Below are 72,089 nucleotides of genomic sequence, written 5' to 3'. Positions count from 1 at the left end.
GATATTTATATAAAAATGGGAAAAATATGGTGTGGATTTCTTTTAAATTCAAGCACCCTGGACCTAACACTGGCAGTTCCACTCTTAATTGCTGTTTTTTGGGATAAGTGTGATCTCTGAGGAATGGGGACTCTCAGAGAAGTTTGAGCACAGGCATATGGACCCACTTACAAGGCTTCATGCTAAATTCGTTCAGGGCTTGATCTTCCATCTTCCTAATGACACTTTTTTTTTTTTCCACCAACACAATCACGGCCTACAGTTGACTGCTTTTATTGCTTTTAATTAAAGCCTAAAATAGAAAGTGTCTATTAATCAGTGTGTGAAGCCAGTCAGGAGTGAGAGCTCTATACACTCCTTACAAGATGGATAGTAGTTACGTAAAGTGTCCCACCTTTGTCATCCTGGCAGGAAGACAGCCATTTAAGTTAATTATATCATGGGGAAACACCTGTAATCTGAAAATTGGGAAGGCAGCACCTATTTTGACAGGCCAGCTACTTTTTCTTTAAGGAGCAAAAGATATATTTAAAAATTCATCATTTTGTGATCATTGTATTCATTTCACAGCACAGTTGGAGAGAGAATAGGGAATGATTTTTTTGTGCATGTGCTTCTTAAATCAGAATATAGTCAGCTAATCACTGACAATGAATTGAACACATTGACTGTTCTCTCCTCCTCCTTCTCCTAATATATTTTAAAATGGCTTGATTTTTTTTTCACATTTCCCAAATTCAGATCTACAGAATAGGAACTTCTGATGATAAAACTCTCAGCACCCTGCTCCCTTCCGTTTCTGAGATGGAGAGAAATGAGGCATTTTTCCTTGGTCTTTCTTTTTACGTGCTGGAAAGTCTTTTCAAATTCAATTTAAATGTAATTCAGAGAAGATACATCACAGTTCTTTGGGATGATGAGAATGCCCAATCTCACGAATATACATAGTTGTGTGGATTGAAGTAAAAATATTGAATTACAATTCAGTGAAATTTATCTGAAGCCCTTGAGGGGCTCCACAGAGCTCAACTCATTTTCAGTTGTTCAAGTGAAATAGTGGGATTTGGGCAGGTGGTGGATTCGTTTTCCAAGCTGTATACTTCCCATAACAGACACGACCACATCTCAGAGATAGAAGTGTGTGTCATCCTTTAGTGAAAATCACTACTATTTAGAAATGTAGAAAGCAAGAATCTGGTCATATTCTGGGCATGGGGGTGGGTCGGTGGGTTGTTTTTTGCTCAAAAGAACACTGGAGTCCAAAGACCTGGCCCCGAAAAGTGAAACTACCATTGTTTGTAAAACCTAGCCATGTCTGTGCACTTCATCCCTGTTTTGTTTTGATTTGCTCATCTTACAGATGAAAAGATTGAAATACATTATCCCAAATTCCACCCTGCCTCTAAAATACACTAAATAATTGTGATTACTGTTTTCACTAATTCTTTCTTCTTCTTCTCACTTCTCTTTCTTGCTGGACCCCATCTCCAGCATCCCTATGCTGTCAAGAGTTGCAAGAAGTAGGCACCCCACAGTAAAGAAGTAGGAAGACTGTGTATGAGACATGATGTTTAGGAATACCCTTTGGGTTCACAGTGAGAGCCCCGGTATCAGCTCCCAGATTGCTCGTCAGCACTTTGCACTCTCCTCCCTCCTTAGTCACAGCACATCCTTCTGTGTCCAGCTACCCCCAGGGCTCCCCCTGCAGTTAGAACGTGCTCCCTGTCCTTTGTCAGCCACAGTCCCACAACTTGTGTTGCCCAGTTGTGGAACATGACGATATCACATCTATGCAAGGATTTTAATGTAGTTTGTTGGTTTTGCTCTTGTCCTCTGCCATTCACGTTAATGCCCAGGATGAGGCTCCTCTTTTAATCTGGGTCGATGAAAGAGAAGACACAGGGAACAGAATCACAGCTTGAAGCATCACAGTCAAATCACAGCTACACAATAGGGTGAGACAGAGAGGAAGGCCGCTCTTCATAAAACTCTGAGATTTGGGGGTTGTTCATTATCACCAGCTGACTATTACGGGGCTGTGCTTTCCACGGGGTTTTCCTTATTAAATTTGTCATGTCTCTATTCCATGGCCCTGATAGTGGCCAAAGGATATCAATGACCCAGGAAATCATCAAGAGATGTGATCTTTTTTGCCCATTGCTCCAGCCATCTAAATCCACCCATATTCCCTGGAAATGTCTAGTCAAAATATGAAGTCATCAGTCTCATAGTGACTTATGACAGTAGTGCTGGTCATAGCACACAGTTCCCTAGAGCTGGGACTTCTGTGGTTCGTTCTCATTTCAAGGAAATGTGTCATTAGGCAATGGGCTCCTTTTTGAAGTTGTGCTGAACTCCTGTTTGCTCTCATTTTGGTTACTTCTTACTCATAAAATTTTGAAACATTTGAGAAGAAAGAGGTCATAGTGATCACCTTATCTAGTATCCAAACACCCACATGTGTACTCATCTGAACTTTCAACTCCTTGGTTAATAAACCAGGAAACTAGCAGCCTGGCAAGTTATAGTGGACCAACTTACACACAGAATTGGTAGCAGAGGAAAGATTAAGATCATGTTTTACTTTTACCATCCCCTATATAGACCAAACTTTTTTTCCACTATAATTCTTTCTCTTTAAAATGGTTTAAACATAAATATCACCTGCAAAGTTCTTTTAAAAACATCCCTGAGAATCATCTTATTCATTTTGTCCACTGGTATACACTGCCTCATCCATGAAAGCCACTGTGATATGAAATGATGCATTACTGAATGAACCAGATTTTTTTTGTTATTCCTTATTCGCATAAGCACTGACCAGGCTCTAGATCTATCCCTTCTTGGATTCTGCTGCTTTCTACATGATGTAATTTCAGGAAAATTAGTCCACAAAACTGCCATCAAACCATCATGCCCCTAAAGCTTGTCATTATATGTAAAATTTCTAGTATCTGATTCATGTTTCTTGCTTAAAATGTGTTAAATGTCTTGCTTAAATCATTAATGTGTACTCTATTGGTCAATTAATTCAATTCAGTAAAATTTTAAAGACCTACCATATGCCAGTTTCTTTTCTAGATATTGCCTCTGCATGGATATAGATGAGTAAGTCCACTGCTTTCCTTCAAGAAGCAGGAAAACACATGAATTAGTTTGTAAGTGGTGTTGACTCCACTCCCTGCTCCCCAGAGGGTCTTTCCATACAGAAGTCATGGCAGCCAGGGAAGATGCTGTTAAGAAAGCCTACAGAACATTTACCTCCTCCACGGTCACTCAACCAGTGTTAGTGGCTTCAACTGAGCAGAGCTCAGCTTCTCAAATCTGAGAAGTTTCCAAACATGCATCCTCAGTGTACATGTAAGCCCTTTTTCCCTCCCTTGGTCTCAGTTTTACTTCTATGCAAACCTCTTCCTAGCTAGTTCTTGTTACTCTCCAGGAGGATCTATTTAGACAACTAGGTACTTCTTTGATACTATTTGTCTCATCTGTGAGCTTCTCTGCTTTTAATATCATCCTTGTGAGGACAAAGACTCTATCTACCAGGAGCAGGATGTGCATTTCATTTTAACTTGTAGCCACTGTTGTATTTGAGCAAACAAGCCACGTGCTTGGTTCATTTGGAGTTGTTAGTAACAGGAATGTAGATATTTTGTAGTCTCTGCTATTCTTTACTTTTTCTGATGTCTCACATCTTGATGACTGGTATAAGTTTTTATGAATTTCCCCATTTCACATATTCTAGTTCTACTCAAATAGGGAATGGGAGGGCAAGGCAACCCTGATGTATTTTAATTTTTTAAGGTAATCGATTACCTTTTTAATCATTATTACTCACATGCTCCCCAAAACACGTCTTTCAAAATCTTTCAAGGAGAAAAGCTCACTACTGGTGTTATGAAATATTCTTCTGGCCCTGATCATGAGGAAGAAAAAATAATCAGAGGAACCACATTTGATTTTATCAGATAAAGCAGGTCAGTCATCACCCAGCAAGACTCCAAGACAATGAAGCACAGTAGAGGCTAAGGACTGGCAATAGTGTTAGGAGAATGACAAGTTTAAGGTGGAAGGAGGTGGGGTGATAACACCATTCTCATAGTCTCCTCGGTGTTGGTGGAATGAACCAGAACGAACAGGCATAGACATTAGATTTTCACAGAACAATTTTTTTCTCTGTCTAATTGAAACACCATGTAGAATTGTCAACTTTTTATTGTGTCCTGACATAGGGAAACAGAAATATGGATATAGACATAATGGCATTTTTTCTGTTTTGTTTTGTTTTGTTTTGTTTTGCTGAAGAATAGTGACAGTCTGTCATGGATAATTTGTGGGTTAGCATTGGGGGAACTGCTTAGGCAGAATACTCAGAATGAGGCAGCAAGAAGGTATTAAAGTCAAACATCTAAACATAAATATCTAGACGAAGATCACAATAACATTTCTGGTTTGTTAATGAAAATACTTAGCACATTCAGGAAAAAACCATTTCTAAATTGGGTCTTGCCTACATAGATCTCTCTTAAAGGAATCACTCCAGTCAATCATTTCTAAGATCTTTAAGGAAGTCTGTTTGAGAAATTAAGCCCAATTTAGTCACACCAGTATATGCATCTAAAAGGCTTCATTTCTACTAGCTAAATGCAGGTTGTGCCCCTCAAATCAAAACTATTTCCTTCTCAAACAATGGCAGAGAAGAGTTGCTCTTTTTTATTATAACAAACTCACAAAACTTTATGAAAACCCTGAGTGGTCATTCATTTGTCAGTAAGACCACAGTCCTTGCAGGGATTTTTTTCAATGGAAAAACTTGGAAGTATGTGTCCATATGTGTTGTTTGCCTTTTTTATTTGACAACATGTTCCTCTTCTAAATTATCTTTCATTTCTTTCAATATATTTTGGAATATTTCAAACAGAACATTATTGCCTTACTATACATAAACCAAGAAATAGAATTACCAGTAGAATCCACTTATTGAATGAATCAGATACACCATTATCTGTGGGTGTTTTAGGCATAATTATGCTAGTCATTCACTCATTCATTAACCAGTCAACAGAATTGACTTACTAAGTGCTAGTTACTGGTCCAGGCACTGGGGATATTAATTTGAACAAAACCCCCGCCTCCATATTACCAGTCTAAACCATGACATCCTAAAAGAATCAAGATTTAGGACAACCCCACATTGCTCTAAAGCCCTGGGAGAAGATGCTTATATATCATAAATAAATAATTTGACATTTATTAAAGACTGATAATGTGCCAATCCCAGTGCTAAATGCTACAAGAATGAACACATTAAGATCCTAGGCTCAATAGGGCTTATAATCTATTCAGTTTAACAAACTATAACCATAGTCCAGTGTGATGAGCGCAACACTTGATGCATGTGTGTGCTCAGTCCAGAGGCAGCGTAAAACGAGGAAGAAACACAGAGGATGTTGGGGGTAGAGTCTGTTTTAGGAAAGGATTTTCAGGAAATGACTTTTTAAAATTTTAAGGATCGCTCTCCATTTTAAAAGGTTTTAATTATGTAAAATATCTTCATAGTTGCAACACCAAAAGCAAATAATAACAAGTAAATTCAGAAAACTATGATTTCTGTCCTCTCACCCACCTCCATCTATAGAATTCAGCTTTTAAACCAAATCTGAAGGAAGTAGAATACAGCTTCTTCAGACACATTCTGAGGTGTTGTTAATATTCAGATTTCTGAGTCCAGCACAGACATGCTGAATTTGAATATCTGTGTGTGGGACCTTGGAGTCTGCACTTCAAACAAATATCCTACTTTTAAGTACAGTGGAGTCTAAAACACCTGGTCTTTGGGTTCTGGTAAGATAATTTGGGCAAAAGAGTTATGTGGTTGCACTGGGGTACAGAGTGGTTCAGAAGATAGGCATTCCTTGAGTTCACTTTGCAGTGAAATTAGAATTTGGACTGTAGGATGGGCTTTGGGGAGGCATGGCAGGGCAAGGTAAGGAGAATGAGACAGACTTACGTTTGACATTTTAGAAAAATAAATCTGGACTCTTTATGGAGCACAGATGAAATGATTCTTTAAGTTTCCTTTCAAGAAAGGGGACCAGAAAAAGAGCACATCCGGTAGTCCAGGGGAGAGAGATGAGAGTCTGACCCAGGGCAAAGTAGGTTTCCAGCACATCATCTCCTGGACTTGTTACCAGACCACAAAAGTTTCCTCAACTGGAAATTTGCTACTACACATCTCAACTCAAATAAAAGTATCAGCAGTCATTTAAAATTTTGATATTCAGACTATTCTTACAAGTCTTTACTTCATCGACTTTTTAAAAATGAATTCTTTGTTCCAAATGACATTTTCAAAAGCTAGAAAATCAATTATCAATCAGTAAATGTAAAATAAACTTTTTCTTGGAAATATGCAACTAACATAGAATTTCCTTTCACTTGAAATTTCTTCAGCCTTGTAGAGAGAAATGCTATAGTTGTAATTAGGTGTCTAGAGAATGCATTTAATAATTATAACCCATGAATATGTATTCTATAATTTGATTTTTTTAAAAATACTATCTTATCTGCTAATATATTTAAGCTCTTTGGGCATGGGACCATGTTGAATTCTAATTGGTATAAACCAGGTCATTATCACTTTCCCATACATAAATATATGAATATGCAGGTTTAACAAAATATATAAATATGGGTAGGCGTTGACCAAGAGGGCCTTATCTTTTTTCTCAGCCTGACTGAACTTTAGACAGATTTCTTTCTGACTGTAGTCCCCTGACTTCCCTTTTCTTTAAGCATTTACTTTAGAAAACTTGCAACTGCACAGGCTTTCTCTGTCCCTTTGAGATGTATATCTCCTACAGCCTAGGGATGTCTTTCTCAAGGACTCGGGAAATGTCATCATCAAGAATGATAGTGCCCCATCTCCCAGGCTCTGTGGGAGAGTAGGAGCCTAACTTCCATAAATGTCAGTCAGCAAAGACAGCTGGCCTCATCACATCAAACAACCTCCCCCCATGTCCTCCAGTACTTTTCCAGGAGCTCAGCCTCAAGCTTAAAACTCTCTCACCTTTTGTTTCAGTGGAACTGAGTTCAATCTTTTCCTTCTATTGGAATAGTCTTGAATAAATCTTCCTTGCCTATTTAACTGCTCTGGGGGAATTTTTCTCTTACAATTATGCATGAGCATGTAACAACATGTAATGTAGCTAACACATACACATGCATACTTTATAAAAAGAAAAACAGGTCACTAGTTCATGTTTTAGAACGGAGAAGAAATGGCGCTTAACGATCATATTATTTATGCCCTTTTGATTAGCAGCTCATTCATTCATTCATCATCCATTCGACAAACATTTATAGGAAATGCAATCGGGGAAGCTCAGTATATCATACACAGATGGGAATCAGTAATAAAAACGTCTGTTCCATCTGCAGCATCCTTAGGCTTCATTCCACCGTCCTGAGTTGGGAAAAGCAGAGCTGCTGTGTTATTACCCTTTTACCAGTCTTGTTCTGGATGGAGAGGTAAAAGAGGAACCGATTGCTTTCAGTATTTTCTTTTCTTTATGTACAGATATCTGGGACATGTTTTTATTTTTATTACATGTGATTTTATTTCTATGATTTGAGATCCTCAAATATCATCTTTAACTGTAAAACAACAACAACATAAAGTCTCCAAGACATTTTAGTGGGGCATTTTTTTGTAGTTGCATTTGTGGGTTTTCCCCCGAAAAAACAATTGGGGATACAGTTTTTTCTAAACAATTTAGGGCCTGTTCAAAACTGAGTACAAAATTGTGCACAGGCACTGACATCGTCACCTTGAAGATGGTGACCTTATGGTAATCTAACCCCTGATAAAAGTGAGAATTTTTATTTTGGTTTCTAATTCTTCATGGTTTAAAAACAAGTCCAAGGTAGGTAGTTAAGCTGTCATGGCTTCTAATGACTGTAACTTTTAAGAACAATGACCCTCTGAGATGAAACTATTTGGTCATTCATGGGTTAGTTAACCTTTTGGAAGCTCAAAGCCTCAATTACTTCTAGCAGAGAAGGAACTTCAGAGTACAAACATGACTGCGCCTTTAGTGATAAATGACACAGGATAATTTAACCAGTGACTCTCTGAAGGAAGAATATTTACTCAGGTGTGGAGTGAATATTGTATCAATAAACAAGGGAAATGAGTATTGCTAATTAATTAAGGATATTGGGACCTAGCTAATTTTTTATCAAAAAAATTTTAAGAATGAAAATATCAAGGGGATTTATTTAAATGGCTAAATAGATCAGTCTACCAAAAGTCCAACAATTATTTACTTAAGGAAATAATTTTGTTTTCTCTGTGTGTCCTTTAGTAAAAGAGAAATATCTGCTTTCAGATAAATGTCCAGCGAGTTTGACCTGGTCATTTAATTTGTTTGTATTTTGTAGATAGATGCCTAGACTTTAGTGCTCTATGTAGGAGAATTTATATTTAAGCATCTCACGTGTGTGTTGTTTTTCTTAGACCGGTATGGCCCTAGAATGTAATAATTTAAGCATTTCTAGCTACTGAATATCTTCACTGTTCATTACTCTTAATTTTTCATGGACTACCCATTATGAAGAAAAAATTGCACTGGATCATACTATTCTTAATATTCAAGGTAGAGAGGCCAAGAAAGACCTATGAATTATAACATCAGGGAAGAGACTTCCCTTTCTCCACTGGTCATTACTCTAGTCTATGTCTTAAATTGACATCAAAGATTTGTTGGTTTTAAAATTTGATGCTATCCCAGGCACCTGGGTGACTCAATCGGTTAAGCCTCTGACTTCAGTTCAGGTCATGATCTCAGGGTCCTGGGATGGAGCCCCTGTCCCACATTAGGCTCCGTGCTCAGCATTCAGTGGGGAGTTGGCTTGTCCCTCTCCCTCTGCCCTTCACCCCGCTTGTGCTCTCTCTCTTTCAAATAAATAAATAAAATAAATAAACAGAATCTTTAAGAAAATTTTATGCTATCAGTATATATTAATTCCCTATATTATGGGCAGCACAGCACTTGCCACAATAGAAGTAAAAAAAAAAGGCTTCAAGGCATTTAAGTGCTTTTTCTTTTCTATCAGATGCTGCCTTCTAAGTGATTATGGCTATCGTTGATTTCATTAAAAACTCAGTCATGCTAACTAAATTATGACACTCCTTTGTCTCAAACTACGTTTGATATTCACAGTTTTTTATATCTGCCTTTCCTCTTCAACTGTCATTATTGTAAGCTGTTACACTGGTAGGTCAAATCTTGCTTCTTTATGCCATTGTAGTGTTGTTTCTTTGCTGCTTTGTTAAAATCATTCATCAGACAGCGATTGTTTCATATAAGCAGTGAGGTATGTGTAGGATGAAGAGCAGTACCACCAGGAGTAGTCTCTATATAATTGCTCGGAATATGCTACTTGAATTCCATTTGTCTTCCTCGCCTTGGTGATAAGAGAGACGGTTGTTTATGCATCACTCACCTAGATCATATTGGGAGAACTAGGAATTGTATTTCCAAGTACAATTTCAAAATGCCTGGCAAGACTCACCATAGACCTAGAATGACAGGATGTTTTCAGAATGCATGGATAATGTGTGTTACACACCTTGTTATAAAATGTTGGTGAGTGTGTTGTATTATCTTTGATGTAGAAAATCACTCCCCCTCTCCTTTGCCTCCTCTCTGTCTGCCTTTGTCAGAGCTTTTCTGGATTGTTTGTGAAGCCCACATAAGGTGCACCTGGCAGAAATTGGGAGACACAGCAAACTTCCTTGGGGACCTCTGAGATAGAAGAGCTGCAAATAAAGGATATAAAAAAGTTCATGGAGAGGGAATGTCCCCTAGATGGAATTCACATTAGCATCTCAATGCCACTACATTTTCACTATGTTATTGAAATCATATTAACCTTTTGCAAATACAATATGAAATATGGAATTGTATAATATGATTCAGGTTTCATCTGATGAACACTTTGGCCAAAAAGGTTAACAATGCAATGTGGCATAGAAGATGAAGGACCTAGAAAATTCTAGTGTTATTTTTGGACATTCAGCCAGATATACAGGCAATGATGACTTGAGATGTCCGGAGTTAATTTTAACATAGAAAACATGTGATTTAAAAACCTAGCAATGCAGCACAACTTAAGAGGAAGCTCAGTTTTAGATGTAGGCTCAAACAAACATGGAATTTTAGGTGAGTTCGTCTAAAAGGACAAGGAAATAGGTAAAGAGAAAAGATGAGAATAAAGTATGCTGATTAGAGAAACAAGATTTTAGATTTAATCAATCATATTGCCATAAGTCACCTAATTAGTAGCACATAATGTAAATGGAGGTGTTGGTAAAATCATATAAATAGATCAAAGGGGACAAAGTAAGTTGATATTGCTAGAAACATGTAAGGTAGCTCATTTATGGCACCAGGTAGAGAATATCCAGTGTTCATCTGAGTCTATAGAAAGTATAGAGACAAATTAATGGACAGAACTATGCTATGAATGAAAACCAAGGTTTGCCATTGTGCATATGGACTTCCCATGGATCCTTACCAAAAACTGTCATTTTGAAAAAGTATTTGTAATAAGCATATTTTAGCATTACTGTAGTATTTTTTCATTTTAAATGTCTTTTGAGATGTACTATATTTTGAATCTCAAATATGTGATATTTTTAATATATTTGTATTACAAAAAACTGAAACTGAGTCACTGAGAGAGAACATGACTTGCCTTTGTCTTGTTTACACATCAGTTACCTAGCTCATCTTATAGGAACTAGGGCTGGTACTTGTAAATATACAATTCCAGTATGGTGAAACATAAGAAAAAAAGTTAAACATCCAGGCGAATACCTTGGAAAAGGGAGTGAGGGTTTCCCTAGTTGTTTAGTGAGAAATGATGTTTCCATCACGATTTTGAAATGAAAAACTAGATTTTTAAAATGGATATCTGGAGTAGTGTCCTAAGTACCATGTGTCCTTACCCAAGTTCCTCCATAAACAGAACCAAGTAAAGAACTTCAAATTTTATTGGAAATGACTTATGTAAATTTCCCAAGGCAGATACTGTAGGAGCATCTGAAAAGCAGGAGGAGGTCATGGACGCGTTTGCAGATTTACTCACTGTTGCTCTCTGTCTTGCCTCCTGGCCTCTTCATTCCTCCCTCTCTCCCTTTCTTTCCTCACGTGTGGGCACAGCTACTTCCTTGCTAGGTAATGTTGGCAAGTGAAGTAAGCACCGTGTGCATCAGTTTCTATGAAAAATAGACACAAAAATCCTACCTACTTGGCAGGGTTGCCTCCAGGACTAAATGAATTGGCACACTTGCAGCAAGTGCTGCTGGCTCATGTCCAGGTGCCCTGGATCCTTGGCTGGCTTGGCTGGTCTGCATTTTCTCTCCATGCAGCTGGGGCTTCTGCATTTCCCTTCATTTATTCCCTCTCTGCAGCTTGCCCTTTGGGTCGTGGAAGCCTCCTTCTAAGGGGACACCTACAAGCTCCCTCCAAGCTCTACAAAACCCAAGTCCCTTGTTTTTTTTTTTTAAACATTTTATTTATTTGAGAGAGAGAGAGAGTGTGACAGAGGGAGACACAGGCTCCCCGCTGAGCAAGGAGCCCGATGTGGGGCTCCATCTCAGGACTCCAGGATCATTACCTGAGCTGAAGGCGACACTTAACCAGCTGAGCCACCCAGGCGCCACCTCCCCAAGTCCCTTGTATTAAGGCAAGACAGCTCTGAGGAGCCTCTGCTGGGTCTGACTACATACTGGACCCCACCTGACACCACAATTTTGAGGGTCTGTTTTCCCTTCCCTAGCTTGCTTCTCCCAGTCATCATGTGTCTTTCCCGAGACTTTCCTTCAAGGTGTGTCATGAATTCTCTGCTTCTAGGGAACCCAACAGAAGGCTGCATACGCTTGACCCTTGAACAACATGAGGGTTGGCTCGCTGGCCACCCTCACAGTCAAAAATCTGTGTATAACTTTTAACTGCCCCCAAATTTAACAACTGATAGCCCACTATTGACCAGAAGCCTTACTGATAACATAGTCGATTAACACATAGTTTGTATATCTATTATATACTGTATTCTTACAATAAAGTAGGCTAGAGAAAAGAAGTTATTCAGAAAATCAAAAGGAAGAGAAAGTACATTTACAGCACTGTACTGTATTTATCAATGACAATCTGCCTATAAGTGGACCCCTGCAGTTCAAACCCATACTGTTCAAGGGTCATCCGTACACTTCTGAACGTTCTGGGACATTGTAAGTGCTCAGTAAAAAAAGTGCCTAATGTTATTATTTCCTTCCTCAAGTATGCATTAAACACTACTATTTAATAGGCATTCTGTTGGCATGAGTCTCTTCCTCAGAGAGTTGTAACAAAGCCCAGTACATTGATAGGAAGCCTGCAGCGGCTACATAGCAGGTGGGATTGGAAATTCAGTGGGGGATCGAGTAAATCAGTAGCCTGAGGAAACACATCAATCAAGAAAATTGCTGTTCACTTAAGTTTTCTTTTATTTTGTAAAATACCTGGTGAGATATCCAGTGATCTTTTGCAAGTCATTTTAATATTACATTTGATAATAAATGTACTTCTCCCAGTTTGTGTATTTTATTTCCCTATCAAAATACGGGTATTTGTATTTACTCCAGCTATGCCTTATTTAAATGACATTTTCAAGTCAGCTTCTTATCACAATTTGTGGCCTTCCTAAATGTCTTACCCAATTTACCAGTTGGCAGGATTTGTTTTTTTTTGCTCCAATGGTTATAGCTTTTGGTTATGGCTTTGTCAACATGTTATCTTTTCCAAAAAATACCACAGTAAACTGAATGAAATGTGAAGCATCCCATTTCAAGGCTCGCTACCAACTTTCTTCTCAAAGACATACTCAGGACAACTCCAGAAGAATCATGCATTTTCTGGAATCTAGATATTTGCATTATCAAGTTTTCAAAGATATGAATGAAGTCTATTTAAACTCCGCGCACTGCGATTCATTTTAGTAGAGATGTTGGCATAATACATATATAGTATTCCCTCAAGCAGAGGTCAGGATAGAAGTGTTTATTGAGTGGCGCTCCAGGAAAGCGTGCAAGGATTTAGCTAAAGGTCAGTGAATGTTATAAGAAATGCCGCTCATCACTAAAAGGAGTTACTAATGAAGTTAAAAGTTTATAGGGAAAACTCAGATTTGAAAAATACTTTGTTTCTTTGTAATATCTTACTTTGTTCTTGACTTCCTCCTCTACCAGAAATCACGAGGGGGGTGAGCAGAGGTGGGAAGGTTTTGAAACTTAAACGCACCTATGTATGGATATCTTTGTTTCTTTTACCTCCAAACTGTCCACATGCTCTCAGTTACCGTAGGCGCCTAGAGATTCAAACTTACCTGGAGTGAACTGGCTGGATCAACGTATGATGAAGGTTTTAAGAAATGGCAGAACTGGTTTTCAAAGTGTTTGTCCCGTTCGCAGTCCCCAGGAGTTGTATTTGAGTGAGCCAGATCGCTCACATCCTCATCAGTATTTCTTATGGCCTGACTTTTTAATTCTAACAAGTGTGAAATGGTTTCTCCAGTTTGGTTCTAATTTGCATGTCCCTGATGACAAATAATATTGAGCATCTTCTTTATATGCTTGTATATTATCTTGTCTATCTATTTTGGTGAAGTATTCCAGTCATTTTTAAGCTAAGCCATGTGTTTTCTGATCAATGAGGTTTGAGAGTTTTTTAGGTATCCTGGACCCAAGTTCTTTATCAGATATATGATCTGCAAATATTTTTTCCCAGTCTTTGGGTTTTTGTTTTCATTTTCTTAACACTATTTTTCAAAAAGCAGATATTTTTTTAGCATGATAAAGAACAATTTATTGATTTGTTATTTTATAGATAGTACTTTTGGTGTCATATCTAAAAATATCTTTGCCTAACTGAAGAATGCAAAAATATGCCTCTATGCATTCTTCTGGAAGCTGTATAGTTTTAGATTTTATATTTATGTCTATCATCCATTTTGAGTACATTTTTATATATGGTCCGAGGTGTGGATTGAAGTTCAGGTTTTCTGCGTATGGATATTCAATTGTTCCAGTGCTGTTTGTGAACAGTTCCCTTTCTCCACTCCATTGTCCTTGCATTTTTGTTGAAAATCATATGTATGTGGCCTGTGTGGATATGTGTCCATTTCTGAACTGTATTCTGTTTGCACCAATACCACACTGCCTTGGTCACATTTCCTTCAGCTGTTGACTCAGGCAGTGGGGGCACCACCAGGAGACCAAGACAGTGCAGCGCTGAGCCCCAACCTGGGCTGTTGCTTTCTGATGTTTTTCCTTGGCCCCATCCACACATGGCCAGGATTGCTGCAGGCCTACACACCTAGTAGCACAGGGCATCCCAGAGCCTAAGCTGGTTCCTGCGGAGGGAGGTCTCTCCAGCTCCTGGTCTCTAAGACCTGCAATATACCACATTGACACCCTCCAAGTCCTCGCCCGGCTCGCTGGGGTCCCAGCCTTGTTGCTGCTTGCCTGGCAACTCAGGAGCAGCCCCGGACCAGGCAACCCAGCAAAAGTCCATTAAATTGGCTGCAATTCCTCCACCGCCCTCACCACAGGGTGATTTCTCCTTCTAAGTGTGCCTTTCCGTGAGTGCTCTCCCACGGCCCTTGGGGACCTTTTAAAGTTCGCGCTCCATGTTTTCACTTGCCGTCCTATGGTTGCTTTATATTAAAATTATTTATATTATATAAATTGTGTATCTTAGTATATATAAAACTACTTAAATTAAAATCCTCTTTATTTGTGGTTTCTGTCTCCAGATTGGATACAGACTAATCCAATCTTTTCCCATCCTTCTACTTTTAACCTAGTCTTGTCCTTATATTTAAAGCACATTACTTGCATTCATCCTGTAGGCAGGTGATAGGATGAATTACTTGCATTCATCCTATCACCTATAGGATGAATGCTTTTTTTATACAGTTTTATGCTTCTTTATACAGTGGACAAGCTTTGGGGTGTTTAGACCACTTACATTTAATATTACCTGTGATATAATTAGGTTTAAATCTGCCATCTTACCATTTATTTAATATCAATTTTCATTGTTCTTTGTTCCCCTTTTTTCTTTTTTGACTACTTTTTAATGAACTGAATATTTTTTTAAATTATCCCACATTGGGTGGCTCAGTTGGTTGAGGCTCTGACCCTTGATTTTGGCTCAGGCCATGATCTCAAGGTCGTGAGATGGAGCTTCTTGTCTAGCCCGTTCTGCATATGGAGCCGGCTTAAGATTCTCTCTCTCTCCCTCTGTCTCTCCCAACCCCATTTGCACTCACTCTCTTTCTAAAAATAAAATAAAATAAAATAAAATAAAATATCCCACATTATGTCATTTGTTGGTTTATTAACTAGCTATAACTTTTTTTTTTTAGTTTTATTTTAGTGGTTGCCCTAGGTTTTAGAGTATACACATCTACCCCATCATTGTCTATCATTAAGTGACATTCTATGATTTCATGCATAGGACAATAAACTTAAACAGCCTATTTCCATTCCTCCCTTATCCAGCTTTGTGCTATTTTTAAATGTATTTTACTACATTTACATATATTACAAACCTTACTCTACATTGTTAGTATGTTTGCTTAAATAGTAACTCACCTTTCAGGTTTAAACAATAAGGAGTATTTCATACCTTTCTATATGTCCTTACACTCTTCATTCCTCTATGTAGATCCAGATTTCCATGTGGGATGATTTTTCTTCTTCCTGATGACCTAGCTTTTTCTTTTCTTATACTGCAGATCTATTGGAAATGAAGTCTCCTGGATTTTTTCTGTCTGAAACTCTTTATTTTGCTTTTGCTCTTTAAGAGATTTTTCACTGATTATGGAATTCTATATTATTGAATTCTTCAAGTATAGAAATTAAAGAGATGAGTTCACTGTCTCCTCGTTCATTTTCTCTCTGATAAAATATCTGCTGTCAACCTTATTTTGTTCCTGGTGGATTTTTTGTTTTGTTTTTCCTGTTTCCTTTTAAGATTTTCTCTTAATCTTTGGTTTTAACCAACTCAGTAATGTAAATTTATATAGTATTCCTCATGTTTATGAAGTTTGGTCCATTGAGCTTCTTGGATTTGTGAGTCTATAATTTGAATCAAATTTGGAAAAATTAAGCAATTTTTTTCAAATATATTTTTTCTGGCCCCCTTTCCTCCTTTGAGGATTCTAATAACAAGTGTATTAGGATTCTTGAAGTTGATCTCACAATTAACTGATATCCTGTTCATATATTCTTCCCTCCCTCTGCTATTCATTTTAGATAATATGTATTGCTATGTTTTTAAACTTCTTAATCTTCTTCTGCAATATCCAGTCTGTCGTTAATCTCATCCAATGTATTGTTCATCTTAGGCGCTACAGTTTTCATCATTGGAAATTCAATTTGGGTCTCTTTTATATTTTCTATGTTTATATATTTTTATCATTTTTTTAGCATGTGGGATACAGATATGATAATTGTTAATGTCCTTGCATTATGAGGCTAACAGGTGTCAGTTCTGAGTTGGTTTTCATTGAATACTCCTCTTTTCAAGCCATGTTTTCTTGCTTCTTTACATATATATCTCACCTATTTGGATGCAAGACTGTGAACTTTACCCTCTTAAGGACTAGATATTTTTGAATTCCTCTTATTATGTGTAGTTCTGGGGTGCCATTTAGTTGGAAATAGTTTGATACTTTCATGTTTTCCTTTAAGATTTGTTATGGACCAGAGCGGTGTTCGGCTTAGAGCTAATTGTTTCCCACTGATGTGTCAGGAGTCTTCTCTATGGATGCCCTGTCAATATGAGTTTTCTGTTCTCTCTGGTAGGAGCAGGCACTATTCCCAGCCTTGTGTGAATTCCTAATCCTGTTCTTCCTGATCATTTTGAATGATCCTTTCTATGGTCTTGGGGAGTTTCTTCACACACAGATGCCGATCAGAACTCTGGTGAATGCTTGAAGGGAAGCCTCTTGCAGATCAGCTGTTTCTGCACATCTTTCTCCTCTGTCCTGTGAATTCTCTCTGCTTTTATCTCTCCTGATTCTCAGTTCTGTCTGCCCAAACAAAGGAGTGTGCCTGCTCTGCCTTGGTCTTCTCTACCAGAACCATGGTCTTGTCATTCCTTTAAAGCAGTAAAATGGGACAGTTGTAGGGCTCACTGGTTTGTTTCCTGTCCTTCAGTGTGTTTATTTTCATTTTCAATTGCGGCCATAACAAATTAATACAAACTTCGAGACTTAAAACAATACCCACTTATTTTCTACAGTTCTGTAGGTCAGAAGTCCAGACATAGCATGGCTCAGCTGATTCTCGGCCTACAGTCTCACAAGGTAGAAATAAAGATTCTGGCAATACTGTATTCCATTCCAGAGGCTCTGGAACATAATCTGTTGCTCAGCCTATTCTGGTTGTTGGCAGAGTTCATTTCTATGTGGCTGTAGGGCATGGGTTGTTCTCAGTTTCTAGAGGCTGCTAGTATCTACTGGTCAGTAGCCAACTTCAAAGCCAAGTTTGGTGTGTCAAGTCTTACAGGTTTTCTACTCTCTGTGACCCTCCTACTGCCTCATCTCCTGCCTTTCTTCTCTTCTTTTGCAGCATTGTTCTTGCTGACTCTTCTGCCTCCTTTTTCTATGAGTACTTTGGGATCCCCTTGATGGTCCAGGATGAACTCTCTATCTTAAAGTCAGCTGGTTAGTAATCATAATGGTATCTACAGAGTTCCTTCATGACAGTGCTTGCTGATATTGCCTGAATGGATAACCAGAGGATGATAATCTCAGAATGTCCTCTTTAGAATTCTGGCTATTACAGTCATCAATCACTGACTTTTTTTGATGATGCTCAGTGCCTTTAAAAGCATCGTTTCTTATAATTGATCTGGTGTTCTGTTTGTTGAAGATGGGATTGTAAATCTATTTCCTGCTACTTCATTTTGGACAGAAGGTGATATCCATGTTCAAGCTTTTAGTGTTGCTCTTCCCTTTGCCTCTCTAAGATCAGAAGTCTGTGTGTTGCCATAAGAAGTGGAGAGGGGCCTGTTGGCATGCCAGAGGGACCTTTTTTTATTTTTGAACTTGTACTTATCTCTAACATGCAGTGCCTGAGTGAGTCTTATCCCTGCCACCTTGATGCCTGTGAACACACAGCTGGTCATATTGATTGTGTTGTCACCATAACATCCACCGTGGAAATCTGTGATCATGGACCTTCCACTGTAATGCAGAATTAGCCACACACTCTGTTTTCTTTGTCCCAACCCTGGTTTTCCACTGGAAAACTGAAACTCAGAATGGACACAAGCTCTATGTCCCTTCCAGCATTCTAGTCTCCGCTTGGAGGAAGAAACTTCTGACTATCCTGAAAGCCACACGATAGCTGTGAGTAATCAGGATTGCCACCTTAGATAAGTCTATACTTTGACTTCGCTTTCCTAATGCTGGGGTTTGCTGCTGCATTATTTGTCTAAAACATCAAATTGTAGGGTTTCTCTTGGATGGTCAGAACCTGCCCCAAGCAACATCTGCAGAAGACAGACACACCAAGGTCTTAGGTTTGTGTTGTCAGGTGTCATGTTCCTAGTCTGTGGGTGCTATCTTCTGAATTCTTCACCTTCCTCACAGCAGTCCTAAAACCTTCCCTTGTTCCTTTCTGAAAGTAGAAAGAAGATTTTCTACTTTTCCTGAGTCAATTTCCTGGAAAAAAAATCTTCTGTAGGTCAGAAGTCCAGACATAGCATGGCTCAGCTGATTCTCTGCCTACAGTCTCACAAGGCAGAAATAAAGATTCTGGCAATACTGCCTAATGATAACTTAGGCTTTCTAGGCTTTTCTTCTGATATGAAAAGAGAAACAACAAAAACAAGAAAGATTGTTGATTAATATAAAATGCATTTAATAGAATATTACAAAATAAAATCTATAAATTCACAAAGTGACATGTCAGCAGATTAATGCCTTTCTGTCTTCTCAAAAAATATCTAAGGCATTTCTGCACATAAATCAAGGCTTTGTAAAATAAATACAGACAATGGGTAAAATGTCAGAAAGTTCATGGATAAGAAAGGGCACAGGGGATAAGTTGACCTGTTCAATACTGAATTACTGAATTGAGACAGCAAGGGAGAGGAGAGAAAATAATGAGCCACTGGGAGCAGATTTCTGGCAGAGAGTTTTCAGAGGAAAGTATAGAGAGCAGAGAAGTAGATTCCAAAGTAGTCATTATAGTCACTTAGAAGACAAATGAATGAATACACTTATTTTCTTTACATCAATTTATGCTATCATTGTATCATGGAAAAAATTTACTAAATGTTTCTATACTTTCCAATGCTTCTTGGGAATGTAACCTTGCCACAGATGAGTCACCACACAGAAGCAGAAACCCAATGTTATTTTGGTTCCATATTTATAGCTACATCTAGTTGATAGTATTAACATAAGGTCAGATATCTTTCCTCAAAAGAGACTTCAGCAGAACTCATATGAATTTTTAAAATTTTTAAAATTCCAATTATTCAAAATAATATGAATTTAGCAAAATCTAAATATATAAATATAAATGTATAGATTTAAATATACATAAATGTATATATACGTTTACATATGTGTGTGTGTGTGTGTGTGTGTGTGTGAAATTTGAGGTCACATATAAAAAGACAAACTGCAATAGCAGTAAGTTAATGGAAAAAATTCCTAGCACACAGCAATAGCATGGTGCTTTATTCCCAATGAATGGAGCAAGGTGAACAATCTGAAGAATGGTGTCATGACCAAATTGATCCACATCAAAGAAAAGAGAAATTTATTAGTGCTCAAGGAGGTAGATACTAGACCTTATATTCTTCTCTATTTTTAAATAGTAAAGCCAGAGAAGGGGGATTTAGAAGTAAGCATCTTGAAGACTTTTTCCCTCCTATTATCATTGGAGTATGGTTAATCCCTTGGAACAACAAAAATAAGTTTGAAAGAGCTACTTGTTTTTCTAACTCTTCCTGTGAAAGTAGTTTTCCTACTTCTATTGTCTATTGGAAAAAGTCTTTAATAACATTTATCTTTTGACCTTTTATCCATTTGCCCTTTGAGTTTATTTGCACCAGCCCTGTGAATCCATGTGATATGGAACAATCTAGTAGGTATTTGCTCTGTAAATCAAAACCACCTCAAAGCAGCTTGCAACTCTACAGGACTGCACTTTTTCTCTGTCTACAGACAACAGGCAAGCACAATGAAAAGATGCAAGTGTAAATTATAGATTCAAGGGGTTTTACTCTTCGTTATTTCCTTTTTTTCACTATCTCAAAACAGAGATGAGTACCAAATCACTAAGACATATATATGCAATTTACATTTATGGTCAAGAAGGTGGGAGAAATTTACATTTTTACTTGACTAACAAGCAGATTTGAAGTGGAATAAGCATAAACTGTTAATATGATCCTCTTTTTCTTTTTATTATTCTGTCAAAAGGACAGAAAAAACCCAGATTCAGTACTGGCTTATTTCCAAACTCTGTCATCAGATTAGTATTCAACTTAATGTTCAGGGGTTTAGCCATTATAATTAATCATCCCCTAAGTGCAGAAAGATACTTAATACTCTGTCCCTACCCATTATTTAGATTTTTTGTTCTGTAGTGAAGGGCCTCAGAAAAAGATTAATTAAGTCAAACACTTTGGGGTTATTCTCCCATCATTGTACAGAGGATTTACATACATAACTGGCATTAGTGTTGGTGAATATTCCTCCCATAATTCCTAAAATATCAATGAAACCAATGACTGCCTAAGTGAGTTTGTCTAGCAACAAAATACATGCCAGAATTATCCTAATGAGTGTTTCTGATATTTTGCTTTTATTATTTACCTTTTTTCATACTGAAGTAATCACCACTTTTCACAATTAAGGCAGAATATACCCTGTTTTAGGAAACTGAGAACTTATTTTACTTTGGAAAATTAATAACTGTATAACCAAATTACTTCTATATATTACTAAATCTCAATATGCTCAGCTAAAAAAATGATGGGTTAAACTTATAATCTCTAAAATTGCTTATAATTTAAAAATACTATATTTTGCTATGTAATGTATTTAGATCTAAAATGAACCTTATATATTAGAAATTCAAAAATCTGAAATTTGCTACTTGGAGTGAAACAAAGAGATCACTGATTTTAGTTTTGGAAATGCCAGTTTAAAGTGCTCAAAATCTGTCCTTCCACATGAAAAGATAAATCTTTTTTTCAATATTTCATTTTCCATTTATGAAATACATGTTGAAATGACACAGAGACTGTCTCATCAAGTAGGGAAGAATCCATGTTATGATTTGAGACCCCAAATAGTCCAAGCAAACTTGAGAAAGAAGAACAAATTTGGGACTATCACACTCCTGATTTCAAATACATATGTATCTTTGAATATATTATATTCAAATTCAACAAATATATTATATATATATATATATAAGCTATTGTAATGAAAAACATTGTATTGAGGTATAAACAGATATATAGACCAACAGAACAGAATAGAGATCCCACAAGTAAACTTCACATATATATGATTGATTATTCTCAACTAAAGTGCCAAGAATACACAATGTGAAAAAGATAGTCTCTTCAACAAATGATGTTGGGAAAACTGGATATCCATATGCAAAAGAACGAAACTAGACCTTTATCTTACACCATACACAATAGTAAACTTGAAAAGGATTAAAGACTTCAACATAAGGCCTTAAACTATAAAACTATTAGAAGAAAACATAGGGAAAAAGCTTCACAACATTGGTCTTGGCAAGGATTTCTTGGATATGGCACCAAAGGAAAAGCAAAAATAGACAAGTGGCACTACATCAAATGAAAACACAAACAAACTTCTGCACAACAAAGGAAATCATCAACAAGTGAAAAAAAAACCCTTTGGGATTGGAAAAATATTTGTAAACCATATATCTGATAAGGAATTCATTTTCAAAATATATAAGGAACTCCTACAACTCAATAGCAAATAAACAGCCCAATTAAAATGGGAGGAAGGCTTGAATAGATATATCTCTAAGAAAAACCTACACATGGCCAATGGGCATATGAAAAGATGCTCAACATCACTAATCCACAGGAAAATGCCCAACAAGATATCACTTCACAGTTGTTAAGATGGCATTTTCCAAAAACCAAAAAATATCAGGTATGGAGGAGTATATGGAGAAATGGGAACACATGTGCACTGTTGGAGGGAGTGAAAAATGGTGTAGCTACCGTGGAACACAGTGTAAAGGTCACTCAAAAACTAAAAATAGAGTCAGCATCTGATCCAGCAATCCCACTTTTGGGTATACACCCAAAACAATTGAAACAAATTTCAGAGATACCTATGCTCCCATGTTTATTACTCCCATGTGAATAATCCTGTAATGAACATGGAAATACAGATAAATCTTTGAGATTCTGATTTCAATTCTTATATATGTATATATATATATATATACACACATATATGTATGTAATCACATTTATACACACACACATACATACATACACACTGGAATATTATTCAGCCTTAAAAAAAAGAAGTATCTTGTCATATGCAACAGCATGGATGAATCTGAAGGATGTTATGGTAAGTGAAATAAACCAATTAAAAAAGATAAGTACTGCATAATTCCACTTACATGAGTACCTAAAACAAAGTCATGGAAAGAGAGTAAAATGGTGGTTGTCAGAGAAGGGGAAATGGGAAGTTGTTCAATGTATATAAAATTTCGATTATGCAAGATGAATAAATTATGTTGATCTGCCCTTTGACAATGTGCTTATAGTTAACAACATTGTATTATGCACTGAAAGACATGTTAGTAGGGTCTATCTCATGTTAACTATTCTTACCTCAATAGAAAACATAAATTAGAGAGGCACAAACAACTTAACTAACATTCTAATGTTTTAGTTCTACGTTCCCTAATATTTCCCCATTATCATATGGTTTTTTCAAATGTAATTCTTCATCCAGAATATTAATTCTCTATGTACCCCAGGACTTAAGCCAGTTCATTAAACAAATCCGTCTGCAAAATCTATACCATAGGAGAATTTTGCATTCTCAAAAAATTTTCCCCCTATGGCTTTATTTACCTCTATGGAGGTCATTTATCAAAGCATAAAACATACATAGGATTGAAAATGTTTAGATTTTATAGCTGTGTCTATATTTTCAACCAGATGCATGACTTTTTTTAACTCCTTTTTTAAAAAGATTTTATTTATTTACTTAAGAGAAAGAGAGATAGCCAGAGAGAGCACTGAGGAGGAAAGGGAGAAGCAGGCTCCCAGCGAGCAGGGAGCCCCACACGAGGCTCTATACCAGGACCCTGGGATCATGACCCGAACTGAAGGCAGACAACTAACTGAGCCACCCAGATACCCCCTTTTTTTTAACTTCTAAAGGAAATTCCAGATATGGTTCACGCTTAAGTTGTTAAGTCAAAAAAATATATAAATCAATATTATATTAAATATGTTAATTTATAAAAATCTAAATCGATGGAATAGAATGTTACTTTTATTTGCTTTAACTCAAATTTTTAAATTGTTGGTTCTTAATTCACTCTAGTCTATCTAGAAAAATCACTTTGCCCATATCACCAAAGATCATGAAAGATTATCTCAAACTGGATTTTTCCCAAGTAGAAAACCATGGTTGGGGAACTCAGTAGACCAACTGCAGCTCTTGATGGTTATGTATTTAATGTGTATATTTTTTTGCCTAAATACACTGTAAGCTTTTGGGTGCCATTACCAAGTGTTGTATTTTTTTGATATCCTACTGCAGGAATTGGCAAATGTTTTTCAGTAGGGGGGTAAATAATAAATGTTTCCAGCTTTGTGGGCCATACCATCTTTGCTGCAATTGCTAAATTCTGCCATTTTAGTGGAAAAGCACTGTAGACAATATGTTAACAAATGAATGTGGCCATGTTCCAATAAAGTTTTATCTACAAAATAGGAAGTCAGTTTGGCCTCTTACTGATTCTTTCATATGGGTAGACACTAATGCATGATAAAAATGGACTAAGCTGCAAAATTAGTGCCAAGTCTTATTTGCATTTTAACATTTTTTTCTGCAACATTGTTTTTTCCATTTTGTTATAATATAATCTAAGTTGTACCATTGGCATTCAAATCCATGCAGAAACTGTTGACAATATTTTATATATAAGCTAATGTCTGCCATACAAAAATACAAACATGTAGGGAAAAAAACCTAGAAGGCCTATGGTAGTGGTGGAATCTTCTAGTATAATATTGCAATTTTGTTTGTTTCTGTTTTCCCAAACTACTTCAATCTGTATTACATTTAATTTTATAACAAAACTAATCATTTTAATAACACAATAGATGAGATTGTACTACATGGATCAGTTATGCATGAAAATTAATACAGATATTCGTGGTTCATTAGTTGGAAAACAAAATTTAAAAATATACAAAAGACATTCTATCCTAAGAAAAATACTCTGTGATAAAAAATGATGCGCCATGCAATTATTTTAGCTGATCTCATTCCAGTCTGTGATATCATCTCGCAATAATTCTACGACTTTAATCATTTTTATCAGTTAGAAACTTGTTCTGATTTTCAGCACTCTTGCAACACTATTTGAAGATATTTGTAAGATCATACAGAGTAAAGTTATTCCTGTCTTGTTATTGTAAGCCAGAAACACGGGCTACTGGGTCCTGACTTCCATGACTTGAGAGGTATTTTTATTGATTTTATTGTGCAACGGAATCACTATGGAATGCTGAATTAGTCTTGATTTATGCATTATTTGGTTAGATCAATCAGAACTCAAAAATTTACATCAGAAAATATTACTATAAAATAATATAAACAGAAGCTAAAATACATTTTAAAATGTTCTTCTAAAATTAACAACACAAGAAACAACAGGTGTCAGTGAGGATGTGGAGAAAGGGGAAACCTTGTGTACTATTGTGGGAATGCAAACTGGTGCAGCCACTCTGGAGAACAGTTTGGAGTTCCTCAAAAAGTTGAAAAATAGGACTACCTTATGACCCAGCAATTGCACTACTAGGTTTTTACCAAAGGATATGAAAATATTGATTTGAAGGGATAAATGCACCCTGATGTTTATAGCAACATTATCAACAATAGCCAAACTATGGAGAGAGCCCAAGTATCCGTTGACTGATGAATGGATAAAAAAGATGTGGTGTACACACACACACACACACACACACACACACACACACAATGGAATATTACTCAGCCATCAAAAAATGAAATCTTACCATTTATAACTATGTCGATGGAGCTAGAGTATATTTTATGCTAAGTGAAATAAGTCAGAGAAAGACAAATGCAATATGATTTCACTCATATGTGGAATTTAAGAAAGAAAAGAGATGAACATATGGGAAAGGTGAAAAGAAAAAGAGGAGAGAGAGAAACAAGAGATTAGAGACTCAACCATAGGGAACAAACGGAGGGTTGATGGAGGGAGGTGGGTGGGGGATGGGGTAGATGGGAGAAGGGTATTAAGGAGGGTACTTGCTATGATGAGCACTGGGTGTTGTATGTAAGTGATGAATCACTGAATTCTACTCTAGAAGTTGCATCCAATATTGCATGGTATGTTAACTAACAAAATTTAAATTAAAAAAATGTTCTTCTACACCATTATAATTTTCAGTGTGTTAGCAATATAATTATATTGTGAAGAGTCTATGCTTTGAAAACAAATATAGCCACATGTTCTTATTTTTGTTTTTAATCTTACTTAATCTTATCTATATGCCATCACTTCAAAATATTTGTACTGGATATTGATTGCTTGTTTGGAATTCAAATTGTTAGAAAGAATGCCAGAATGAAATTTCTTGATTCTGGGGTGCCTGGCTGGCTCAGTCAGTTAAGTGTCAGACTCTTGATTTCGGCTCAGGTCAAGATCTCAGGGTCCTGAGATCAAGCTAACCCCATGTCAGTCTCCGTGCTCAGGGGGGGTCTGCTTGAGATTCTCTCTACCTCTCCCCCTCTGCCTATCCCCATGCTCTTTCTCTCTCAAATAAATAAATAAATCTTTGAAGAAAAGAAAAGAAACTTCTTGATTCTAAGAAAAACATTTTTGGGGGCAGAGCAAGATGGCGGAGGAGTAGGAGACCTGGATTTCATCTGGTCTCAGGAATTCAGCTGAATAGGGATCAAACCATTCTGAACACCTACAAACTCAACAGGAAATCGAAGAAAAGAAAAGCAACAACTCTCTGAACAGAAAAGCAACCACTTTCTGGAAGGTAGGACGTGCGGAGAAGTGAATCTGAGGCGATATTCGGGAGGATAGACGGCGGGGGAGGGGGCCTCCATTGGCCGCTTCTGGCAAGTGCTAGAGCCGCGGAGCACAAAATCGGACCTTTTAGAAGTCGGCTCCGCTGAGGGACATCGCTCCGGTGGTCAGGCGGGGGCTGGAACCCTCGTGGGACAGTGTGGTCCCAGGACCCTCAGGGGTCACAGAAAGACCGGGAGTGCCTGAGTGCAGCAGAGCTCCCAGGTATCAGAGCGGGGAAGCTGGCTGCGGAGACGGAGCCGAGGCGCGGGTTCTCAGCTCGGGGTTGCCATAAACTGTGATCAGTGACAGTTGGCCACTGATCCTTCAGCAGGGACCCAACAAGCAGCAGAGCCAGGGAGACTCCCCTCCTTCCCCCTGGAGGAGCGGCGCGGGAGCGCACCGCAGGGATCTGCTGGGTTTGGAGACTCCAGACCGAGTCAGGTGCCAGAGATAGAAATGCTCGGTCACAGGCCGGGTGAGCACAGAGTGTGGCCGGAGACTGGGGAGATGGGAGTGACTGACTGCTTTTCTCTGGGGGCGCACTGAGGAGCGGGGCCCCGAGTTCTTGGCTCCTCTGGGGTGGAGATTGGGAGGCCACCATTTTCACTCTCATCCTCCAAAGCTGTACTGAGAGCTTGCAGGGAACAAAAACTCCTGAGAGCAAACCCGAGCAGATTGCTTAGCCCAGACCGAGAAGGGCGGGGCAATTCCGCCTCCAGCAAAGACATTTGGGAACCATGGCAACAGGCCCCTCCCCCAGAAGATCAGCATGAACAGCCAGCCAAGACCAAGTTTACCGATCAATGAGAACGGGAGAACGGCAGTGCTAGGGGAATACAGCACAGAGAATTTATGGCTTTCTTTACCATGATTCATCAGTCTTTCAAAGTTAATTTTTTTAACTGTTTTTTTTTAATTTTTCTTTTTCCCTTTTTCAACCAACACCTTATCAATCCTTTTTCTAAAAGAAACATTTTTATTTTTCATTTTTAGAGTCATATTCTATCCCTTCATAGTAGTTACGCTTATTTTTGGCATATATATATAAGTTGTTCTCTCTTTAAAATTTGGGATACAGTTTCTTCTAACAGATCAAAATATATCCTAAATCACTAGTGTATGGCTTTATTCTAGTCTCCTGCCTGATCACATTCTCTACCTTTTTTTTCTTTTTTTTTTTTAAATCTTCTTTCTTTTTTCAAACAACATTTTATCAATTCCTTTTTTAATTTTTTTATAATTTTCTCCTTTACAGACATATTCCATCCCTTCATCGTATCAACCTTTATTTTGTACATATATGTCTTTCTTTCTTTAAAATTTTAGGAGGTACTTTCTTCTAACAGACCAAAATACGCCCAAAAGCTAGTGTGTGGCACTGATCTATGCACTAGCCTGATCATATTTGATCATATTCTGGTTTTTTTTGTTTTGTTCTGTTTTTGTTTGTTTTTATCTTTTTCTTTTTCCTTTTTTTTCTCTTTCTTTTTCCTTTCTTTCCCTTTCTTTTCCCCTGGTTTTAGGTCTTTTCTGATTTGTTTAGAGTATATTTTCTGGGGACATTGTTACACTGTTAGCATTTTGTTCTCTCATTCATCTACTCTCCTCTGGACAAAATGACAAGAAGAAAAAATCATCTCAACAAAAAGAACAAGAGGTGGTACCATCTGCCAGGGACCTACTCAATACGGACATTAGTATGATGGAAAACCTAGAGTTCAGAATCATAATTTAAAAGATACTAGCTGGACTTGAAAAAAGCATGGAAGTTATTAGAGAAACCCTTTCTGGAGAAATAAAAGAACTAAAATCTAACCAAGTCGAAATCGAAAACGCTATTAATGAGGTGCAATCAAAAATGGGGGCACAAACTGCTAGGATAAATGAGGCAGAAGAGAGAAAGAGTGACATAGAAGACCAAATGATGGAAAATAAAGAAGCTGAGAAAAAGAGAGATAAACAAGTACTGGATCACGAGGGCAGAATTCGAGAGATAAGAGATATGATAAGATGAAACAACATTAGAATAATTGGGATCCCAGAAGAAGAGACAGAGGGGCAGAAGGTATATTGGAGCAAATTAGAGCAGAGAACCTCCCTAATGTGGGGAAGGAAACAGGCATCAAAATCCAGGAGGCACAGAGGACCCCCTCAAAATCAATAAAAATAGGTCAACACGCCGACATCTCATAGTAAAACTTACAAGTCTCAGAGACAAAGAGAAAATCTTCAAAGCAGCTCGGGAGAAGAGATATGTAACCTACAATGGTAGAAATATTACACTGGCAACAGACCTATCCACAGAGACCTGGCAGGCCAGAAAGGACTGGCATATCTTCAGAGCACTAAATGAGAAAAATATGCAGCCAAGAATACTATATCCAGCTAAGCTGTCATTGAAAGTTGAAGGAGAGAGAAAAAGCTTCCAGGACAAACAAAAACTAAAGGAATTTGCAAACACGAAACCAGCCCTCCAAAAAATATTGAAAAGGGTTCTCTAAGCAAAGAGAGAGCCTAAAAGCAGCATAGATCAGAAAGGAACACAGACAATCTACACTAACAGTCACCTTACAGGCAGTACAATGGCACTAAATTCATATCTTTCAATAGTTACCCTGAATGTAAATGGGCTCAATGCCCCAATCAAAAGACACAGGGTATCAGATTGGATTAAAAAACAAGATCCATCAATATGCTGTCTGCAAGAGACTCATTTTAGACCCAAACACACCCCCAGATTGAAAGTGAGGGGGTAGAAAACCATTTACCATGCTAATGGACACCAAAAGAAAGCTGGGGTGGCAATCCTTATATCAGGCAAATTACATTTTAAACCAAAGACTGTAATAAGAGATCAGGAAGGACACTATATCCTACTTAAAGGGTCTATCCAACAAGAAGATCTAACAATTGTAAATATCTATGCCCCGAACACGGGAGCAGCCAATTATATAAGGCAATTAATAACAAAAGCAAAGAGACACATTGACAACAATACAATAAGAGTAGGGGACTTTAACACCCCCCTGACTGAAATACACAGATCATCTAAGCAAAAGATCAACAAGGAAAGAAAGACTTTAAATGACACACTGGACCAAATGGACTTCACAGACATATTCAGAACATTCCATCCCAAAGCAACAGAATACACATTCTTCTCTAGTGCCCATGGAACATTCTCCAGAACAGATCACATCCTAGGTCACAAATCAGGTCTCAACTGGTACCAAAAGACTGGGATTATTCCCTGCATATTTTCAGACCACAGTGCTTTGAAACTAGAACTCAATCACAAGAAGAAAGGTGGAAAGAACTCAAATACATGGAGGCTAAAGAGCATCCTACTAAAGAATGAATGGGTCAACCAGGAAATTAAAGAAGAATTAAAAAAATTCATGGAAACCAATGAAACTGAAAACACAACTGTTCAAAATCTTTGTGATACAACAAAGGCAGTCCTGAGAGGAAAGTATATAGCAATACAAGCCTTTCTCAAGAAACAGGAAAGGTCTCAAATACACAACCTAACCCTACACTTAAAGGAGCTAGAGAAAAAACAGCAACTAAAGCCTAAACCCAGCAGGAGAAGAGAAATAATAAAGATCAGAGCAGAAATCCATGAACTAGAAACCAAAAGAACAGTAGAACAGATCAACGAAACTAGGAGCTGGTTCTTTGAAAGAATTAACAAGATTGATAAACCCCTGGCCAGACTTATCAATAAGAAAAGAGAAATGACCCAAATCCACAAAATCATGAATGAAAGAGGAGAGATCACAACCAACACCAAAGAAATACAAACAAGTATAAGAACATATTATGAGCAATTCTATGCCAGCAAATTAGATAACGTGAAAGAAATGGATGCATTCCTAGAGATGTATGAACTACCAAAATTGAACCAGGAAGAATTAGAAAACCTGAACAGACCTATAACCACTAAGGAAATTGAAGCAGTCATCAAAAATCTCCCAACAAACAAAAGCCCAGTGCCATTTGGCTTACCAGGGGAATTCTACCAAACATTTAAAGAAGAATTAATACCTATTCTCCTGAAACTGTTCCAAAAAACAGAAATGGAAGGAAAACTTCCAAACTCATTTTATGAGGCCACCATTACCTTGATCCCAAAACCAGACAAAGACCCCATCAAAAAGGAGAATGAGAGACCAATATCCTTGATGAACATGGATGCAAAAATTCTCACCAAAATACTAGCCAATAGGATCCAACAGTACATTAAAAGGATTATTCACCATGATCAAGTGGGATTTATCCCTGGGCTGCAAGTTTGGTTCAACATCCACAAATCAATCAACGTGATACAATATATTAACAAAAGAAAGAACAAGAATCACATGATCCTCTCAATAGATGCAGAAAAAGCATTTGACAAAGTACAGCATCCTTTCTTGATCAAAAGTCCTCAGAGTATAGGGATAGAGGGTACATATCTCAGTATCATAAAAGTCGTCTATGAAAAACCTACTGCAATTATCATTCTCAATGCGGAAAACTGAGAGCTTTCCCCCTAAGGTCAGGAACGCAGCGGGGATATCCACTATCACCACCGCTATTCAACATAGTATTAGAAGTCCTAGCCACAGCAATCAGACAACAAAAAGAAATCAAAGGCATCCAAAGTGGCAAAGAGGAAGTCAAACTCTCACTCTTTGCAGATGATATGCTACTTTATGTGGACAACCCAAAAGACTCCACCCCAAAACTGCTAGGACTCATACAGGAATTCAGTAAAGTGGCAGGATATAAAATCAGTGCACAGAAATCAGTGGCATTCCTATACACCAACAACAAGACAGAAGAGAGAGAAATTAAGGAGTCGATCCCACTTACAATTGTATCCAAAACCATAAGATACCTAGGAATAAATCTAACCAAAGAGGCAAAGGATCTGCACTCAGAAAACTATAAAATACTAATGAAAGAAATTGAGGAAGACACAAAGAAATGGAAAAATGTTCCATGCTCATGGATTGGAAGAACAAACATTGTGAAGATGTCAATGCTACCTAGAGCAATCTACACTTTCAATGCAATCCCCATCAAAATATCATCCACTTTTTTCAAAGAAATGGAACAAATAATCCTAAAATTTGTATGGAACCAAAAAAGACCCCGAATAGCCAGAGGAATGTTGAAAAAGAAATGCAAAGCTGGCAGCATCACAATTCCAGTCTTCCAGCTCTTATTACAAAGCTGTCATCATCAAGACAATATGGTACTGGCACAAAAACAGATACATCGATCAATGGAACAGAATAGAGAGCCCAGAAATGGACCCTCAACTCTATGGTCAACTAATCTTTGACAAAGCAGGAAAGAATGTCCAATGGAAAAAAGACAGTCTCTTCAACAAATGGTGTTGGGGAAATTGGACAGCCTCATGCAGAAGAATGAAACTGGACCATTTCCTTACACCACACTCAAAAATAGACTCAAAATGTTTGAAAGACCTAAATGTGAGACAGGAGTCCATCAAAATCCTAAAGGAGAACACAGGCAGGAACCTCTTTGACCTCAGCCACAGCAACTTCTTCCTCGAAACATTGCCAAAGGCAGGGGAAGCAAGGGCAAAAATGAACTGTTGGGACCCCATCAAGATAAAAAGCTTTTGCACAGCAAAAGAAACAGTCAACAAAACCAAAAGACAACCGACAGAATAGGAGAAGATACTTGCAAATGACATATCAGATAAAGGGCTAGTATCCAAAATCTATAAAGAACTTATCAAACTCAACTCCCAAAGAACAAATAATCCAATCAAGAAATGGGCAGAAGACATGAACAGACATTTTTCCAAAGAAGACATCCAAATGGCCAACAGGCACATGAAAAAGTGCTGAACATCACTCGGCATCAGGGAAATCCAAATCAAAACCTCAATGAGATACCACCTCACACCAGTCAGAATGGCTAAAATTAACAAGTCAGGAAATGATGTTGGCTTGTATGCAGAGAAAGGGGAACACTCCTACACTGTTGGTGGGAATGCAAGCTGGTGCAACCACTCTGGAAAACAGTATGGAGGTTCCTCAAAAAGTTGAAAATAGAGCTACCACACGATCCAGCAATTCCACTACTGGGTATTTACCCCAAAGTTACAAATGTAGGGATCCGAAGGGGTACGTGCGCCCCGATGTTTATAGCAGCAATATCCACAATAGCCAAACTATGGGAAGAGCCAAGATGTCCATCGACAGATGAATGGATAAAGAAGAAGTGGTATATATACACTATGGAATATTATACAGCCATCAGAAGGAATGAGATCTTGCCATTTGCAACGACGTGGATGGAACTGGAGGGTGTTATGCTGAGTGAAATAAGTCAATCAGAGAAAGACATGTGTCATATGACCTCACTGATATGAGGAATTCTTAATCTCAGGAAACAAACTGAGGGTTGCTGGAGTGGTGGGAGGTGGGAGGGATGGGGTGGCTGGGTGATAGACATTGGGCAGGGTATGTGCTATGGTGAGCACTATGACTCGTGCAAGACTGTTGAATTACAGATCTGTACTTCTGAAACAAATAATGCAACATATGTTAAGAAAAAAAAAAGAAGAAGATAGCAGGAGGGGAACAATGAAGGGGAGTAAATCGGAGAGGGAGACGAACCATGAGAGACGATGGACTCTGAAAATCAAACTGAGGGTTCTAGAGGGGAGGGGGGTAGGGGATGGGTTAGCCTGGTGATGGGTATTAAAGAGGGCACGTTCTGTGTTGAGCACTGGGTGTTATTCCCAAACAATGACTCGTGGAACACTACATCAAAAACTAATGATTTAATGTATGGTGACTAACATAACAATAAAAAATTTAAAGAAGAACAAAAAAAAAAGAAAAAAGAAATAAGAAGATAGAAAACTTGCTGTAGTTCCCATTGGAGACTGGTAGAAAAATGGCCTACAGCTGCAACTGCTGTTACGTGTGTTATATCTATGTGTTACCCTCGGTGAGACTACCAGTAGCCTGGTTTTAGTATCAGCCTGATTTTCCCTGCCAGTAGTGTGTGTCTCTTTTCCTTCAGTCGGTGTGTCTTGAGGGCATAGAGATTAATATTAATATTAGCTTAAGTAGCAAATGGTTAGGATAATGTATGGCAAAACAAAATGTAGTGATTTCCAAATAATCTACAGAGCTCTTTCTTTTCCATTTATTATCGGGAAGAGACTATCTTTATCCTAAGATGCTCCACATGGGTAGGGGATGGGCTAGATGGGTGATGAGCATGGGGTGTCCTATCTAAGTGATGAATCCCTGAATTCTACCCCGGAAATCAATACTGCACTATATGTTAACTAACAAAATGTAAATATACAAAATAAAAATAAAGCAAAGATGCTCCTTCCTGAAAAAAAAATACAAAAAAAAGCCCATTTTTTTCTTTAATAGAAGCAGAATGGATCTAAGGATCTCTTTTTCATTTTCCAAGTTTTTTTCCTCAGGACTCTATAGAAAATAAATATGGGAATTAACATATTACCTATCATCATTTGAGATTCATATAATTATTCAACTTGTGTGGACTTCAATAACAAAAGGTATTCATTATAGGGGTATAGGTGTCAAAATTTGGCTAGAATAAAAGGATTAAAATATTAGTGATAATCTGGATATTTCTCTCACTTTACGTCTTGCCTGTGTTTCTTTTTCTTCCTGCATGTCTTTTCATCCACTGCAACCTCCTTGTTCACTGGCAATCTGATTTTTCTTTGTTTGGTGTTTATATGACAGAGAAACTTGGTTACCAAGAGGGACAGTATTTACATATCTTCAGTTTCATCCACCCAGAAAGATACTGATCCAGAATCCAAGGTACACATACAGATTATCTCAGCTCAGCTCATATCACTTCTGTTCTAATCAGCTGTAGAGGACTTGGAGTCATGACAAAGGCTACCTGCTTCTGACATAAACATGGATCAAGGAAGGTCAACAGTCACCAGATATGGTGTGTGTCAAAGGAATGGTTTGTGCAAATAAATAAAAACCAAAACAAAATAAACAATGTATGTTGCCCCAAATAGCATGCATTCTTAAAAAAAGACCTTTTAAAACTTTGAAAACTCCAAAACTAAAATATAAGTTAAAAACCACGATTGCCTCCTGTAAGTACATCCATATGTATTATTGATTAGGTGAAGAAATAGCCTGTTTTTCCATATAATTTACTGAGGAATTTCATGAATGTCTTTGCAGATTCCTTAAAAATGATGGTCTAGCTTTTCTCACCTGACCTTCTGGTACAATAGATAATGTAACTGCATTTCTGAGCATGCAAACTTTTTTTGCATTTCTGTGCCAAATCTTATTTGTTAATAATAAGTATTTATTTTAATAAAGTAGATAGTTCTGCTACTGTTTTACTGAAGTTTCTATAATAATATGTGCAAGTAAGGTTGCTGTTTCTTGATCTCAAACAATAGAGATGATTGTATTTTCTGAAGGATTTCACTGGAATTTTGGACTCCTCATGTCCAAGCTCAGTTTTAGTCTGTCACCCTACATAACAGCATTTGTCTTAAAACAGCTCATTCTCTGCCACATTTTTTTTCACTGTGCTTTCGAGGTACCATTTTCACCTATTTTTGCTCTTGTTTAACAGGCCACTGGACCCCCGTCGTTAGCATCCATCTCTTGTTAACTTGCATTAGACACAGGATTTGGACCCTGGGTTCTCATGTGTCTTTCCACCCTTCTTTGGTAAACTCATCCATGTCTTTGGCTTCACTTCATTTAGTTGTTGAAAATTCCAGAATTTGTGTGTCCAGCCTGGTTCTTCCTCGTGAACTGTCCTTTGCATCTAAGACATCCACTAGTGTATGAAGATGGTATGTGTTTTCTGTTTTCTTTAAGGCATCTGCCTTTCCCTGATGATTAGTGATGCTGAGTATCTTTTCAAATACCTGTTGTACATTTGTGTATCTTTGTGGAGTAAATGTCTATTCAATTACTTTGCCTATTTTTTAATTGTTTTTCCCTTGCTCTTGAGTTGTAGGGGTTCTTTACCTGGTTTGAATATTAACCCCTTATTAGATGTATGGTTTGTACTATTTTCTCTCATTCTGTTGCTTGTCTCTTCACTCTAATTGTTTCCTGTGCTGTGCAGACGCTTTTCAGTTTGATGCAATCCCATTTGTCTATCTTTGCTTTTACTGCCTGTACTTAAAAAAAAAAAAAAGATTTTATTTATTTATTTATTTGACAGAGAGAGACACAGCGAGAGAGGGAACACAAGCAGGGGGAGTGGGAGAGGGAGGGGAACCCGATGCAGGCCTTGATCCCAGGACTCTGGGATCATGACCCGAGCTGAAGGCAGACTCTTAACGACTGAGCCACCCAGGCAGCCCTTATTGCCTGTACTTTTGGTGTCATAGCCAAAAAAATCATTTTCCTGACCAATGTCAAGGAGATTTTTTCCAGGGGACCTGGGTGGCTCAGTTGGTTAAGCGACTGACTCTTGATCTCAGCTCAGGTCTTGATCTTATGGTCATGAGTTCAAACCTCATGTATAAAAAGGAAAGTTTTGTTCCTATATTGTCTTCTAGTAGGTTTAATGCAGCAAGAGTGTCTCCCATATCTGTTTCTTGTGTTATTCTATTGATTAGAACTTTCAGACAATCATAAGTAACAGTGAAAATTATGGGGAATATTGACATCCTCCTAGCATGTCACAGACAAGGAAAATAGAGGTACAGACAGGTGACTTCTTTTTTGATGACCACCCTGCCTGTTTGTCATCAGCCAAGAATTAACTCTCACTTGCTTATTTAGCCCTAAACTATGTTAACTGTAATGCACTCTTTTTTTTCTTTTTTATAATGCACTTCTTGTAAGGTATTACAGACTACGAAAATCATGAGAACTCCTGTTTCAGTTTCAAAAAAGAGTAAAGGAGCTTTTAGTAAAATTATATGACAATTGCATTTTCATATGATCATTACCTTCCAGGCAAGTATAACTCCTCTCACAGTTGATTTATACATTATCTCTATTTATTTGGTTTGAACTCCTATTTTAAGATGAGACAAATGGTATCAAACATGTATCGCTTATGCAAGTAAATATTATAATCCTATTTCAATTCTACCTTTGAAATTCTACCTTCAGATAAAAAATAGATTATTATTTTTCAGGGAGCAATTATCCACATGAATGGCTTCTCTATCCCCAGCAAACCTGCTTTACACCATACGAGGAGGAAAATGAACAAACTCACCACTTGGGCCAGCGAGGCTTATCTACAAATATCACACCTACTGATGATTAAGTTGTGGTTTTGATCTCATTGTTTCTTCACATGTCCAATAAGACAATAAAACCTATTTTATTTTTGAGACATTAAAATACTATTAAGACACTGAAATCTATTTTATTTATAAGACAATAAAATCTATTTTTCCCTATATTTTAAAGTTTAAATCAAAGTAAGTAAATCGAGTAGAAGTCAATAAAACCATGTATGAGTACTGGCATAGTGGCTGGCAAATATTAGACTTCCAATAAATTGTAATCCCTTTACTTCCCTTCTTTTGAAACTTGCCTAAGATTTTTCACATAACAATAAAAAAATTAAAAGATTTTTGAAAGAAGAAAATGGGTTTTTTAGTCATTCTATATCTTGAAAGGTAATAGTTATTTAAAATCTCTATTTGTGCGGAAATTTCTGAAGATGAAGAATTTAACAAACTTTTGTTTTCAGTTTGTATCTGTAGATCTAAGCAGTTTGGGAAGATTAAAATTTTTAAATAGTTTTTAATCTCTGAGGAATACAGATCACAAGGAAAAATGATTATTTGTTTGTTTATTTTTTTATTGAAGTATAGATGACATACGATTTTATATTAATTTCTGGTTTACAACATAGTGATCTGACGATTCTTTGCATTACACATTGCTCACCACCATATGTAGAGTTACTATCTGTCAGCATACAAAGTTATTACAATATTACTGGCTTTATTCCCTGTGTGGTACTTTTCATCCCCATGACCTATTTATTTTATAACTAGAAGTTTGTACCTCTTAATCCCCTTTACCTATTTTTGCCATCGGTGCAGCCACTATAGAAAACAGCATGGAGGGTCCTCAAAAAATTAAAAATAAAAATACCACGTGATCCAGTAATTTTACTGCTAGGTATTTACCCAAAGAAAATAAAAGCACTAACTCAAAAAGATGTATGAACCCTTGAGTTTATTGCAGCATTACTTACAATAGTCAAGATGTGGAAACAACCTGAGTGTCCTTGGATGAATGGATAAAGAAGTGTATGCATGCGTGTGTGCATGTGTGTGTGTATAATGGAATTTTACTCAGAAGAATGTTTTAAACAACTCTATGAAAATATTTAGCTAAAAAGCATGTTAAATTTATTGCTAGACCTCTTGTGTTGAACGTTACATGAATGACCTAGCATATATTTTGGTAAGAAGATATTAGTAAAGAGAAACCATGAATGAGTTTGTAACTTGCCATACTGTGCTGGAAATTATGGAGTGTAAAAATTACTGTGGTAAAACCAAAATTACCTTTCATAAGATTGTAAACATTTTTAAATAGATTCTATTAATTAGTTAAACCAAACAAACAATTAGCTAGATATGTGGAGCTATTTTTCAAATTTTAATCATATAGTCATTTGACTAAATTAACTATCAAAGTAAGTTAAAAAGGAATAGTTAGGAGTTCTATGGGGATGCTGCAATCCCCTGATAACTTGTTTATGAAACCATGAGCTGTATGGTCATGCGCCATGGAGTACCTTTGAAAAGGTTCAGATGAAGACACCAGCAAGGTAATGAATCTCACTAATGGTTTGGCTTCAGTAGATGCCTAGCATAACTATGTCGGAAAATATGGCATCATCTTTACATTGATATTTAAAAATTGCTTCCAGCATATAAAGATTTCCCTGACAGAGTATTTAGCATAGTATTTATTGCCACTCAAAGACGATTAATTGTTTACTTCTCAGTTTATCACCAGTCAAGAAACAGAGAAATGATTTCCAAATATTTGACATCTACTAACTTTCTTAATAAAATCAATACATAAACTTGAGTGTTTGAGGAAAAAAAAATTGTTTAGGTCTTTGAAATTGCAAAAATATTCCTATCTAATCATTACAAATGTTTGCTTTGAGTTTAAGACATTTCCTTTTTTCTCTTTCTGACTGGGATAGGAAGAGTGATTTGGAATTTTCAGTCTTAAAGAAAAAAATGGGCACCATTCTACAGTAAAATCAAACCAATGGAACAGCTCTGTCAATCTGATAAAAATTATAAAGTAGAAAAGAGAATATTTGAGATAATTTGGTGATAAAGAATATTCTATGTCATTTAGAAAGTTTTGTGAAAATCAAAATCAGTTTTTAATTATGAACAGTTACTGTGTGTGTTTGAGTGTGTGTGTATAAAGCTTTATACAAGGATATGAAGATTTTAAGTTTCAGAAAATAAGGCACCTACAAATATAAATGCTTATTCTATCCTGTTAAATTCAGAAATATGTATTTTTGAAGCACTGGAGTCCACAATCCAAGGAGAAGCAGTTATGCCAGTTGAAGCCTGAAGACTGAGCTTTATGCTCTCACCTTGGGGTCAGGTGAAGGGATATGAAAACGGCAGCTGTAGTACAGTAATGTTGGAATTGTTCCTCAAAAATAGCAAATACCAAAACCCCATGATGACACCCACTACAAGAAATCAGGAAATTGGGGCATCTGGGTGGTTCAGTCGGTTAAGTGTCTGCCTTCAGCTCAGATCATGATCTCAGGGTCCTGGGATTGAGCCCTCCATGGCGGAGGGGAGTCTGCTTCTTCCTCTCTCTCTGTCCCTCCCCCAACTCATGCATGCACGCTCTCTCTCTCTCTCAAATAAATAAATAAATAAAATCTTAGAAATAAATAAATCAGGAAATAAGAGCTGGGGCACAAACCCCTGGCAGCTCAAGACTTGGGTATCAGTATCTCTTCAGGAGGAAAGACAGGGGGCAAGGTGTTACATGGTGGATGTGAGAAGTAGAGAACCCCAAAATTGCCACCAGGCATACACTGGAATATGGGCAGGACAATTTGAGAAAAATCTACTGAAACTCTAAGTATTTTTTTCATATGCTAACTTGTGGATAATTAGCATGAGTCCATGATTTAAGACGATGTGACAGGAGCAATTGGATGTCTACTGAATCTGCAAAATCCCTTCTACAACAGAGCCTGACACTGGAGAGAGACTATTCGAAAGAGAATCTAAATTTATCAGAAGTGGAAGGATAGCAGCAAAAGCAAGAGTTAGGCATGTTTAAAATGAACAAAGAAAAACCACTAGGAGATTTCAAATGGTAAGGGAACATACTTAAAGAATTGGTGGAAATTACAGGGAGCCCATTAGAGCTGTGAGCCTAGAAAAACTCTTCAGACCACTGCTACTTCTTCAAATGCCACAAAACTAATTTACTGTAGAGAAAGAAAAAATAGCACAACACAAATTATCACAATTAAATCCCATACTCCTATTTTTTAAAGGATATATTGAAATAGAATATTGACCCTGTGGAAAATAGAAGCACTCCAAAAAGTCATGGCAAAGAACAAAGGGAAACAAGCCACGTGTTTCCAAACCTGTGAAAATAAATTAAGAAAGTGATAGAAGATATAAAACAATAGCATAAATGTAAAATAGAAATACTCAGAAATGAGGTGATAGCACGTAGAGAAAGGTATGAAATAATGAATAACAATATTAACCTAGGCACACAGATAATTTCTTTAGACAAACAGAATAAGCAAGGAGAGAAAAACTTTTTTTTTTAAAGATTTTATTTATTTGAGAGAGAGAGAGAATGAGAGATAGAGAGCCTGAAAGGGAAGAGGGTCAGAGGGAGAAGCAGACTCCCTGCTGAGCAGGGAGCCCGATGTGGGACTCAATCCTGGAACTCCAGGATCATGACCTGAGCCGAAGGCAGTCGCCCAACCAACTGAGCCACCCAGGCACCCCGGAGAGAAAAACTTTTAAAATAAAAAAGAAATAAAAAGTTAAAAGGGAACCAAGAAAAAGTGACTGGTATAGAATGTGTATAAAGACTGTCCAATAGATTCATAAAAGATGACCTCAAACAAAAACCAAAGCAATGAAATCAAAGTTGAGAAATTTTTAAATTTCTCAAAAGTAGTATATTCTGTCAGCAAAACCCCACCAGCTGTAAGTCATGTACTTCACCAACACTCTACCCATATCTAAATCACTATAAAAAGGTGTATCTTAAAATTAGAAAAGAATATTAGTTGTTGAATTATTTTAGTTTCCTCAGATATCTTAGTTTGTTATAGTTGATATGTAAGACCTTTTCCTCAAGAAGAACCCTGTGGAATCCTTCTTTTTGCTTCCCAATATCCTTAGCTCTTCCATGAAATTTGTTGCCAAATACTGGTCCTTCTTTTACCATAATTCTGGCATTTGATTTTTTTTTTTTTTTTTTTTTTTTAACCAAACAAATCTGTATCCTTCCAGCATACTCCAGCCTCTGGGGAGTCATTCACTCCCGTAAGTACAGCATTGAGTTTCCCTCTGTGTTGGTCACAAAAAAACAGTGTCCCAACCTTTGTGAATCTCTTGCCTATGGCTGATGTGCTCTCATTTTTAACTCACTCTACAATTATTTGTGTATTTCCGGACATTATAATTTCCTCGGATATGTCTGAGATAGCTGGCTACTGGAAGATGAAGCAACTTTTTTTTTTTATTGAAGCTGTATTTTATTTTATTTTATTTTATTTTATTTTATTTTATTTTATTTTATTTTATTTTATTTTCCTTTAAATTGTTTTATTGTTATGTTAATCACCATACATTACATCATTAGTTTTTGATGTAGTGTTCCATGATTCATTGTTTGTGCATAACACCCAGTGCTCCACGCAGAATGTGCCCTCCTTAATACCCATCACGAGGCTAACCCATCCCCCCACCCCACTCCCCTCTAGAGATGAAGCAACTTTTACTTGGAACTTTCTGCACTAAGAGAAAGAGACCAGGTTTTCGCTTCAAAAACACTCTGGCTTAAACCTCATCTCTGGCTTCTACTAAACATAGAACTTAAGTAAAGAATTTAATCTTTCTAAGCCTCATTTCCTCAGCTCTAAGAGGGCTTTAATGATATTTTACTCCATGGTTTATTGTGGGGATTAATGGGCCAGCATATGAAAGCGCTTTGTAAACTGAAAGTGCCCCGCAGGTTTAAGGTTACAGGACCACTGAAAACATCCACATCAAATTCAGTGTTTCTGGTATGGAATTCATCTAACAGTCATTCAAAAAGCATTTACAAGATGCCTGTGAGCCACGGGGCCAGGGCTGGCTGCTGCATCTCCTTGTAACTACCCCAGTATGTCTCGCATCCTAACGCTCATAAGTTTGTCCAGAGTGCTTCATCTGCCCACCTATGCATTAGCAAAATTTCAGTGTCACTTGAAATCATTGCTTCTTCCTAATTACCAATATCCAGTCAATGTCCTTCAGGCTTTCTGCTGTTATCTTCCTAAAGTTTCTGAATCTCTTCCCTCATTTCCTTTCTCAGACCTATATCTATTTAAGGAAACCAAAAATATAAAACTTAAGCGTTGTGCAATTCTTTTTGAAAATTGTCCCATTGCATTCAAAATTAAACAAACATAGTTTAAGTATGTATTTTCACCAAAAAGGTGCTAGCAGTTGCAGAGTGACTTACTTCAACATATTCATGGGAAATAGACAGAAGAACAAGTGTACAGTGTTTTTAATGTCAAAGGTCTATGGCACAATGAGATAGCTAGGCAATTTATATATATAAATTTGGTCAAGAACTATACCTAGGTAATATCAGGCCTAGGTAATTTCACAGCGTGTTCTATCAATTATTTAAGAAAGACACTAAAATGGAATTCATTTACTATAGTGAATGAAATATCTAGGAATAAATGTAACAAGAAATGTCAATAATTACATGATGAAACTTTAAAATACTATTTTTCCTGTCATGGAACATGGGAACGGAGTAAAAGAAAAAAAAAAAAGGAATATCAGTTTTTAAAAATGAAGTTAAGATTATACTGACATCAAAAATAGCTCAAACACTTACTGAATGGGTTGATATCCTTTTCTGAGCCAGATCTTACCATTCTCCAGGCGATGGCAAGGAATTTTTGGATCTTCATGTGGGAATGTCATTGTAGAGGGCAATGGAAACAATCTCTTCCATGGTCCAGGAAGTTCAAGTCTCTCAACATGGAAAAGCAGCAGCAGAATGAAGAGAGAACCATCTCTTCAGATTCCAAAACAACAAGACCTTCGGAGACATCAACAAAATACACACACATGAAGCCCTCAGACAACTCTGTGTCAGGAAAGTTAAAGACACTGGAATTTCTCCGGAACAAACCAATGGATCTATCACAGTGACTAAGGTCAGCAAAGAGACTTCTGTCACTCATGCTCTATTTGAATCTCTAGCCAAAGAAAATTTACTTTTAGGGGAAGACGTTGACTTTTTTTACTTGAAAGAAGTTTCTTCTCAAACTGATAGTGAAATGGACAAAAGGAACACCTCAAAAGATTGCCTTTCTCTTGACCTAGAAGAGCTAAGGAAGGCTAAGTCATGAAAAATAGTTCTGCAACAGAAATGTAGGTGCAGTCAGCCCTGAAATTTTCAGGAACAGATAGTAATGCTGAACTGAAGGGAGCCCTAGATTTAGAAACCTATGAGAAGCAAGATATAATGCTAGACACAGACAAGCAGTCTGGTTCCCCAGAAAGCCACGTAGAAAACACATGGAATGTATGTGAAGGTCTAGATAAACTTAAGTACATTGAATATTACCTTAATAAGAACAAAGAAAGGTCACATTTATCAGAAAAGTTACAGAAGGCAGAATTAAATGATGGCAAAAGTATTGAACCACTGGGAATACACATCACCCTTAGTAATTCTCTTCCCCAGGTAGGTGATCCCTCAGCTGAAGGCAATAAGGAGCCGGATAAAACCTGGGTGAGTGTCCCTCCCACTGCAACTGGCCTCTTGTACAGAAGCAAATAGGAATAAAGAGTCTCCAGACAATTCTTCAGAAGCTGCTCTGGACAACAAATGCCAAGGCAGACAAATGGATAATAAGTTTGAAATTCAGTTACGCGTCCTAAAGAGAATTCAAGTATCCATTGAAGATACCTTTCTTCAAAAGAAGAGAAAAACAAGACTCTACCCATGTTTCTGTGCATTAAAGTAGTTAAGCCAATGAGAAAATTCTTTGTGACTCACACTGCAGCCATAGTCCAGCAGTGTGGCAAATGAAAAAAAGAGCCAGTGTACTGGCTGGCTGTTCCTCTGGAGAGCCTGTGTTAGCAGCTACTGGCTATATAAGAAGAAGACGTCCTGTGGCCTGCCCCCAGAAGAAGTGTGTAGTCTTGGACTGCTCTGCTCTGGTCAGTGGAATAATGAGCCACAGAATCAAGCAGTGAAGAATGAGAATTCCTAGAAATAGTGTACCCTGGACTGAGATTCTTCATCCATTTGAAACATAATTTCTTAATTTGAGAAATGGGTCATTGTGTTAAGTGATTGGATCATGCATAAACAAATTGGTGCATATATTAATGAATGCATATATCCTGGCATGTACTGGGCTAGTTCTGGATAAGTGACTGGGACTCTACCTTGAGAAGGTTATGAAATCTGATGAAACAGTTTCTAGCACTTTCTGGAGACTTAATATGATTGTATTCCATAGATTTGGATACTGTTCTATGTAAAAGACACAATCATCTTTTCCTTAATACTAAGAGATTATTTCCTTATTTAGAAAGAGCCAATAATCCTGTTCAAATTAAAGCTTTTCTTTTTTTCTAATTAAAAAATAGCTCAAAAACATAGCACAAAAAATCACAGATGAATCATTCTTTTGAATATCAATTTAAAATATCTCAAATAAAATATTAGGAAACAGAATCCAAACTTCAACATGGCATTGATACATCATGACCCAGTAGTACTTAAGGTATAATGTCAAGTTGCTTTGGTGTTAGAATATTTTATTCATTATATTAATAAATGAAAGTAAAAAAACACTCATGATCTTCCCATTGTGTATTCAATATGCAGTTTAAAATGCATAATCCATTCTTTATAAAAATTCTTAATTAAATGAGCATAGATAATTACTTTCATAACAGATAAAATGAATTCCTATCTCTTTAATGGATAAAATAGAAGTTCCTATATTAACATTCTCTTAATGTTCTGAAAGCATATAAAACCTTAGAGGAAGCATTATCTTCAAAATAAGAATTATAACAAGAGTACTTTCTTCTCTTTCTTTCTTTCTTTCTTTCTTTCTTTCTTTCTTTCTTTCTTTCTTTCTTTCTTTCTTTTTCTTCTTCTTCTTCTTCTTCTTCTTTCTTCTTCTTCTTTCTTCTTCTTCTTCTTCTTCTTCTTCTTCTTCTTCTTCTCTTCTTCTTCTTCTTCTTCTTCTTCTTCTTCTTCTTCTTCTTCTTCTTCTTCTTCTTCCTTCATTTTTCTGATATACAGTTTAATCCCACTAGATAAAAATAGAAATGAAAGATAAAAATCTTAATGGAGACTTTGGCTTTCAGGAAGGTGGAGTAAATGTACTTCTCCAATTCCTTCTGCAAAGTACATAACACATAAAACAAACATAAAGAGACTCTGAAAGGTGGAGAGAAAGAGGCAGACCAGCTAGACACGTTGACACCCAAGGAAATATTTGGTGGTGAGTTTTTTGGATTTTCTTTTTGCCTGCTATTTCTCAGGCTTGGAGCTGAAGAAGCTGTAGACCTGGAAACCCAATGTGTGTAGAGAGAAAAAACCACAACCAAAGCTTTCTCCTTCTCTCCCAAGGACCAGAGAGAAGTTTAACAAGACAGATAAATTTAGACAGTAACTATTCTCCCCCAGCCAAATGCCACAGATAATACTGTGGTTTAATCTCCAAACACAGCAACAAAAGGTGAGGAAGGAGCCCAGAATTCCACTTTTGCAAGGCTGTCATAAGGTGCCCCAATAACCTGACCAGGGGATAGGACAGTGGGTCAAGTTAATGGTAAATTTACTATACAGCTGCAGGATTAAGGTAGCGTGGTACTGCCTAAGGGATAGACACATAGATCCAGAACCAAAATAGCAAAAGGACTAACAGATCCACACTCTTCTTCCAAACTGATTTTTTTCAAAGGTGTAAACTAATTCAATGAAGGTAAAATAACCTTACCAACATATGGTGCTGGAGCAATTGGACATCTGTAGGCAAAAAAAAAAAAGTAAACCCTGACCTAAGTCTTATACCTTACACAGAAATTAACTCAAACTGGATCATGGAATTAAATGCAAAACTAAATTTGTTTTATAAAATAGGAGAAACTTTCTGTGACGTGGAGCTAGGCAAAGACTTCTTAGACTTGGCAGCAGGATGAAAACACAAGCTATAGAGTGCGAGAAATATTTGCAAACCGCTTACCTAATAAAGACCAAGCACATAGAATATAAAAAAAGTACTCTTAAAACTCAACAGTAAAAAGGCAAACAATCCAATTAGAACAAGGCAAAAGTCATGAAGAGACATTTCACTGAAGAAGATACATAGATTGCAAATGAACACATGAGGAGAGATGTTTAACATCATTTGCTCTTAGGGAAATGTGAGTTAGAACCACAAGGAGATATCACCACACACCTATCTGAATGGCTGAAGTAAAAAAAAAAAAAGGAAAGAAAAAGAAATGTGACATCACCAAATGCTGATGAGGATGGAGAAGAACTGAATTGCTCATACGTTACTAGTGAAAATGGAAAATGATACAGCCACTCTGGAAAATAGTACGCTTGCTATTTAAAATGCTGAATATACAAACTTGCGGTTTCACTTCTAGGCATTTACCCCAGAGAAGTGAAGATAAAGACCTGTACACAAATGTTCATCGAAGTTTTATCCATAATAACCATAAAGTGGAATCAAGCCAGATGTCCTGCCATGGGTGAATGATTAAACAAACTGGTATATCCAAACAATGGAATCCTACTCAACATTATAAGGCAATAGGCTGCTGGTACACACAACAACTTGGATGGATCCGCAGAGAATTATGCTGAGTGAAAAAGGCGATTGCAAAAGGCTTTTTACTCTTTGATTCTATTTATATAATATTCCCCAAATGACAGAAGTACAGAAATGAAGAAAAGATTAGTGTCGGAGTGGGGTTAAGGAGAGAAGAGAGTAGAGGTAAGAGACAAGTGGGCGTGTCTATAAAAGGGGACCTGGGGGATCTTGCTGTGATGGAAATTTTGTGTAGTTTGATTGGATCAGTGTCCATATCCTGGTTATGATATTGTGTTGTGTTTTTGCAAGATGTCACCATGTGGAGAAACTGGGTAGAGGGTACACAGTGTATCTCTGTCTCCCTATATTATTTTTTACAGCTGCATGTGAGTCTACAATTATTTCCCCAAAAAAGCTTTTTAAGAATTTGTTAAAAAACAACTTATGGGGGCACCTGGGTGGCTCAGTTGGTTAAGCGTCTGCCTTCGGCTCAGGTCATGATCCCAGAGTCCTGGAGTTGAGCCCCCTGTTGGGTTCCCTGCTCAACAGGGAGTCTGCTTCTCCCTCTCCCTCTGCCCCTTCCCCTGCTTGTGCTCTGTCTTTCTCAAATAAGTAAATAAAATCTTTTAAAAAAAACTTATGATTATTTTAAGATATTATATTTTGCCTAGAAAACTATGATAAACAAGAAAAGATAAAAATAATGAAACTCAGAATAAAATGCAATTCATTTAATTGGCTGGATAAAAATGTATGTATCTTCTATGTAAACAAACAATAGGAAGATAGAAGATGAAGTTGATATAATTAAATAATAGACATCACATCCAGAAACTAAAAAAAACACTGCTCCTGAGGGACACAAAAGAGTAATAATTAAAAAGTACATACTTGAAAATGAAGACTCAGTAGGTCTTAAAAACTGTTGCTTTCCCCTAAATCATGCTCTATGTTTTATGTAATTCCAATGAAACTGTCATTTGAAATCTTTTTGAAAATACTAGTATGATTTTGGAGTCGTAGTAGAAAATACATAAGGATACTTCTCAAAATGAAGAAAAGGAGAGGAAAATGGATCTAATATTAAAGTGATGAGTAGAGAGTGTTAGTGACATTTACTTTTTAAATTTTTATTTATTTTTGCGGCACTTGGGTGGCTCAGTCATTAAGTGTCTGCCTTTGGCTCAGGTCATGATCCCAGGGTGCTGGGATCGAGCCCCGCACCGGGCTCCCTGCTCCGCGGGAAGCCTGCTTCTCACTCTCCCACTCCCCCTGCTTGTGTTCCCTCTCTCGCTGTGTCTCTCTCTGTCAAATAAATAAATAAAATCTTTAAAAAATAAAAATACATAAATTTTTATTTATTTTTTTAATTCCTATATAATAACCATACAGTATTATATTAGTTTCATGAGTACAATATAGGGATTCAACAATTCTGTACGTTACTCAGTGCTCATCACAGTAAGTGTATTCTTAATCCCCTTCAGCTATATTGCCCATTTCCCCCACCCAGCTCCCCTCTGGTAACCACCAGTTTTCCATATTTGAGTCTGTTTTTATTCTCTCTCTCTCTCTCTCTCTTTCTTTGTTTTGTTTTGTTTGTTTTCCCTTAAATTCTACATAGAGTGAAATAATAAGGTATTTGTCTTTCTCTGACTGACTTATTTCACTTAGCTTTATACCCTCCAGATCCATCCATCCTGTTGCAAATAGCAAGATTTCATTCTTTTTATGGCTGGGTGATATTTCATTGTATATATATGTATATATCTCACATCTTCTTTAGCCATTTATCTATGGATGGACACTTAGGTTGCTTCCATCTCTTGCCTATTGTAAATAATACAGCAATAAATATAGGGGCACATATATCTTCTTGAATTAGTGTTTTCAGCTGAGGGGGATACCTAGTAGTGGAATTACTGGATCCTATGGTAATACTATTTTTAATTTTTTTGAGGAAACTCCATAGAATTTTCCACAATGTCTGCAAAGTGTTGCATTCTCACCAACAGCACACAAGGGTTACCTTGTCTCCATATCCTTGCCAACACTTGTTGTTTCTTGTGTTTTTTATTTTAGCCATTCTGACAGGTGTGAGGTGATATCTCATTGTGGTTTTGATGTGCATTTCCCTGATGATGAGTGATGTTGAGCATCTCTTCATGTGTCTGTTGACCATCTCTACGTCTTCCTTGGAGAAATGTCTGTTCATATCTTCTGCCCAGTTTTTTATTGGATTGTGTATTCATTGTTTCTCTTTCTTTTCTTTTTTTTTTTTTTTTGGTGTTGAGTTGTATAAGTTCTTTATATATTTTGGATATAATGGACATATCATTGGAAATATATTCTCTTACTCAGTGGTTTGTCTTTTTGATTTGTTGATGGTTTCCCTTACTGTGCAAAAGCTTTATATTTTGGTGTAGTCCCGAGAGTTTAATTTTACTTTTGTTTCCATTGCCAAAGAAGATATACCTAGGAAAATGTTTCTAAGGCTGATGTCAAGAGATTATTGCCAGGACACCCGGGTGACTCAGTGAGTTAAGCATCTGCCTTTGGCTCAGGTCATGATCCCAGGGTCCTGGGATCAAGTCCAGTGCCGGGTTCCCTGCCCAGCGGGGGCCCTGCTTCTCCCTCTGTCGCCCCTCCCCCATTTGTGTTTGTTTTATCTCTCTCTGATAAATAAAACATAAATCTTTTTAAAAAGAGAGAGAGGTTATGCCTCTGTTTTCAAGCCTCATGTTTAGGTCTTTAATGCATTTTGAGTTTATTTTTGTGTATAGTGTAAGAACGAGGTCCAGTTTCATTCTTTTGCAAGTAGCTATCCAGTTTTCCAAACACCATTTAGAAGAAGAAACTGTTTTTTTCCCAGTGCATATTCTTTTTTTTTTAAAGATTTTATTTATTTATTTGAGAGAGAGAATGAGAGAGAGAGAGCACATGAGAGGGGGGAGGGTCAGAGGGAGAAGCAGACTCCCCGCTGAGCAGGGAGCCCGATGCGGGACCGGATCCCGGGACTCCAGGATCATGACCTGAGCCGAAGGCAGTCGCTTAACCAACTGAGCCACCCAGGCGTCCCTTCCCAATGCATATTCTTGCCTCCTTCATCAAAGTTTAATTGATCATATAACTGTGGGTTTCTTTCTGGGCTCTCTATTCTGTTCCATCGGTCTTTGTGTCTATTTTTGTGCCATTACCATACTGTTTTGAGTACTACAGATTTGCATTACATCTTGCAGTCTGTGATTGTGACATCTCCAGTTTTGTTCTTCTTTTTCAAGATGGCTTTGGCTACTCGGGTCTTTTGTGGTTCCATACAAATTTTAGGATTATTTGTTCTAGTCCTGTGAAAAATGTTGTTGACATTTTGATAGGGATTGTATTAAATCTATAGATTGCTTTGGGTAGTATGGGAATTCTAACAATATTCGTTCTTCCAATCCAGGAGCATGGACTATCCTTCCATTTGTTTACATCATCCTCAAATTCTTTCATCAATATTTTATAGTTTTCAGAGTATAAGTCTTTCACCTTCTTGGTTAAGTTTATTCTTAATGCATTTTATTATTTTTGGTGTAATTGTAAATGGGATTGTTTTCTAAATTTATTTTTCTGCTACTTCATTATTAATGCATAGAAATGCAACAGATTTCTATATATTGATTTTGTATCCTGTGACTTTTACCGAATTCATATATCAGTTTTAGTAGTTTTTTGATGGAGTCTTTAGGGTTTTCTATATATAGCATCATGTCATCTGCAAATAGTGAAAGTTTTACCTCTACCTTACCAATCTGAATGCTTTCTGCATCGTTTTTTGTATGACTGCCATGGGTAGGATTTCCAGTATTTTGTTGAATAAAAGAGGTGAGAATGAACATCTTTGTTTTGTTTCTAAACTTTGAGGAAAAGCTCTCAGTTTTTCACCATTAAGTATGTTAGCTGTTGGTTTTTCATACATGGCCATTAAGGATATATCCATTAAATGGATATATATATATATAGAGAGAAAGAATGTCAAGAAATTTCAGAAATAAACTATAATACATTGCAAAATTCGGTATATTTAATGGAGACATTTCAAATCAGCAAATAAAACATAGTTTATTGAATAAATAGCATGTCAATATTTGAGTTGAACAACATATTTTAGTTTCTACTCTAAAATTTACAGTAAAAGAAATTCTAAAGTTACTGTATAATTAAATGAAAGAAAAATAACATTAAAAAGCAATGAAATAAATGTAGGATATCTCATTTTAATTCATGTTTTCAGTATTTAGGCCTTTCTCAACAGCATATAAATCTTAGAAGTACACATGAAAATTATTAATAAATTCAAGCTATAAAAATAAAAAAAGGAATTAAAAACAATCATGTCAGGGGCACTGGGTGGCTCAGTTGGTTCAGCATCTGCCTTCAGCTCAGGTCATGATCTCAGGGTCCTGGGATCAAGCCCTGAGTTGGGCTCCCCTATCAGCGGGGAATCTGCTTCTCCCTCTGCTTCTGCCCCTCCCCCACAGCTTGTGCACTCTCTCTCTCCTTTCTCTCTCAAATAAATAAATAATCTTAAAAAATGACAATTAGAGGTAATTGACCACTTAATGTTTGTGTCAACTGTTACTGTATAAGAAACTACCCCCCAAATCTCAGAGTCTCACTGCAGTAACAATTTTTGTTTATGCACATGCAGCCCCAGGTTGCATCTGGATAAGGAAATTTTGACTGGGTTACTGGGGCACTTTGCCTCATCCTGCACCACCAGCTGGGCTTAGATGCTGGTTGTGGTTGGACTCAGGTCTTTGCATGTGTTCACTGTGGTGACCAGGCTAAAAGGACAATGGTAACTGGAGGAAAACTTCTTTAATTATGGATCACAAAATGCCAGAATCTAAGACCAGTTTTGTAAGTAATTTAAATTCTCCACTCCTGTCACATCTATGAACTCATCCTTGGCCAAAACAAGTCACATTGACAAGAACAAAGTCTAAGGGGTGGAGAAGTATACCGTCTCATAATGCAGCAAGGGCCAGGATTTTAATGTATAATAATATCAAAGAGAAGTGAAAAGTTAGGACTAATAATTCAATTTTTGACAGTGAGGTTGATATTTAGAATTCATATTACATACAAAGGGAAATTTTCTTGTACATAAGGAGCTTCTACAGATCTATTAGAATTAAATTGAAATGCAAAAGAAAAATTAACAAAGGATAGGAATAGATAATTTTCAGAAAATAAGCAGATATGCTTTGGTTATGTAGAAAGATGGTCTTCCTCATTCATAGTAAGATAAATTTGACAAAGTAAATTAAATTTGACAAAGCTTGGGAACAATTTAAACAAAATCACAATATCTTGTGTTAGTGGGACTTTCTTATACATTACTATTGCTTATGAAAAGGGCACATCTACAGAGGGCTATTTACATCTATATTTGAATACATATTTTAGCTATATATTGTACATGTGTTTAAAATGCACATAATCTTTGATCTAACAATTCTGTTTCTTTATATATTATTATTTGTCCTACAATTAAATAATTGTACCAAAGGTCATTCATAGCAATGATTTAAAACAATAGAAGACTGAAAACATCTAAAGTCTGTCAATTTTGGACTAGTGATATAAATCATGTTACATCTATACACTCATATTCAGCCTTTAGAAGGAATTGGCCAGCTATATGCGTAACTGATGTGGAATGATCTCCATGACATATTAAGAGTAAAAAAGCAAGATGAAGAACAGTTATAATATCCTCACATTTCTGTAGGAAAAAAAAACAAAAACAAAAACACCAAAACATAAAAAGGATTCTGTTTGTGGGAAAGTTGACAAATACACAGAATATACTGAAGAGTAAATGAGAAATGAGAGTTGTCTCAGGAAAGGGAAACTTGGACGCAATTAGCAGCTGTTATTGAGATGAAAGCTGAGAAACCCAGAATTGCTTCAGTAACCATCCAGACAGCAAAGACGCTATTTGTAAACATTCAGGGCAAATTCATCAGTATATTTACAGCTCAAGATTTAACTCTAGAACGTGTTTGAGCTTTCTGTTTCCTACCTGCTGAAGCTTGATAGCACGGAGATGCCTTTCATACATTTCCCAACATAAGTACTCAATAATGAGAATATGAATTTTTAGTATGCAGATTTTAGCAAGACAATCATCATCCTCCTTCATTTTCTTTGAAATTACCCAGAACTATTCCACTGATGTTTTTGATAATGATGACAATCCAGATTATAATAATTTCCTTGTTATCTTTCAGCTTTAGAAAATTATCTGCTCAAAAATTTTATAATACTCTAATTCCTTCATTATAAATGTTATCTTCTAAGATGTCAAATAGAGCAATTGAAAGGAAACCTTAATAAGGATAATTTTTTTTCTGGTTGGGGAATTTCCCCTCTTCCGATCTATTGACCAATTTTCCTGAAAGAGGGGGGATGTGATAAACTAAATTATCTGGTATTTTAAAACTATAGTTTTTCATTGATATGCTAAAATATAAAGTACATTTCACCCAACACTTGCTTTCTCTTAAGAAGTTATATTTTTGAACAGAATTTTGTCATTGTAATCTGATATGGGCTTAATTTGGTGGGCTTTTATTTTACAAAATCTGAGGAAAGTTAAAGCAATTTGGTCTGTTTACCTCTGTTAAGTCTGTTACAAAAAATCTTGAGGAAGCCTCAATTCATTTAGAAATAGTTAATGACAATTGAGTTGTCTAAATTTTCCTGTGGATTAAGTGATAAATCAACAGCTGTGTGACCTTGAGATATTTATTCAAGTTTTTTATGCTGTCGTTTCCTCATCTACAAAATGTGAGTAGCAATAATTACTTTGTAGGCCTGTGAGGGCAAAATGGAAACCATTTCAACAGCGTCTGAGGTGAAAATAATTGTTAGCTATTTTTAGTTATTTTTACTAAAATGTTTATTGAATGTTACTAGGAAACTAGAGATCTGCCATATCATACTTACCCAAGAGAAAAGTCTGCAAATATTGACATATTGAGTCATTGTAAGTAGTGCCTGTCACTTAATAACAATTGAAAAATGGATTTTGCCTTCATAACATTTCACTAACTCTTAGTTTGGATGGATGGATCCATGGATGGAAAGATAGATACAACATATTAGTAAACTAGTACACCATAATGCTTCTATTTCATCTCTCCAGCTATTACCTCAGATATTTTCTGTTCTGCTAATAGTTTGACCAATTCTCTGAATTAAACCTCTACTGGAAGTGAACAAGTCTAAGAAGAGCAACTTTTACAGCTTCCCCCCCAACACAAAAAAACAGTTTATCTTCTTTCACTTTCTTCAAAAATGATTAAATAGCTGAGTTTTAGTAAACTTGTGATTTTGAGCAAGAATTTTACAAGCAATTTCATCAAATGGCTGAATGTGCTTGAAGGAGAATTCTGGCTTTAAAAAGAGGCAAGATATCTTAGAAAGAGCACTGACATGAAGGGATATTAATAAGAACATTAACACTGCACTAGCAGTGATTATCAGCCAGTAGCAGAAATCCATGGAGGCAAAGGGAAATATTTCTGTTCCAAAAATTCCATAATCCATCTAACTATAAAAATATACCTAAAACAGAACAATGATTTTCAACCTTGTGATGTGCATTCCTTTTTATGCATGTTATTATATTTAAGTCTTATTAAAAATTAGTGGGAATTATTATGCTTTGGGGGAATTTCATGATTAAAAATTTGCTCAGTGTCATCAAAGTAAGTTAAAAACTGAACAGAATATGGAGTTTTTCATTTACATCCCAAATAATGGAATGATGAAAATTAGAGGGGGTATAAATAAACAAATTAATAAGTAGGCAGAAAAATAGTTTTAGCTTAAACTATATTCAACATCACCTTGGACAATAATCATAACATATAAGATCTTATATTTGTAAACACAGATACAGAATAACTGTGTCTTTCAGTTGAAATATTTATTACTTTGCTTACTTCTCAGGAAGAGAAAATTCCCCTTAGTATTTTTTGAAAGCCTCCCTTCTATTTCCCCTCAGGAATACCACAGTATTAGTAGCCCATTGTCACCCAGATTGAAAGTACCCAGATTGAAAGTTAATTTATCTTACAAAATACAAAGTGAGCACCACAGGTTCACTTTAAATGAGAAGAATCAGAATCTTTGGATCACTGCAGATGCTCCACAGGAAGCCCAGCATCTCTACCATAGAGAACTCAGAATTGACAGTTTACAGTCTACAGATCAGAGGGAATGTTGTCACAAAGTTGGAACTACACACCAAAGGCTAACATTAGCCTTGAATCTCAGTGTCAAAAAATAAGACAACAACAAAATTCAAACAAAACTTATTAGGAATTTTGCTAAGCAGTTCCAAATTACATAAAGGAAAGAGAAGTGGAGAAAATGGTCCTATTTACAAGAAACTTGATTAGAAACTAAATATAGAACACAGATTAAAGGACTCCCAACAAATTTAGCACTGGATTCTAAATACAGGCTCATGGTCTCAGAGGGAAACTAAAAAGCTATTAAATTAACTTAAGGCAAGTTTTATAGTGTAAATTGTTGAGTTTATACAACATTTCCCTACTGGTTTGTGTCATAATGTTTGGTCCAATAATGCAACAGCAATTGCCTAAAAACAATAGTTCTGATAGTAAAAAATCATTTTTTTAAATTTACAAATCTTTAAAAGAAAACAGTTCACACACTGAACTGAAAGCTGATCTATTTCTCAGAACCTCCACCACCAATTACTGTCAACAAGCCAGTTCACTCCCTCTCTCCCAAGTCTGGAGTGCCCCTCTAGACCCTGAGCTCTCTGTCAATTAGATGACACTGTGGGTCTGTGATTTGGGTTAAATGGGTTGTTACAGCAGCTGTGAATTAATGTCTCCAGTCTCTTTCTTGGAGCAAATATCAGGACATTAACCAAAAGAGTCATGGGCTTATTCTTAAGAAGTCTACCTACACTACCCATTTATTCTCATCTTAAAAGTTGACCTTGTTCCCTTAAGAAGTGATTCTCAAAACTGCTTTCCCCAAGATCTAAAGGGTGTCTTTACCCTTTTTCTTGGAATCATATTTTATCTGCTCATCTCATCTTCCAAAGAAGGACAATGATGTTTCATTTGATAACAAACGTATTTCCAATTTTTTTCCCTCAAAATTGTCAGTGCATGAGAAAATGATACAATATCGGATTTTTGGCTAGCATATTAAAATTCACTTACTCATTTCTTTGTAAGTATTAGCAAACACTTACAGGTACTCAGCACTTGGGAGAATGAAAATGTTGCAAACCAGATATAGATTCTTATAGGACTCTATAAAGCATCATTCTGCCTGCTTCCAATCAGAAGCCCACATGACCATGGAACTTGAGGGCACAGTCCAGGAGACTTCAGAACCTGGATAGTCTCCCCTGGTACTCTAGGGTTTCATTAGCTTTGGTCAAAAGAAGAAATTAGCAGTCAACCTCTTATCCTTTCTTTTTTCCACAACAAAGTTCTGTATACCAAATGGCACATTTGACTCTTAAAGCAATTTTTGTTGAATCCATGTTAGCCTCTGACACGTGGATGAACATGATTCAACATTAGTACAGTTGGACTTGGAATCTAATTTTTGTTGACAAATAGAGATGGAGGAAGTATCAGAGAGTATCCCTGCTCTTGCCTATAATGTCCCACAACTTCTCTTTTATTTTTTTATTTTATATTTTTTAAAGTTTTTATTTATTTATTTGTCAGAGAGAGAGTGAGCACAAGCAGGGGGTGCAGCAGGCAGAGGGAGAAGCAGGTTCCCTGCTGAGCAAGGAGCCCCATGCAGGACTCCATCACAGGACCCTGGGATCATGACCTGAGCCGAAGCCAGGCGCTTAAACTATTAAGCCATCCAGGCTTCCCCCACAGCTTCTCTTTTAGTGTCTGATTTATAAACTAGTCCAGAGAAAGAATTTCACCTAAAATGTATTTATTATCAAAACCAATAGCTTCTGGAAATGTAGCTATGCAAGTCACATTTGTGAGTTTGTAAGAAAGAAAGAGATGCCAAGTTTTGAAAATCTAGGCAACAAATATTCATATCCCTTTCCAATTCAATACTGGTAACATTTGTTAATACTTCCAATCACACAGTTCAAATAATCACAAATATTTTTCCCTTGGAGACCATTTTACTGAAAATCCCCATTTTAACATATTACATTTATTTTTACTGTTTTCTGGCTTAAGCAAGATAGAACAGAGAAAGTTTAATTAAGGAAATTAAGCTCTGACTATTTAATTCTGAGATAAAGATGTTTATTTACTTATTTAGGCAACAGTGAATCTAAAGAAAGAAGCAACACATTCACATCAGACACATATGCTAAGCAGTGCTGTCGAGTCTCTGAATAATGCTCTTTTTTTCATTCTTTTCTCCAGGATTTTAGAACTTCTGACTTGTTCATATTCCATTTTGTGGTTGGTAAGATCAGGAACATATTTTAAATTAAATTATTAAATGCAATTTAAAGAAGATCATCTTTAAGAACCAGAAGTAGATTTCATTTATATGAACACAGTGAATTAAATCTGTTGTTATATCTGTTTATTTGGGTGCAGTTTTACTTGCATCTAAAAAACAGAACTTTAATTTGGTATTTTACTCTATTTATACACAGGCCTAATGTGGCAAATTCAATTGACCATATGCACTCTGATATACGTAGACTCACTAAAAAATGTGCCAAATTACACTTCCCTTTGTGGGGGAAAGGAATTGTGCTTTGGAAAAAAATTACCTATCATAGCACTGCAGTGATGGGAACTGGGGACTTTTGAAGTTAATAATATAGAATTAGAGTTATTTATTTAATTGGTTCCAGTCTACTGCAGTGTTTAACAAGCTCAGATAAATGGACTAATCTTTCACAATTAGTCTATTAAAGTCTGGTTATTTTTAAAACTTATATCAGTTGCAATCAGAGGGTTTCCTAAGGCATAAATTGTCTAGCACCTTTATACTTCGAGGACATTTAACTTGTTGTTGGGCCATTTTACTCTATGAACTTTGTTTTAGCATAAGGAATTCCAGAATCATAACAGACATCTGAAAAACCCCAGATGGCATCAGTTAATAAAATACATTAATCAGTTATTAGTGACTATAAGGGATCCCCAATTCCTATTTAAGAAGTGTTTCCTATTTTTCACAGTGTAAGTAGAGACAGTGTGAGACTTAGTGTGATGATAACTTGGATAATCGGCATCGATATGCCTCGTATCTCCTCTTGCTTTGGGGTGCTGCATCATAGTAAACTTATCCTAAATATGGGAGGTACATGTATTTAATCCCAAGTGGAATCAATTTTAACCTTTTATAATCTTTTGGAACTTCTCAAAGGAAAAAAGAACATTTATTACTCTTCGTAGTTGAAAATGTAACATTTTCCTATTATATAGTCAATCACAACGAATTTTATAAAATGAACGGATGGAAATAATTGGCACACTGTAACCTCAAGGTCAGAAGTAATAACCAAATATGTTTTTCAGTAAAGATGAAAAACTCAAAGCATAGATTTAATGACTTGTGATCTCCTAATTGATCCCTAGCCCTTTCCTTTATCTACCAAGGTTCTTTGACCTCTGACCAGCACAGTTTCTTACTCAGTTCGTTTTAGGTGGCCTCTGAAGTTATGCCCACTTGTTTAGGTTTCTTCTCCTGCCCATGTGTGAACACTTTTTAACATGTGTGTTTGTAACATTGTTCACTAAGTTTTGATGAAGTTTCAAAATAAACCTCTCCTTATTCTGATTACCCAGAAAACAAACATACAATAATTAAATCAATTGGTTTTATAATTTGATCACATTAACTTTATCGGTTAAAACCTATATTGATGCTCCTACATCAGAGTCTCTTGAAAACTGAAATGTGTGAACAAATAAAAAAAATATTCAAAACCTCTGCTAATTCTGTGATTGATGAAAATGATGACAAATTTAAAGTAAGAAATGTATTGTCTACTAACCATCTAAGAGCAAGAATAATTGAGTTTGTGTGTGCTTAAATTTGTTTAAAGGATAATAATAATTGAAATTAAGGGAAATAATAGAAGTGTAGAAAAAGAGAACAGGGTATATTAAATTTTCTATTATGAAACATTTAAAAACCTAAATGTTTGACATTTAAATTTAAATTGGCATTCAAATGGGAGACTTCTGACGCAACGTGATGAAGTACATTACATTTAAATGAAAAATAATTGAATAACAGAAATATTAACCATAATGACAAAAATACATAACCAAATAAAATGAAATAATTTTTTAAAGATTTTATTTATTTGAGAGAGAAAGATAGAGTGTGAGTGGTGAGAGGAGCAGAAGGAGAAAGACAAACAGACTCTGAGCTGAGCACAGAGCTTGATGCAGGGCTCGATCTCACGACCCTAAGATCATGACCTGAGCTGAAATCAAAAGTTGGACGCTCAACTGACTGAGCCATCCAGGTGCCCCCAAATGAAATAAAATTTAACTAAAATGAAAATAACCTCTGTAGACAAAGCATATGCTGCCATATCTGGTGTCTTTTTAGGCACCAGTTACGGTAGGTCTAGACCTTAATCTCCAGTGTATCTGCAGGGGCTCCACCAAATCATGGCCCCCATGAGGTGAGGCTTAGGAACTCAGGTACCTGGGAAACAATTATAAGAGAGTCAAGTTTCTATAAAGACAGCAAGGATGATTCCTTAAGACCACTCTTTAATGCTGTGGTTAAAACATCCCCAAAATTGCCTGAATAAAATTCCCTGAGGGAAATAAACATTATCAGCCACATAAGGAAGGCCAAAAACTGGAAATATGAGAAGGAATTTCAACACACAGAAGAAAAAGTGCTAAGAATTACCAGGTAACAGACATTATACTCAAAGGGAAAAGAACAAATAAACGGTAGTTGAAGAGGGAGAAGTATTTGGAACAAGGTTAATGGTCAAAGGAGGTAGTGTTCTAATATGCCACAAAAAGAATATCCATATTTGAAAACAGAAGTGCACCCATACAAAGTGATTGGAAGCCAATGTATCAATATGCCAGGAGTAATTGATACTGGATGGTGGTTGCTTCAGTGATTATTCTTTCTTTATTCTTAATCAGTCTCAGTAAATATGTAGTTAATGAGGAGATAGAGATTGAAATGCTAGTGGCCTCCTAATATATTTAGAGAACAAATAAGTCATAAAACCTTTTTATTTATAATAGCAGATTGGGATATGTACCAAGACTATTTTATAATATGCCAACACATATTAAATATATAATATGCCACATTCTACTTCCCTTTTAAGAAAATGAGTAGTGAATGTTTATTTTTGGCATCGCTTTACCAATATAGAGAGAAATTTCTGTATTTTTCTTGTAAGCTAAGCACTATGAAGGTAGCACAGTTCATATTTTGTACATGTAGCGGGGACATGTTAAAAATTCTGCAGGAACAGAATTAGTAACTGCAGTGTCTAGTTTGCTGTTTGGCAATTTACCACTTATAAATTATAATGGCATAAACTTTTAAAGTAATTAACAGTATGTTTTCTATATTTTCTCTGTGATAAATTGTTGACTTTTTCAGGTTTAAAGTATGGATAACATCACTGTTACAACTATGAAGTTTGTTCATTTATTTGTCTGATAAAAGAGACTTGGATAAAAGATTGCAAAAGTGCATATTAACTTCCCAAATACCTCTCCTCCTTCAGGAAAGAAAATCTTAGGGGCGCCTGGGTAGCTCAGTCGGTTAAGTGTCTGCTCCCCCCCAACCTTGTGTTCTCTCTCTCTCAAATAAATAAATTAATTAAAAAAAAAAGGGAAGAGAATCTTAGGAAACAGACCTTCTGCTTCACTAGGGACTAATTCTTTCAACATCTAATTCTTTCCTTTTTTTTGAGAAAAACTGTACTAAAAATATAGACTGTCTAGAGTTTTTAATGTGATTTTTATCATTATGTTAAAATAGTATTATTGCCATAGGAAAATTATAGGGCTTTCAAATTAGCAACTACATGTAATTTTATAGAATTTTATTATCATTATTTTATATAAAATAATTGCCTACCTGTGCAAGACAGATAGATTATTAGTTGTTTACTCTGTTGTTACAGTTAAGTAAACCCGAGGCTATATAGTTTACATGCTCTTGTTCACAAGGCTAAATATTTTTAAGTGTCAGAACTATAACTGGATTCTTCCAGTGTGCAGTCCAGTGGGGACACCACTGTACGACACTGCCTTCCTTACCTCTCAGAGCCAGAAGAACACAGTTCTCAAACTGTAGTCCTTAGAACACTATCTGGAGGAGATTATAATGCATATTCTTTATCTATAACTATGGTATTGAAATAATTGTGGAAAAATATTTCCGATCGTTCACTTTCTACTGCACATCCTTAGAAAGCCACAACAATAAAAACACACAACTACACATACAATCTTTCCAACTTGGTTACCCTAGCATTTTAAAAACTTACTTATCAAGGAAGTCATTTTTGCTGAGCATTTTGGAATTAGTTTGCCAAACCAGTGTAAGAAAATCAGTCAGAACTAAATTGTGAATCCTTGTAATCAAATCTATTAGTATTAATATCTTTGTTGTTTCTGCAAGGTATGCACAATTAAGTACTAAATTCACCCAATTATTTATCAAATTGCAAAGCATAAATTTATGTCTGACAGATGAAAAATGAATCTAAAGAAATTAATAATTTAAGGTATAACATAATGATATGTTATGGCTATTACCAAATATTGATTATAGAGACATACCATATTGTCTTAGAAAATGAGTACAAAAACATGTTAAAGTAATACTTAAAAAGAATGGCACAGGGGTACCTGGGTGGTTCGGTCATTAAGCATCTGCCTTTGGCTCAGGTCATGATCACAGGGTCCTGGGATGAAGCCCCGCAACAGGCTTCCTGCTCAGCGGGAGGCCTGCTTCTCCCTCTCCCACTCCCCCTGCTTGTGTTTCTGCTCTTGCTGTCTCTCTCTCTGTGTCAAATAAATAAAACATCTTTAAAAAAAAGAATGGCATATATTCTGTGCATCTAAAAAATAACAAATATTTACAGTAGAAATCTTTAAAAATGAATACAATTTAAATATCAAAACTACCATTATTAGTTCTTTGGACTATTCCCTTTTTATCTAAACACATGCACGTGTGTGCTCGCACACACACACACACACACAGTTGTGCACATGCACCTGTTTAATCGTTCATTTAATATAATAAATACATGTGTCATTCCCATTACCTAACTAATTAATTCATTCAGCCAATATTTGTAATATAGCCATTTAGTCCAATGTACACACACATATATATGTGTGTGTATATGTGTGTGTGTGTATATATATATATTTAGTGTATATATACAAAGTACATAGTATATGTTCCATCAAAGGTTAATATTTTCTTCAAATTATTTTTTTGAAAGAGTACTTGGTAAAATTACAATATATAGGCACATCATTTTCTACTCTTTCACTATATATATTATAATATAAGTATTTTCTGAAGTCAATATGTCTCTGCCATATTTCATTACTCGGATGGGTCAACATTACTATTCTCTGAAGGTTGGACACAATTACAGTATTTGCTACTTTGTCTATGAGGAACTGAATAAAAATATAGCTCCCAAATTCTTGCCGTCTCTCCACTACCCCTTCAAATATTTCAGTGCCTTTCCATTTCTCCAGAGTCAGGACTTCACTTCTTCTAGGGCTTCAGAGTTCACATGTGACCAGATCCCGACTATTCTCACATTGCTCCTTGGTTTTCATTCAGGTCACCAAAAACACTAAATTTTCACTCCTCAGGGTCTTTAAATCAGCTTTCTCTCTGCATGGAATGACCTCCCCACAATTCTCTACATAACCATCTCCTTTTCTGTTTTGGTTTTCAGGTTAAATGTACTGAAACACAAAGGACAGAGAGAGTGGAAAAGTGGGTAAGCATTTAATGAGCTGCTCCTATGCTAAACGCATGTGCTCCAGCCGCACCCAGAGTCCCACTCTTCCTACTGAACCATGAACATTTGAAACATAGGGCTGAGTTTCCTCCTCTGTCTCTCAGATAATAAATTATGGAAGGAGTACAACATAGATTTCAGAGATGAATGAGTGTTTGAATAAATGGGTGAATGAATGAGTGAATCCTGAAGTATTTGTAGAGGGAAATTGTTTTCATACCTTCTTCAAATATATGATAAAAAATGAATCTAGTCAAGGAAAAGAGCAACCACATAGCACTGCAATCATGAAAGTAAAAATCAGTGATGTATTTTTATGGAACAAGGCCTTTTTGTGGTCTGTCTTTTCGACACATGGATTTTTCTTTTATTTTTTTATGAGCAATGTTCAATAATATTGTAATGTTAAAATATTTATTTCTTAGAATACCTTAATGATCAGAGTATTTTTGATAGAAGAAAATACAGCTAAGAAAATACTACAGAAATAATTAAGAAACCCTCCTGGTTAAGGGACAATGTGCTAAACAAAATTTAGTTTCCATTTATCTTTTGGTTCCATCACATTTCTTCAAATCTTTCTGAAGGAAATCAGTAGCATATCAAGGTCACAGGAATACTTGATAGTTTAATTTCAGAAGAACCACAATAATTTTAATGGTTTACAGACTTAAAAAATTTCAATAAAAATAACGGGCTCTGCATAAGTCTTCTTAAAGTATCATCAGTGGTTTTGCAGTGTGGAAACAATCTCACTATTTTTGTTCATGATGTAGAAATCTCTCTCTGTGTCTTCCTCTAGCTTTGTCCATGTGTGTGCAAGGTGGAATGATGGCTGAGAGAAATAAAATTTATAAATTGCTCTAGGGTATGATTTGGACCTAACCTGATTTTTAAAATAGGCCGAGTTCAGTTTTCTATATTTGAAAAATGCTAAGCATTAAGTTATTTTGTTTAATTTTATTTAAATCAAATAGTATTTCTTTTATAATCAGGTTTTGCAGGAATAGAAGTTATGAGAATATGCCAAAACAAGATTGTCATTAATATACTTAGTGAAAAGTATAAACTCAAATACCTATTATTACCTTTCACTCAAAAAAAGAAATCGGCTGTACTTAAAAGCCAGTTTAAAATTTAAAAAAATTATACCACATGTTGTAATTGAGATTTTAAAAATAATGTCTTTGAAAATATACCAAGTTTTCCTTCTCCTAAGCTTCCATTAAAACATCCATGGAAATAGAGAAGAAATTAGAACACACCACAGAAGGATAATGTCTACAAATGACAGATAACTTTATGCCAGAATATAAGTGTGAATTTCCCAAACTACGATACAGTGGGATCCAAGGTTAGCAGGGCTGCACGTGCTTTGCTTTACAACTAGATGGTCCTTCATAAAATACAAGGGTAAAAGTAGGAAAAAAGTGAGAAAGGGAGAGACCTAAGTAGGAATATATGGAGGGAAGGAAACAGATGGAAATTAAGTGTATTTCCCATCTTCCTTTGGAAACGGGAGAGGGGGCACAAGCGTCTTAGGGAAGAAGAAATGCTTTTTTAGGAATAAAGAATGGACAAGAATGGACCCTTAGGAGAAAAGATGGGAGCTGTGATAGTTTGTGACAAGGTTTTTCTGGGGATGAGGTCAATATCTAGTCTCCTCGCCTGTGACAAGATACAATCTTCCTGGTCACGAAACTCCCAGTGAGGACTGATGACAATCAAGTTCCTTTCAAAGAATCTATCTTCAGGCAGGTAAGAGAGGTTCAGAGAAATCCTCTCCCTGAATTTGCAGTTTCAAGTGCCTACAGCTCATAATAATCAGTAAAACTAAGGGACATATTTGGGGGAAGCATATTCCGCTACCCTTTACGTGCATCCCGATTTTCATAGATATTGCCAAATTGCCTTCCATTGGGTTATAATGTCGGCACATGCTTGCTTCAACACTGTGTTATTATACTTTTAGAAAATTTTTGATAATCTGATGAGGAAAATTATATGCCAGTGTGGTTTTAATTTTTATTATTGTTATGAGTAAGTCTGATCACCTTTTTCAATACTTAAGGGTAATTTGTATTATTTTTGTGTTTGTGAACTTGTGGCATTTGCTACTTAATTCTATTGTGTAGCCGATCTTTTTAATACATTATTAGGAACTGTATACATATCTCGGGGACTTTGGCCTTCTGATGTTGATATCAGATGAAAATAGTTCTCCCAATTTGTCACTTGTCTTTTGACTTTGCCTGTGGTAAGTTTTTTTTTCCCCTCCCTATATAGATTTTTAAAATTTGTAAGTAGTTGTATTTTTCAATCTTTTTATTTCATGACTTCTCAGGTGAATCATGGGAGAAAAGTCTTTTCTCCCACATATTTAGTACTTCGATGATTTTAATTTTTTTGACTTTTACATTTTTGATCCATTAACAGTCGTCTAAACAATTTGTTTAAGGTGGGAAGGACTGATCAAAGTTCACTTTTTGTTTCCACCAGAAGGTTGCACAATGGTGGATGGACCACGTATGAAATTCTCCAGCTCTCCCTGTTCCAACACACCCATTTAATATGACAACTAACACTGTCCAGTATTTATTATCTCCAGATTACTGGTACGTCCCATTGTTCTAATTTCCTATATCTATACCAGAATCATGAAATTGTATCTTTTTAAGTCTATACAGTATGTTTCCATCTCTGCTATCTGTAGTGACCACTCACTATTTTCTGGAGTTTCATATGTATTTTTTATTTGTTCATTTTCTTACATATAAACTTTAAATTCAAACAGTTTGGTTAAAAAGAGTTCCTGTTAATATTTGTATAAGGATATTATTAAATATATAACTTAACTAAGGGAGAAAGTATTTCATGATGTTGAGAGTCTTCCCATCCAGCATCACAATGTGCCACTTCTCTTGTTTAATGTATCTTTTGTGTTAATAAAAAAAACATTTAAAATTGCACTTCACCTAGTTCTTGGACATTTCTTAATTTCATTCTTATTTTATATTAATATGTGCATTTTGTTCTTTGTGTGCATACATATGCATTTGTGTGTATTATGCATGTATAACTACAATCTATATTACAGTTTGATATTTCTTTTGTTTTAAGATTTTATTTTTATTTGACAGAAGGAGAGTGAGAGAGCACAAGCAAGGGGAGCGGCAGAGGGAGAGAGAGAAGCAGACTCCCCGCTGAGCAGGGAGCCTGATGCAGGGTTCAATCCCAGGATCCCAGGATCATGACCTGAGCTGAAGGCAGAAACTTAACCAACTGAGCCACCCAGATGCCCCTACACTTAGATATTTCAATATAAAATACAACATACATACTTAAGATTATATGAAACATTAATGGACAGTTAAATGCATTGTTAAATAATGAACACCTAGATGATTGCCCCCCAAATGAAGAAACACCATAGCTATAGATGTAGAGTCCCCTAACTGCAGTTAATTTATTTGAATTGCTGTATACCATGCAATTTGTGAATGGATCACAATTTTGAGGAAGACCATTCAAGGAGTTTCCAATATTTAGCTATTATGAGCTGGGCTTCTATCGATGTTTCTATACAACACTCCAGTATGCATGTGCACAAACTTTTCCAATGTAGATAACTGGGAACACATTACTACATTGTAGGGTACAGGCAGCTTCAAATTTACTGGGTAAGTATAGACTATTTTCCAAAATTTCTATCACTACATAAGATCTCAAATTTGAACTATCTGGGTGTTTATTTGCAGGTCCTCTAGAGTTCAAAACACTTCAACTCTGATAAATCCCACACTGACTCATTCCCTTTTCTCTCAGATGTGAACCTTCTACATTGCTTCCTCTCTCAATGATCCAACCCAGTGGCCTTAGAATGAACACCAGCTCTGCCTCCCACATCACTGCTTTTATCAGCACTCTGTTGATTTCCCTTCCCTACATCCCTTGAATTTATTCATTTATTTCTGCATCTGTGACCATACCCCTGATTTAAGCTTCTGTCGTCAAATGACTAATCCCATCCTCTGAGACCTCTAGTGGTCTCCAAAGAGTTCCTACCGTATCCTTTCTTACAAACCCTTCTGTCTTCTTCACAAGGGATCTATTAAAAACCCAAGCTTAATTGTATCATACTTCACGTAAAAGATCATTGCTCAGAGGAAAAAACAAATCCTTAGCATGGCTTTCAAGAACAGCATGATCTAGTCTCTGGCAAGCCCTCCATCTTCACCTCATAAACTCTCTTCCTCCATCTCTGCTGTCAAATCTCCCTAGTTTAATTTTAATGCTTCAGACTTATAATACTTCCCCATCCTCAAGGTTCTGTTCCTTTTTCCCAGAATGTGTTTCCACCTTTTGTCTATTTAGCTCTCACTCATCTTTCCTCATCATATCAACTGTCACTTCCCAACTACGTTCTCCCTGACTCCTCCCCCAAGACTAGATCTGGGTCACCTTACATCTATACTTACATCTATACTTTGTACTTAAACACCTTTATATGTGTACTTACTTTGTATTTATTGTTTGTATTACTTACTTTGTATTTATTATTATACAATTATTTGTATAATTGTTTAAGATTATATTACAAATCACATACATACAGGTTTCTAAATACATATTTTTCCTTATTGCATAGGATATTTTATACTTAGTGAAGGAGCTCTATTAGAATTTAGATACAGGTTTCATCATATCACTCCTGTGCATACAAACAAAAGACATTAGGTGAAACAAATTTGTTTGATATTAACTTCACATTCAGAGTCCAAGTCTTCTTACTCACTTTCCAAGTCAGAATTGTTTACGTCATATTTTTTGAGAGAGTACTGTGTCAGTTGCCATCAAGAGCACTGGTGATGCAGCGTTTTTTAAGAGTGCTCCATTATTGTCTTTTCTTCAATGTCAGCAGGAAACTCCTGACAAATTGATGTTTGACACCTTAACAATAGTCGTTTGACACATAAATCTGTCATACTGGATCCATGTTGCTTTGAATTTTTATCATCTGTTCCTAGCTATTTGGCAATTTATCCTGACATCAGATCCATTGCTTGTTGTGTTACATTCAATCCTAACTCAAGCAAAATTGAGTAGAGCTTCAAACTTTTGGATATCTTACTTCCTTAGGTCTCATAAAGCACATTCTTGTTACTTTCCAAGAAAATATGGAATTGTAAACATTCTTCCAATGACAAACATGTTGTTCACTGATACCGAATTTACTTTCTGCTATTTCAATTCCATTCTTTTCTGTGACAAAATACCTTTTTAATTTATTGCTGATTCATGAGATAATCGTCTAAAATACATTTTAATTGACAATTAATTCCCCTCATGTAGAACCAAAAATACACAATTAAATTAAAAGTGAGGAAACTCTAACAAGCTGTCACCCACCTATATCCTTGCAAAAATTAACTTCTTCTTGATGATAATTTTAACTCACATTCAGAGTAAGTTATATCCAGTGTGAAAATGTATACACCTCATATTTGATAACATATGGTATTTTTGAATCTATAAAGTTTGTTAGGCTCACACCAGCACTAGAAAATAAATCTAAAGGATTAAGGAATGAGGAGGTAAGGAAAATTTAGCAAGTAAAACAAAAGATTAAGATGAAACACAAAATGATTCAGCTTGGTTTTAATTCCCTTTATTTTTATGTGGCTTATATGCAAATCTCTTTTAAATGAACACTTACTGATTTATAATCCAGATATAAGAGTTCTTAAGTGGTTGTAAATAAATTTCAAAACCCCCAAATCATTGCAAAGAGTATCAGCTACCTTCCATCATCTACTAATGAAAAACTGGGTGTCATGTGATTTCCTTCATCCACTAGTGTCCTTCTTTGGTGAGCAATGGCTGAAGTAGATGAAGTCTCTCTTTTCAGATCCCCAAATCTCATGATTTCTCTCCTGAGATCCTATGACTTGCCAAGACTGCCAATAAAAAGAAAAAAAGAAAGAAAGAAAGAAAGAAAGAAAGAAAGAAAGAAAGAAAGAAAGAAAGAAAGAAAGAAAGAAAGAAAAAAAGAGAGAGAGGAAAAGAAAGAAAGAGGAAGAAAGAAAGTTAAGCAGTTCACACAAAATATGTCAATGTTTATTCCAAAAAATCTTTCCCTTTATTAGTAATGTCAAAAATTCGAAAATGAAGATATCAAGTTCACTATGACAAAATCTCTCACTTGGTACATAACTGTGCAAATAGTGGTCACCCATCAGCAGCAGCAAGGCAAGAATAGCAGCAGGACAGCCCCCATTAAGCCTCAGATTGGGACCAAGAAGGTTGTTGAAGATGCAAGAGAAAATACAGATGCAGGTGAAGATGCACCCTGTGGCACTGAAACATACAGAGTGCAAGAGTAAGCAGCTGCCGTGTGTCCCCTGACTTCAGGCAAGGGCTACTGGGGGCCCCTGAGACGCACCAGTGAACAATCTTGCAGTAGTCTCAGCTTTCTCTAAATACTTTTGCTCAATCTTTTAACTGCATCTATCAAAATGGCCAGTACAGTGTGAGTGCAATTCCATGTTGAGTGATTTTCAAGATTGGTGGAGATAATATTTAGGAAAATTTTGAAAAGATAAGTAACTTCATCACATATTGAAACAATTTAGAAAACTAAAATATTTAAAACAATTTGCCACTTATGCAAACCTTTATAGGTAGATGCATGGAATATAATAAATAGAAGCAAGAAAGACCCTGGCCTATATTTGACAATTAGGGCTTTACAGCACGATTTATGCTAAATAACTTTGCAAATAAACAAAATAGTAAAGTGTAAAAAAGATTTAAAAAGAAACACTGGAGCAGTAAAGGAAAAATAATCCTATCTTCAGAATATGATTTGTCTTTTTTTTTAACCAAGGCAAATTTATTTAGATAAACTTCAACCTACTTTTATGTCTTTTTAAATGACAGTTTTTTAGATATGAAACACAAACAATAAAATTCACATTTTAAGGTGTACAATTCAGTGATTTTCAGCATAATCACCAGTTGTACAACCATCATCGCTAACTGCGTAATATTTTCACCATCCATTAGCAGACACTCCGTGAGTCCTCCCTCCATACCCTAGTAATCATTAATTTACTTTCTATCTCCATGGATTTGTCTAGTTTGAACATTTCACATAAACGGAATCATCATAATGTGGCTTTTTATGTCTCCCTTTTTTCACTTGGCATGAAATTTGCAAGATTCATCCACATGTCAGTGTTTAAAAGTATGCCATTCCTTTTTATGGTTGAATACTGTTCAGTTATATGCATATATCCAACTTGTTTGTTCATTCTTCAATTAATGGGCAGTGGGGTTGTTTCTATTTTTGCCTATCATGAGTGAAGCTGCTATAAACATTCATGTACAAGTTTCTGGGTAGACATATATTTTGACTTTTCTTGGATATGTACTTATGAGTAGCATTGCTGGGTCATATGGTATCTCTGTTTAATTTTTTAAAGAACTGCCAAACTGTTTGACAAAGCAGATTCTGCACCATTTTACATTCTTACAAGCAAGGCAGTGGATTATAATTTTTCCATATCCTCACTATTATTTATAATTGTTTATCTTTTTTACTATAACCATCCTGGTGGGAGTTAAGCAATATCTCGTGGGGGCTTTGATTTGCATTTCCCTACTGACTAATGAATGTTATTGAGCATCTTTTTAGGTGATTACTAGCCACGTGTGTATCTTCTTAGGAGAAACACCTATTTCAAGAATCATTTGCCCATTTTTAAATGGGATACTTGTCTTTCTCATTTTTGAGTTGTAAGAGTTCTTCATATATTTTTATATTTAGTCCCTTATCAGATATATGATTTTCAAATATTTTCTCCCATTCTCTAGATTGTTTTTCACTTTCTTGGGAGTGCTCTTTAAAACACTAAGTTTTAAATTTCAATATTGGCTTAAATGAGATAAAACACTTGAAAAATGTATAGATCTTTGATAGAAAAATGGTAGTTTACAAAACAATATGTACTGTATGAGATACTTTTGGTAATAAAAATACGTAAGTGTTTGTAAGGATATAAAATGATCCATGAGTGTTAACTGAGATGATCTCAATGGATGGAGAGAAAAAAAAATCTCATTTTTGCCTCTTTATATTTTCTTATTTTCTGTCACGTGGATGTAATTGCTTCTGTAATAATAAATGTTGTTTTAAGTAATAAGAAATCAAAAATAATAAATATACATATTTTATATAAATATTTTATTACTTGGGGTGCCTGGGTGGCTCAGTCATTAAGCGTCTGCCTTTGGCTCAGGTCATGATCCCAGGGTCCTGGGATCAAGTCCCGCATCAGGCTCCCTGCTCTGCGGGGAGCCTGTTTCTCCCTCTCGCACTTCTCCTGCTTGTGTTCCCTCTCTCGATGTGTCTCTCTCTGTCAAATAAATAAATAAAATCTTTAAAAAATATATTTTATTACCTTATTTTACACAAATTTGTTTGGTGTTGACTGTATGTTAAATGTATTAAATGAAATAAATTTTGTAAGAATTTCACAATATATTGGTAGAGGAAGAACAATAAGAATATAGCTACATTCTAAGGAATTCCAAAGCTGAGATATGGGGAAATATGTAGAAACAACCCTAGGAAAAAATGACACTTATTACATAAAAGCAAAAAGTAAACATTTGATGGAATAATATGTGAAAAAAATTAGTCATAGAAAGAATAAATTTTGGCACTTACCATCAAGTTTAATATATTCCTGAACATTAAAATATGTGTTCGTAGAAAAACAAAGGAAAGGAGAAAATGTGGAGTGAATTGAAGCCTAGAAGACTAAATATGGACTCCGGAACACTGGTGCCATTTAGATGGACAGAATAAAAACCAAAACAAACCGGTTATGGTAGCCCAAAGAAAGGGGATTGGTGTTGGTTAATAATGATTTTTCCATAAATGACAAGTGTTTATTTGAGCTCATTGTTTAAGAGATCCAAGTGAGAAATGCTAAATGCACTTTCTAAGTTCTCAAAATTAAAAAAAGGCTCTGCACAGATTGCAGTTATATCATTGTGCTATGAAAAAAATAAGAATCTTATGTATAAAATATGTACAAAGAATATATGTTCCACAATTGCCCATGAAGTCCAAAGCTGCCTAAAAGAATCACTGAATAAGTGGACAATATAAGCTTTGGAAATTCGTTCTACTATTATAAACACTTTGCTTTTTTCCAGATGTTGGCACCTTATACTGTACAGAGGTTTAGAAACACTTTTTATACAGGGTCAGATAAATATTTTCTGCTTTGGGGTCCATAGGATCTCTTTCACAAATACTCAACTGTGCTATTCTATCACAACCACAGCCAGTGAATGCCTAAATGAATGGGCATATCTGTTCTAATAACTCCTTATTTACAAAAACAGGTGGCGGGCCAGATTTCACTTATGAGAAGTAATTTGCTGACCCCTGCTCTAAGATCCTCTGTCATTCCTACTGTGTATTTC

General features: G+C 36.1%; 1 pseudogene; it reads left to right on the top strand.

Moving 5' to 3' along the window:
• Nucleotides 1–42,632: 42,632 nt before the first annotated feature.
• On the top strand, nucleotides 42,633–43,839 carry LOC113920506 (annotated as a pseudogene).
• The last annotated feature ends 28,250 nt before the right edge of the window (nucleotides 43,840–72,089 follow it).

This window comes from Zalophus californianus, chromosome 3, assembly GCF_009762305.2.
Source record: "Zalophus californianus isolate mZalCal1 chromosome 3, mZalCal1.pri.v2, whole genome shotgun sequence".
Lineage (NCBI taxonomy): Eukaryota > Metazoa > Chordata > Mammalia > Carnivora > Otariidae > Zalophus > Zalophus californianus.
Note: the sequence above shows the minus strand (reverse complement) of the source record. Positions and strands in the feature narration are given on the sequence as shown.